The sequence below is a fragment of the Nicotiana sylvestris genome, chromosome 11 (assembly GCF_000393655.2).
Source record: "Nicotiana sylvestris chromosome 11, ASM39365v2, whole genome shotgun sequence".
In the NCBI taxonomy this organism is placed as follows: Eukaryota; Viridiplantae; Streptophyta; class Magnoliopsida; order Solanales; family Solanaceae; genus Nicotiana; species Nicotiana sylvestris.
This window is the reverse complement of record NC_091067.1, coordinates 10760510-10832598: the sequence shown is the minus strand read 5'-3', so window position 1 is coordinate 10832598 and position 72089 is coordinate 10760510. Positions and strand designations below refer to the sequence as shown.

Genomic DNA, 72089 nt, shown 5'->3' with positions numbered 1-72089 from the left:
GGGGAGCCCAGGAAGCCCTCACAGACGGTAATGATGATCTGTTCCAGCAAAACCAGCCCAAAGGAAAAAGTAACCAGTGGGAAATCAGTGGTCCAGTTGAGAGGGGTAGATGATAAGCCAGCTGTGGTAGCCGAGAGAGGGTTGTCGAGCCTTGTTGTAGAGAAACCCGAGAAAGCTAAAGTGGTAGTACCAGGGGTTGCAAGTAAACCTGTTGTGGTCGTGAAGGGTGGTCGCACAGAGCCTGTTATTATAAAACCGGTAACTCAGCTTCCAGTGATCAACAACAAGGCTGTTCCTTGGAATTATGAACGGGTGACGGTGATTTACAAAGGGAAATAAGTCAAAGGAGAAGTGTGTGAAGCCCAAGGTCTAACTCGTTCGGGAAGGTGTTTTGCTCCCGCAGAGTTAAGAAGGACCAATCCAGTAGTGACAAAGAATCCAGTTACCGAGGAAGAGGCAGAAGAATTTTTAAAGAAAATGAATGCGCAAGATTACTCCATTATGGAGCAGTTGAGGAAGACCCCGGCACAGATCTCATTGTTATCCTTGTTGATCCATTCAGATGAGCACCTCGGGGTATTGGTGAAAATTCTGAACGAAGCCCATGTTCCGGATAAGATCTTTGTGAACCATCTGGAGAAAATAGCAAACAAGATTTTCGAGGTCAACAGGGTCACTTTTTCAGACGATGAGTTGCCCGTGGAGGGTACAGAACATAATAGAGCCCTCTATTTGACCGTGAAGTGTGAAGACTCGGTAGTCACTCGAGCACTGATTGATAATAGGTCCAGTGCCAATATCTGTCCTTTGACCACATTGAACAAACTGAAGGTCGATGGTGACAAAATTCACAAGAACAACATATATGTTCGAGGGTTTGATGGAGGTGGTACAGACACAGTGGGTGACATCGTACTTGAATTAACAATTGGTCCGATCAAGTTCACCATGGAGTTTCAAGTGTTGGACATGGCAGTGTCATATAATCTTCTGTTGGGGCGACCTTGGATCCACGCCGCCAAAGCAGTGCCTTCTACATTACATCAGATGGTCAAATTCGAGTGGGATAGGCAAGAGATCGTAGTACATGGGGAAGACAATGCAAGCGCCGTAAGTGATGCCATCGTACCCTTCATAGAGGCTGACGATGACAAGGGGCCCTGGGTTTACCAGGTCTTAGATATGGTTTCAGTGGACAAAGTTCCCGAGGGTGAAAGCATCCCACTTCCCAAAATAGTAGCTGCAACTGTCATGGTAGCCTCGGAGATGTTGGAAAACGGGAAGTGCCAGACAAAGGTTTAGGGGCTGATCTTCAGGGTATTGTTCAACCGGTTTCTTTGCCCAAAAATCTGGATATCTTTGGTCTGGGGTTCAAGCCTACAGCGGCGGATGTGAGACGGGCCTGCAAGTTGAAGAAAAGAGTCTGGGTCCTTCCCAAGCCAATCTCGCGCCTGTACAGATCTTTTGTCAGGCCGAGCATCAAAAAGCAATTGTTGTCCAAGGTTACAGGGCCATTGATTGGTGCAGATGGAGACTTAAATGAAGGCTTTAAAAGATTATTCACCGAAATCAACATGGTAGAAGTTGGGGAGGGGTCCAACAAGGCGGATGTGCAGTTTGTGGGACCTAAGGCAAAAATCAACAATTGGATGGCTACTCCTTTTCCCATTCGGAGGGAGTCTTGGTAGTTGGCTCTGATTTTCCTTCCTATTTTCTGGATTATTCCAGGGTTGTAGTCCAGATTTCTTTTATTTTTGTTGTGTTCATCAAAGTGTGAAACCTTGTTATCCCGTAATTCAATAAAATAAAAACGTTTCTTCTTCATTCCTTATTTTATTTTAATTTTTTGTTTTCTTCTTTTCTTTTTCTGTACAGTTCTCTTTATATTGGTCTTAATGACATGGCGTGCATAAGGAATCCTCAGCCCAGTCTTAAAAATCAATCTGATTCCGAAATGATAGTTCATGAAGTAGATTGTGATTACGAATCAGAATATGATGATAAGGATGAAGCCTTCGAAGAAATTAGTAAGGAGTTAATTCACTTCGAAGACAAACCCAAACCCAATTTTAATGACACAGAAGCCGTCAATTTAGGGGACACAGACAACGTTCGAGAGACTAAAATAAGTGTCCACCTCGAGCAAAAAATCCGGGAGGAGTTAATCAAAGCACTCATTGAGTACAAAGATGTTTTTGCGTGGTCATATGACGACATGCCAGGTTTAAGCATTGATTTAGTGGTCCACAAATTGCCCACTGATCCAACGTTCCCACCCGTCAAGAAAAAATTGAGGAAATTCAAAATTGATATGAGTGTGAAGATTAAAGAAGAAGTTACTAAGCAGTTGGATGCAAAGGTTATTCGGGTCACTCGATATCCTGTCTGGTTGGCTAATGTCGTGCCAGTACCGAAGAAGTACGACAAGATTAGAGTATGCGTCAATTACCGCAATATCAACAAAGCAAGTCCGAAGGATAACTTCCCACTACACAATATCCATATTTTGATCGATAATTATGCCAAGTGTGATATCGGATATTTTGTGGATTGCTATGCCGGGTATCATCAGATTCTAATGGATGAAGAAGATGCAGAAAAGACGACATTCATCACACCCTAGGGAACTTATTGCTACCGGGTAATGCCATTTGGTTTGAAGAATGTTGGGGCAACTTATATGAGGGCAATGACTACTGTGTTTCATGATATGATACACAAGGAGATTGAGGTATATGTAGATGATGTGATCATAAAATCAAAGCATCAGGCCTACCACGTCAGGGATTTGAGGAAATTCTTCCAGTGGCTTCGCAGGTACAACCTCAAGCTTAACCCCGCCAAGTGTACATTTGGTGTTCCATCCAGAAAACTATTGGGATTCATAGTCAGCCGGCGAGGCATCGAGTTGGACCCATCAAAGATCAAAGCCATACAAGAATTGCCACCTCCAAGGAACAAGACTGAAGTGATGAGTCTGTTAGGAAGGTTGAACTATATCAGCAGGTTTATCGCTCAACTCACTACGACTTGCGAGCCTATTTTCAAGTTGTTGAAGAAGAACGCTGCGGTCAAGTGGACTAATGAATGCCAGGAAGCATTCGACGAGATAAAGGGATACTTGTCTAACCCGCCTGTGCTGGTACCACCAGAACCAGGGAGACCTTTGATTCTTTACTTGATAGTCTTGGAAAATTTATTTGGTTGTGTACTGGGGCAGCATGACGTCACCGGCAGGAAAGAACAAGCCATCTATTATCTTAGCAAGAAGTTCACGGCTTATGAGGTTAAGTACACTCACCTGGAAAGGACATGTTGCGCCCTAACTTGGGTGGCACAGAAGTTGAAACAGTATTTGTCATCCTACACTACTTACCTCATTTCACGCTTGGATCCATTGAAGTATATCTTTCAAAAGCCTATGCCGACAGGAAGACTTGCAAAATGGCAGATTTTGCTCATAGAGTTTGACATAATTTATGTGACTCGGACTGCGATGAAATCCCAAGCATTGGCCGATCATTTGGCCGATAACCCGGTCGATGAAGAGTATGAGCCACTGAGGACTTATTTTCCTGATGAAGAGGTGGTGCATATTGATGAACTAGAATAGGCCGGAAAACCAAACTGGAAACTTTTTTTTGATGGGGCTGCTAACATGAAAGGAGTCGGAATAGGAGCTGTGCTTATTTCTGAAACATGGCATCACTATCCTATTACGACTCAGCTTCGTTTTTATTGTACCAACAATATGGCTGAGTACGAAGCATGCATTTTGGGCTTAAGGTTAGCTGCAGACATGTGTGTCCAGGAAGTCTTGGTCTTGGGAGACTCAGACCTTCTGGTACATCAAACTCAAGGAGAATGGGAAATGCGAGATCTGAAGCTCATACCATACCGACAATGCTTGCATGATCTTTGTCAATGGTTTAGATCAGTGGAGTTCAGGCATATTCCAAGGGTCCATAATGAGGTCGCCGATGCTTTGGCTACCCTAGCGTCAATGCTGCACCATTCGGACAAAGCTTATGTCGATCTTTTGCATATTCAAGTCCGAGATCAGCATGCTTATTGTAACATGAATGAAGAAGAACTGGATGGCGAACCATGGTTCCACGATATCAAGGAATACATCAGAATGAGGATATACCCAGTGCAAGCCACGGGGGATCAAAAGAGAACAATTCGACGGTTGGCAAGTGGATTTTTCTTGAGTGGAGGAGTTCTGTATAAAAGAACACTAGACCTGGGATTGTTAAGATGCATAGATGCTAGACAGGCTATGGCTGTCATGTCCGAAGTACATTCAGGAGTTTGCGGACTACATATGAGCGGATATGTGCTGGCGAAGAAAATTCTCCGAGCAGGTTATTATTGGCTCACCATGGAGCGAGATTGTATTGGTTTTCTGCGCAAATGTCATCAGTTCTAGATACACGGAGATTTGATTCATTCTCCACCATCGGAATTGCACATAATGTTAGTGCCATGGCCCTTCGTCGCTTGGGGCATGAATATCATTAGACCATTTGAGCCAGTAGCATCCAACGGGCATAGGTTCATTCTGGTAGCAATTGATTATTTCACCAAATGTGTTGAGGCCAAAACTTTTAAGTCTGTGACCAAGAAAGCAGTGGTCAATTTTGTTCACTCAAATATCATCTGTCGATTTGGAATCCCAAAGGTGATCCTCACGGATAATGGTGCTAATCTTAACAGCAATTTGATGAAAGAGGTATGTCAACAGTTTAAGATTACACACCATAATTCCACCACATATCGTCCCAAGGCGAATGGAACAGTTGAGGCAGCCAACAAAAACATAAAGAAGATACTTCGGAAAATGGTAGAAGGTTTGAGGTAATGGCATGAAAAATTACCATTTGCATTGTTGGGTTATCGCACCAATGTCCGTACTTCAGTAGGTGCAACTCCTTATTTGTTGGTATATGGAACTGAAGCCGTAATACCTGCAGAAGTTGAAATCTCATCCCTTCGGATTGTCGCTGAAGCTGAGATTGATGATAATGAGTGGGTCAAAACTCGTCTGGAGCAGTTGAACTTGATTGATGAAAAAAGATTGGCAGCTGTGTGTCATGGTCAGTTATATCAAACGAGAATGGCAAGAGCATACAACAAAAAGGTACGTCCCCGGAAGTTTGAAGTGGGTCAGCAAGTGCTGAAATGCATCCTTCCACATCAGGCTGAGGCAAAAGGCAAGTTCGCCCCGAATTGGCAAGGGTCATTCATTGTAACCAGAGTGTTGTCCAATGGTGCTTTATGTTTAATAGATATTGAAGGAAAATGCATCGACATGGCTATCAATTCTGACGTAGTTAAGAGATATTATGTATGATTTATTTTAATTGTAATTGTTGTTTGTTTGCATTTGGCATGATATCAGAGAATGAAATGACGGAGGCAATTTGTTCTTCCATCCAAACACTTCAAACTTTGCTTCCCCTTTTGAGCCTTATTTATTCTTTCATACCCCTCTTTTGGAATCAGTAATAAAAATGAAAAAAAGGAGAAAAGAAAAATAATAATATTAAAGACAAAAGAAAAGTCACAAGAAAAATAAAGGAAATGGGAACTACGTTTGACCTGATTCCTCAAAAAGGATACGTAGGCGCCTCACGACTCGGTCATGGTGTAATAAGAATAAAAAAATCCCCAAGCAAAAAAAACTGGGGTAGAAGTTGTGTTTATAATTTTGGGAAAGAAAGTTGATTCCAAGAGTTGTAATGTTTTACCCATCAAAATTATTTTAAATTTTTTTTTTCTTTAGCCATACACTAGAAACCCATATTGATGTCCAAAAAACCTCCCGATCAGTATCCGAGAAGTGCCAAGTCGGGCAAATGAAAGTCTGGAGTAACACTCTGGTCCCCAGCAGAAAAGAAATGAAATGAGATAATCTTATCAGTAAAACCCCAATCCCTAGTTGAAAGAAATAAAATTAGAGAGTCTTATCGGTGAAAACCTTCACAGGCACCATAGGGCGACGGGAGTTGAGAGAAATGAGAGAGTCTTATTAGTGAAAACCCCTCGAAGGGCACTATAAGGCGACAAGGAATTGAAAGTGGACAAACGAGGTAAGGTTGACAAAAATGATCCGTCGAGGCATCAAGCAGAACAAAGATGTTGATTCGGCAAAAGAGTTGGGTTGCGGGACCTTTTGAAATGCAAAGTAAGGACATCAGAAAGATTGAGTGATATAATAGACTGGGTTGATTAATCCGAAATGCACGACATGATCATTGAGATCGGTTATACCATTTAGATAAGTCCTTTTCCCTTTCTTCTCTTCAAACAATTCTTTAGGATGATTTTTCTTTTTATCTTTTGAAGTCATCATCTTTCATTTATTTTGATTAAAGATTTTTATAGTAGTTTGTTTTTAAGAAGGATTTTCAAAGCCAACTACCAGCCGCCAACATGGTGCAAGGTAAATGGGGATAAAACAGGCCGAAGATAATGTGACGGGACAAGAAAGACGTCATTATAAGACCAAATTATGGATTGCTCTAAGATGTCGTGGAAAGTATGGAGTAAAAGTTGAAAACTACGGTTGAGAAGTGGGTGAATACAGAAGCATCAAGAAAGTCGAAAGTTATCAGCCAGGTTTCAAGATGATCGAACAACACAGAGCATGGGAAAAAGAAAAGGGAAAACCATCCCCAGCAGGAACGTCCCTCACGTTTTAAACTAACAAATTTTCTTTGATTTGAAGCAGGGACAAGAAATGTTATTGATGACGGAAAGATGTGCCACAAGAAAGATTGTCAAACTGGGCCAGAAAAGTTTCTTTCATTTCGAAAATTTTCTGGAAGTCTAACACAAGTTTGGTGAAAAGCGGTATCCCCAGCAGTTTTCGGGAGAAGGAAAAACAAGTTTTAAAAAAAGCAATTTCAAGAGGAAGATAACACAAGTCTTAAGGGAAGTAGTTTCAGAGGAAGGAAAACACCAGCTTTAAGGGAAGTAGTCTTTGAAGGAGGAGAATAACATATTTTTGAATGAAACACCGGTGTTATCCCCAGCAGTTTTCAGAGGAATAAAACACCAGTTTTGAGGGGAGCAGTTCTGAAAGAAGATGATTCAAGTTAGAAGGAAAATGGTTCAGGAGGCAGGAAGGAACAACGACAATAGAACGCATTTTAAGAAGTAGTTGAAGTCAGGAGCCCGCCTGGAGAATGGAGGTGTTATATTTTAAAAAGTAGTTGAAGTCAGGAGCCCGCCTAGAGAATGGAGGTGTTATATTTTGTAAGTCGTCGATGAAGTTAGGAGCCCGCCTGGAGAATGGAGGTTGTTATATTTTCAAGTTATAGTCGAAGTCAGGAGCCCGCCTGGAGAATGGAGGTGTTATATTTTAAGTTGTAATTGAAGTCAGGAGCCCGCCTGGAGAATGGAGGTGTTATTGTTTTGTTGTAATTGAAGTCAGGAGCCCGCCTGGAGAATGGAGGTGTTATATTTTTAAGTCATTGCCGAAATCAAGAGCCCGCCTGGAGAATGGAGGGTGTTATATTTTAAGTTGTAGTCGAAGACAGGAGCCCGCCAGGAGAATGGAGGTTGTTATATTTTCAAGTTGTAGTCGAAGTCAGGAGCCCGCCTGGAGAATGGAGGTATTATCTTTTTAAGTCGTAGTAGAAGTCAGGAGCCCACCCGGAGAGTGGAGGGTTGCAACAAAGATCCCCATCATAAATTAAAATTCAGAAGTCGGAAGGAAGGCAACCCGAGTCAGAAGAAGGCAGTTCAAGCTTCGAAGAAAAATAATTCGAAGCTCACAAGAAGGAAATAAGCAATTCAAATGCGGATATCAAGAGAAGACTACGAGTCAAGACAGAAAGAAAGAAACATCAGAGGAAACACCAGTCAGCTAGACATCAAAGCAACAAGAGACAAAAGAGCAAGTCTGAAGATCTAGATAAGATTTTGTAATTCATAGACTACAGTTTAGTCTAGCTTCTTGTTTTCTTTTAGCATGGTGTAATAAAGAGGTCAGTAAGTAGCGACAGCAGCAGCAACAACAGCAACAGTAAATCCACAGCTCCCTGGTAGTCTCAGTTACCAAAACTCCCCGAACTACATTGACCTGGTTCCCTTTTAGCCAGAGATATGTAGGAAACCTTTGAAGCAGAAGTTCGGTCAAATCTTTCAAAAAATATGCTTCACACAGAGTAGCCGAACGGGAAAAAATCGCTCGTATCCGCTCACTTTATCTTTGCACGAAAACTCTTCATGTTTCCGGAAAAAGAGGAGCAGCTGTGAGCACGTGATTTTTGCCCTACAAGAACTACTTCCAAAAATTCAAAATAAAATAGTTTTGTGTTGCTTGTGATTTATTTGTATTTGTCTGTGCATGTGTATTCTATTTTTATTACTGAAAAATACAAAAAATATATGTGTTGCATTTGCATTTACGATTTAGTTTTGCAATTTAGGATTAATTAAACAGTAATTTGTTTTACGAAAATGAAAAAAATCGAAAATAACGTACTTCGCATTTTTAGTGTCTAATGTCAAAATTGTGTGATTATCCTTGTATTTAATTTTGTGTTATAATTATCATTGAGGGTTAATTAGTATTTTCCTAAGTTAATTTTGGCTTTACAATTTATTTTAGAATTTTTGGTAATGAGGAAATAAAAGAAAATAAAAGGAAAAAGAAGAAACAAGAGAAGAAGGGTAAAAAATCGGACTGGGCCAGTTTTAAGGAAAGGTTCAGGCCCAATATCACACCTCATGTCCTGACCCAACCGTCCGGTCCAAGAGACCATACCAAACGACGTCGTTTCATCGCCAATCAATCTCGGCCGTTCAATCATCCAATCCAACGGTCCAAGATTCCCCTCCCATAACTTGTCTCCAACCCGACCCCGACCCGTCACTCCAATACACGGACCACCCCAGTACTACTCCAAACGACATCGTTCCTCCTTAGTGAAGTGATCAAGGCCATTGATCGTGAATGATCCAACGACCAAGATCAAATTCCTACCCCATTATATATTCTTAAACCATACCCCGCCCCCTAAGCCATACCCCCCCTTCGCCTTCGTCTCTAACCTAGAGACAGGACCCAACACCCGCCGCCTTCAACCACCGCCCTCCGCCCACCGGAAATCGCCTCACAGCGGTTCCGGTGGTCCAAATAGCCCTAAAATTACACCATAGAACCCCCTCACCCTCCTCTTTCCGAATCCCTACTCCATCGCCTTTGAATCATCCCCGAGTTCTTCGAATCTTAGATCGAAGAACTTACCCTCAACCCTAGTTCACCCAAACGCCTCCAGCTTCATACCACAGCTCCGCCCTAACCTCTTCTCTCCAAATCCACCCTCCCCTTCCTTCGAATCTAGTCCCAGTCACTCGAATATCGATTTTGAGCCAAGAAACCTAGCGCCGCCACAAGATCCCCTGGTGGCGGCGCCAAACCTAAGCCATCCCAAACCTACACCCATTGGCTTCTAGATCCCCCTCGTCCCAAATCCCATGATAGTCTTGCTCAAACCAAGACGAAACTGGACGAATCCTAAATCGACTGAATGAGCCCTAGAAGAACAAAACCTAGGAATCGATCCAAAAGAAAATTGAGGTCGTAGCCGATCTTAGTCGTGTGTTCTCAGTCGAGAACACTCGATTAAGGTCTGTTTCAGCTTCAAACCTCAAGTTGAAGTTTCTATTGGAACGGATTGGATTTTAGCCTGTAGTTTCTGAGGTATTTCTCCTTTTATCCTTTTTCCTTTTTGATTGTTGTTTGTGTTTGCCTAATTTCATTGCTGTGATTGTCAATTACTTCTTCCCCCCTCTTTCGGACCTTTTTCCGGTCCAAATTTTCATCACTGTATTAATTGGATTTGGTTGAAATCGCTCGAACCCCTGTCTGTTTGTTTTCCCATTGGATTAGTTTTTTCTTTACATTGTTGAGTATCTCGGTTTAGGCAAGTTCAATGAGTGATTGTATAAAATTGTGATCGTTTGATATTACTGTTGGTTCAAATTGTCTTATTATGTTATGTTTGATTCTTTCCTCTCCGTTGCCAATCAGTTTGTTGCATATGAATTTGTGATATTACAATATTTCATTCATTTTTGTCTAGGTTTGGTTTAGAATTGGGAATGCAGTCAGTTATTCCCATATACATATGCATCTTAGCAATTTAATATTAGTTTGCTATTTGATCTAATCTGTGTAGTTTGAGTTGATGTTTGACTTTGATTAAGGAAATTGGTTATAGCTGATGAGGTACAAGGGATTGGACTAGGACAACAAATCACAGTAGTTTCAGGGGTAATTTGGGAATTGAAAACTTAAAGAAATGGGTAAGTTGAATGTTCTGTCCACTAAGTACTAAAGTACCATTAAACTAATGAATTGTTTAAATGCTAATGGGGAACAAAACATAATGGTAGGGGAAGGCTTAAAAGGGATTGATTAAAATATGTTGCCCATGCCTGTTTGAACATTAAATAAGAAAAAGACAAGGGGTAATAGAAAAAACATACTCTAGTGGGGTACTAAAGAAGATCATGGGTAGAATTAGTTGAAAAATTCTGCCTAAGTGCTCTTGAGAGCTGGCAAGGTCAGTTTTTTGGGGTATAAGTGGAGGGACTGAGGACAGAACTAGGGGCAGACCTTAGAAGAGAGGAGAAACCTAAAGAAAGAGAGTTTAAAGGCTATTACTTTCTGATTACCTTAATTAACTTGTCAAAATCTCAACCAGTAGTCTAGCTCCCTGAGAATCATAAACAGTTTTAAAATTCTCTGCTTCAAGTTTCAGAGATCATTTTTGAGAGTTCTTTTGAAAGGCAGACAGTTTTTTGGAACTAATTTTGAAAGCTTAAAGTCAGTTTCTGAGAATTTAAAAGGTCAGTTTTATAGTAGAATCTTGGTTTGACTCTAGCTCGGTTGAGTCTGTTTGTGGCTGTTTGGAACTTCAAATTGCTGCCGTGAACTGTTGTTGTGTTGCTGCTGCTGCTGATCTTTCTTCTGCTTTATTTCTATTCCAATTCCAGGTACACAGCTTGGCTTCAATAATTGTGAAGCTGAAATGTAAAGGATGAATTTGAAATTGAAGCCTGAAGATTTTAATTTAATTCAGTTTCTGATTTTATATTTGAACGTTTTGTTCGTTAAGGATGTTTAGACTCTTGTTTATAGTTGTGTTGGCTGGACTATACTAGGCCATGCAATAATTGGATTATAGACTATTATAGCTTAGTTTTCTTGGATTAGTTTCCCCGTAAATCGCCAATTATAGTTAATTCCTTTTTAGCTGATTCTTGCACATGTTGAGTACTGGTTGTAGCCAAATTCATGGTACAGAGTAGTTCATGACTAGTCATAGTTAATTTCGTGTTAAAAGACCTTTGCGCATCCGTTTAGCGTAGTATGAGATAAAACCTGGAGTGGCTGTTTTGTTTCATTCTCAACAGGTAATATGACCAGGCTGTATAGTGTGATTTGATTTCAGTAGTTCTTTTAGAACCTTAGTTAAAAGGCCTACCTTGAATGTTTAATTTCAGTAGTTATAAAATAGGCTTGAATGGTTTTTAGTGTCAATGTGTCCTTCAGCAGTTCTATTAGGAAATCGTGAATCATTAAAGCGGTTAGTGTTAGTTTATTTTTTTATGACAGTTCTTAAGCATTGATTCCTTTCAATAATTGTAAAAACAAGTTCAAATAGCTCCGGATTTCATATAGTTCACTTCCGTATCCCAATAATTTAAAATACCAAGTTATTCGAGTACTAGTTCAGTACTGATAATGTAAATAAAGTACTGTTTGGGTCTGGGCCATCAGATGATTCGTTCGGAGCTGATTGGGCTGCCCAGATTCGTGTTGCGATGTTCCCGTCCAGGCTCGAACCCCGGGCTCGTTGGGCTGCAAACATCCTTGTAGGCCCAATGTTGGAGGCAACCTTTCTCATAGTAAGGTTGTTGACGTATTAATTAATTAGGGCCTTTTCTTTATTTTTTAGAGAAAAAAATAAAAATAGCAAATCATAGTCACTTTTATGTGTGCCTTTTAAATAATAAATGAGACAAGCCTTGCCAAACAAAAATACATAAATTGCGGGGACCTTAATAAATGGTTAAAATGAAACATTTAGAATTCGGGATGGGCCGTTTAGTGAATTCCACGGTCCTCCCCAAAGATAATAACGCGCTAGTCATTTTAAACGCGCTTTTAAATTTACTTTCTTAAACTCGGGTGCACATTTATGTGACCCAAATCCAAATCTCAACGGAGTCGAAATGTGTCAATAACCACGGATGCATTGATGTGATGTGGTTCGAGATGTGTTTTCACGACGTTGCAATTCTCGTTAAAAATAATAATAATAATAAAAGCGGTAAAAAGGTAAAATTTGCACATAGGTTCAACATGTATTAAAATCAGATAAATAAGCCGAATATGACATTTGAGCGACCGTGCTAGAACCACGGAACTCGGGAATGCCTAACATCTTCTCCCGGGTTGACAGAATTCCTTATCCGGATTTCTGGTTCGCAGACTGTAATACAGAGTCAATCTTTTTCTCGATTTGGGATTCAACCGGTGACTTGGGACACCATAAATCTCCCAAGTTGCGACTATGAATTAAATAATAAATCCTATTTCGATTGTCCTTTAACTGGAAAAACTCCCTCTACGCCCCTGCGGGCGCAGTGTAAAAGGAGGTGTGACAAGAACTATAATGGCATCTTCGTGATAATGAAAATATTGATGATGAACGAAATTGGTCTAAAGATGGGCAGAAAGTTCAGCTTCTTGACAAATTCAGTGGAGTACATGAAGAAAACATTTGGTGACAATCTATATGGGTTTCTTGTGGGAAGTTTTAGCTGGTCGCAAAGCATTGATTTTAGGATATATATTCTGTGCTTGTTTTTTACAGGTATGTTAAGGCTATACCTTCTTTCTTTTTGGGATGATTTATTCAACAAGAATGAAACGAGCAAACGCATAAATTCCATGAATGAATCTATTCATAGAAGTATTAGAGATATCTATGTTCTTGAATTCCCATATGTCTTATTATTTTATCATCCGTTCATGGTTCTCAAAAATACGTAAGTCGATAAAGTCTATTTTATGATATTAATCAGAGGCAAAATAGTCTTATGACACTCCGAAAGATTTTGTTGACGTACTTCTCATGCATTGCATTCATTTATACATGTACATTGATCCATGAACATTACATACATACATATATATATATATATATATGTGTGTGTATATAGGATGTGGAAAAAGGTTACGGCGTTATATACGCACCACCACCTGATTAGCTGGTATACGTTGATGATTTACCCATAGTAGCCGAGATGACATGATGGGATGCCCTCAGAGGCGTGATGATGTTATGGCATTATATACGCGTATATATATATATATATATATATATATATATATATATATGTGTGTGTACGTATATATGTATGTATGTATGTATATATATATGTGATATGGGAAAGGTTATGGCATTATATACGCAGCACTACCAGATCAGCTGGCATACGATGATGATTTTGCCCACAGTGGCTGAGATGATATAATGGGATGCCTTCATAGGCTTGATGATGTTATGAACACATGTACCTATGCACAACATGACATTCACACGCATATGCATGACATTATAAGTATTGAATGATATACAGAGTTATCCAGACTTACAGGTTGAGTCATGTACTCCATGTTTCTTTCATGTCCTTTATATATCCATTTACATGTCTTACATACTCGGTACATTATTCGTACAGACGTCCTTTTGTTGTGGATGCTGCATTCATGCTTGCAGGTATAATTAATCAATTTGATGAACCCTCATTGTAGACGAGGTTAGCATTCAGCAAAGGATCGGTAACACTCCACCTCATTCGGAGTGCAGTCAATCTACGAGCCATCGCATCAGAGTTTTACTTCATACTTATGGGTAGGCAGGTACCCTATCCCATTTGATGTCAAATAATGCTTTGTAGACAGAGGTTCAGTTTGTACAGTATGTCAGAGGCCTTGATGGCTCATATGTATTCATGTCTTAAGAACGATAATTTATTGATACAGTGTTGCCCACTTACAGTTATGCATTATGAGTTGTTGCCATGTTGGCCCACAATGGTCACATGAAGAATGAGATACATAATGGTTCACTCGGGCCAGCACGACACTGGGTGCCAGCCACGCCTCCCTAGGTTCGAGGCATAACACATGGTCCCGACACCGGGTGCTTCACCGCCTGCTCAGCCAGCTAGTTGTAGGGGTCAGGCAGTTAGAGATGGAGGTCAGACCATTATAGGTAGAGGTCAGGACGCTACAGGTGGAGGTCAGCTAGATAGGGCCCATCCTAGAGATGTTGTTCAGAGTGGTGGGGCCCAACCCCGATGTTATGCTTTCCCAGCTAGGCCTAAGGCTGAGTCATCTAATGCTATTATCACAGGTATTGTTCTAGTTTTTCATAGATATTCTTCAATTCTATTTGATCCGGGCTCTACTTATTCTTGTGTGTCATCCTATTTTACTTCATGTCTAGTTATGCCTTGTGATTCTTTAAGTGCTCCTGTGTATGTGTCCACATCCGTGGGAGATTATATTGTTGTAGATTATGTCTATCGTTTGGGTGAGGTTACCATTGGGATTCTTGAGACTAGAGTAGATCTCCTACTTCTCGATATGGTAGATTTCGATGTTATCTTAGGTATGGATTGTCTGTCACCTTATCATGCTATATTAGATTGTCATGCCAAGACAGTGACTTTAGCCTTGCCGAGGTTGCCTCGATTAGAGTGGATAGGGACCCCTGGCCTTTCTACCAGTAGGGTTATCTCTTATGTGAAGGCTTGGCATATGGTCGAGAAGGGGTGTCTAGCTTATTTGGCTTATGTCCGCGATTCTAGTGTGGAGGTTCCATGGATTTAGTATTGAAATATAGATCTTTGATTAAACTAATTAAATATATATGATGAGGGGTTAAACTTAGCTAATAATAATAACTTCTAATCTATAACCGATTAATGAGAGTAATGTAGTGCAATACTAATAACAAATCAAATGCAAGGAGCACTTAATGTTTTAATGCCATTAATGGGAAGGAAATAATAAGCAACAAATGACAATAAATGACACCAGATTAAATAGGGAGAATGCTTAACCCAATATTGAATGAGGTGGATGATTCCTCCTTCTGACAATGATGAATGATAGATAAATATCAGAATATTTGGACCCTTCTTGGATCTGGTGTAAAAGGTGCAAAATAATAGAGGATCGAATCTCTTTGGAAAGGTAGTATTTGTACTGAATCTAGAGAGAGTTTACTTTTCATAAAGTGTTCTTATCAGAGAATATTACATGCCTATCACCTGATCTCTCTTTCTATTTATAAGGGACATACCGTTTATTAACCCTAAAAGTACAAACATAGGGAATATTCATTGAAATATTCCCTAAAAAATCTTGTTACTAAATTAGTCGTTACTGCTCATTCTGACACTTAACTTCAGCCATTATCAACTGCTCGTTAGTGAGTTCCATTAGTCATTAGTCGACCTCAGCCAAATTACTTCTAATAATACCACTTCGTGCTGAATATCCTTAGTCAGATTTTGACCTATACATTTAGTTCCCCTGCTTATCGAGGTCATCTCTCAGACGACTTCGCTAGTCATAGTTGAGAGATTTAGGTGGGCAGGTCGAGTAATAATGCTCATGGCGAGGTGGTAATGTGGCGCTGTATGAGCCATAACTTACCGTTATGTCTGTTTAGAATGATGTCATGACATCATGCATCATTTTAAGCGTTTTCCCGAGGCATTATGTCACTTCCCGTGCCTTTGCCGTTTTGATATTTGTGCAGCAATGATTTGTATTCTCGATTAAGGTGCCTGTACTTTTTATAAATAGAGATAGGAAACCCTGTATTTGATCCTTTGTGTTTTCAAGCATTCGAATCTCTATATCTTCTTTTCTTCTTCTCTTAGCATTCCTGCTATTACCTTCATTCTTGCATCTCCATTTTCAACGGTCCTCTTAATTTTTGCCGCTTATACTTCCTCTGCGCTTGCATCTTCTACATGTCACAACGAGCAAAAATTATTAACCCAACTACTTTAGAGGGATTACCGAATCCAGTCCAGCTGGCAATTTGCATGCCTCCCTATGATGATGCGGTGGCCATGGTTGCTAAAGATGATAGTTTTCCTACAGTGGAGGAGATAATCCCCCGTAAGGAGAAGGCCAGTTCTGACTTCTCCAAGTTGCCCGAAGATGACCCCGAAACTTTAGAGTCATTGATGAAGGGGGAGGTCATTGCTCAGTTTAAAGCTAGATTTGAAATTCCCGCCCATATAGACCTTATCTCGGTGGGGCATGACGTGGTGCAAATACATTGCCCTGGGTATTGCGCCTTTTATCCATACCCCTTCTTCATGGGTTATTCTTTTCCTATCCTTCCCCTGGCCGAAGAGTTCTTCCACTACTACCGGGTGTGCCCGGCTCAACTCTCCCCTATATCTATAAGCTCATCCGCATGCGGAGTTGGTCGGGGTCGAGGTGACCATCTGTCACTTGATGCATCTCTTTTCTCCTAGTTTCTATAGGGGGACGATGTTACATCTTCGCCACCAGAGCAGCAAATGTCTTGTGGTGAAACTGGACGACAAGGCCAACCACCAGTTTTGGCTCAGGTACTTCTACGTCAAAACTGAGGACATGGTAGAAAATGCAAATGGGTTTCCTGAGATTTAGAACTACGTGCATAAGTACCTTTTTCTTATCTTGCATTTTGTGATAGTCAACTTTGGTTATATGGTATCTTATTTTCTCTTTCTGTGCAGCGGAGGTTGAACCCCTTTCTATGGTCGAAGACATTCATGAATGGGTTAGCCGAATTCCTTCTCATACAGTGGGGATCAACGAATGGTCGGCCTTCCGCAATAAATTCGGGCCCAAGCTTCTCGGTAAGTCAGATTGTTTTTGTTATATAAAATTAAATATTTTGTAGGTCGCCTTTTACCTACGTGGGGGCTGATCCCGATCTTTTTCCTGTTTTCTTTTATCAGCACGGGGAGGTTCGAGGAAGGTAAAGGCTCCTACTCCTGTGCTCCGTCAGGCGGCCACTACAACAAAATCTGTCCGAGCTGCAATTACGCCCAAGCCTGCCAGGTCGTCTGCCCCCGTTCGACTTCGGGTTTCAGTGCGACCAACTCAGCCATCGGCGGCCTTAGCATGTGGGACGTCGGCTTTTCCTGTGCTGCATTTAGTGGATGAGTCTTCATCGAACGGGAAAGGCTTGAATCCACGAAAAATAAGATTGGTGGATGTTGGGGAAAGTACAGTTCGGGCAGTAGATTCTTCAAGGGACAACCAAGAACCGATAACTACTGCACCTGAAAGCGACGTGGATCCGTCATCTGGAATTCCACCGTCAATGGAAGTGGTGAAGGTGTAGCCTTTCTTGAAGTTGAGGATGAAGTTGTGGGGCCGTCTGCGGAGGTCGGCGGAAGCGTACTAAGAAGTGATCCGTCATCTTCGATACCGGTTAATGTTCCATCATCGGTAGAGGTGAAAGACATAGGCATTGCCGAGGATGGCTACAAAACTGGCTCCAATATTGACCTCGAAGAGGTGCGAATGCTGAGTGAGGGGTTCACCCGGGTGGAGGTGAGGTTGGAAGGGTCCACTCGTACCATCGTGATCCATAGGGATCGCGACCTGCTGGTGAACACGAGGAAGTGGTCCCTTCCTTGGGCCCCTTTTGCTGCGATATAGAGGGTAAGACCCTCGAGAAGCTGAATGATGCCGCCTTGTCATCGGGGATTGTCGGCCTCGCACTTAGAGTAATTCTTTCACCCTTTCCAGTTTCTATGCTTTACACGCTATTTTTTCGATAGACTGATTCTCTTTCTCCTTTCTTTTATGTGTTTTTTAGACTATCGTGTTGGATATTGAGAGTGCTCTCCGGGAGGAAAGGCGTAAAAATAATTTTCGATAGATTAGAGAAGAAGTATGATGAATATCACGGAAAGCATCGTGAAATATGCAGGCGGTTCGGCCAAAGTGGCAACTTCCAAGCTATCCGGGACGAACTGAAGCAGAAAGATGATGAGCTGGTGATAGTAATCGCCAAGTGTAGCGTCCTCGAAGAGGCATTAAAGGATATAGAAGAAGAGCTCGAAGTGAGCGAGGGAGTTCAGTCCGAATGCGCGGACCTTTAGACCCAAGTGGTATTTTTGCGGGCCGAACTCGAGCAATGTTCGATTAGGGCCGATGCTTTGAGTGGAGAGGTTGCCGTGAAAATAGTGAATTTGGAGAAGATCGAGCTGGCTCGATTGGCTGCTTTAATAAAAATAGAGTCCTTGGAGGATGCAATCCCTATCCTCCGTTCCGAGCGGGCAAATGATGTGGAGATGGCTAGGCTTAGGGAAGCACGACTTGATGAGCAAATTGGGGGGCTAGAAAAAAAGGCCTCGAACCTTGGTGATCAAATCGCTACTCTCGAGGCCGAGAAGATGTAGTTGTTGGCTCAGCCATCCTCCTCTCACACTTCAGCTTATCCCAATGTTCCGCGGAATTTGTATGAGAAGTAGACCCACGCCAAGACCTAGCTAGACATATTCAGGGATTTGATTACGGCGGGGAGAGTTACTGAAGCTGATTTTGAGGAGGCTCGTGCTAAGGCGCATGCAACTCGGGTCGCCTGTGGTTATGACCCTGCTATACCAAGGACTGGTGATGGTGAGGAGGCTTTGGGCAGGATTGAGCAGGGTGCCTGGTACGAGGACGCGTACTCTAAGGTGAGGGCAATAGTGGAGATGGCGCTGCTGAGTAGTTATTCCCTTGTAATTTTTTGCATACTTTTGTGGGCATCTGTTTAGCCCTTGTAAAGAATACTTTTGGTGTATGAAATGTTATTTTGTTTTTTCTGCATCTTTTCTCTATTTGGTCTTGTATGCTTCTTTTCTTAATTTTGCCGTTTGGCTGCTTCTAGTTGTCGAAGCTCAGTTAGTACATTAGCCGAGATCGAAAGCTGAACAAGGTAGTCGTGACCTAGGGCCGATAAGTGTTGTTGAACAAAATCAAACATTGCTAGAGCTTAATTTGAAACGTAACTTAGTTGATATAGGCGAGATCAAATGTAACCTAGACTCAACAACGACTGAAGGTCGTATGAGCTTAACTATAAGGCGCAGTTGACCTAAACGAAACTAAATGTGAATTTGAACGAGGTCGAATGTCTTTTAATTCGAGCGAGGTCGAATGTGTCTTTTAGTTCGAACGAGGTCGAATGTCTTTTAATTTGAACGAGGTTGAATGTCTTTTAATTCGAATGGGGTCGAATGTCTTTTAATTCGAACGAGGTCAAATGTTTTTAATTCGAATGAGGCCGAATGTTTTGTATTCGATTGCGGTCGTGGGCCGGATTGATAAAGAATTGTTGTTCTGGCAAACGTACATTTATTTTTTGCTCATACTTGGAGAAATTTACATATTTTTCAGGCTGGCATTCCAGTTCCGGTCTATCTAGTTCCTTCCTTGGGCGACCTGGAGATATATGGAAAGGTCGAGCAATGAATTGTTGTCCGTATTTCAACTTGAAGTATCCCCTCTATCACCTCGTTAAAAACCTTCTTGATAAAACCCAATTGGAACAAAACTCAAGTGAGGGAAAAAAAAGTATGATTTAAAGGACGCTTGTCCTTAAAGTTGAACTACTTTAGGTGGGCAGCGTTCCAGTTGTTTGGGTAGCCGTTTCCTTCCATTTTGTCTAGTTGAAAACACCCTTTGGTCGCTGCTGCTGCGATTTTGTATGGGCCGTCCCAATTTGTTCCCAGTTTACCCTCATGCGGATCTTTACTTTCTTGTGTTTTGGCCTTGAGCACGTAGTCCCCGACTTTGAGTGGTTTGATCCTGGCCTTTTTGTTGTAGTAGCGTTCTGCCTGTTGCTTTTGGGTGATCCTTCTTATGTAGGCCATATCTCTCTGTTCTTCGGGTTCGTCGAGGTCGTACCTTCTGCTTTTGTCGTTCCTCAACGCGCTCTCATGAGAGTATCTCGAACTTGGTTCTCTTAACTAGACTAGTATTACTGCATCAGTTTCATAGACGAATGAGTAGGGTGTCTCTCCTATGCTCATTTTTGGCATTATGCGGTATGCCTATAGCACTTCTAGCAGTAGTTCTGGCCATAGTCGCTTGGCGTTCTCGAGCTTTTTCTTCATGATATTCAGTATTGATTTATTGGAGGACTCCGCTTGCCCATTGACCGCAGGATGGTATGGGGTGGAGAGTATTCTTTTGATATGCAATTTCTCGAAGAACTCAACGACCTTTTTCTCGGTGAATTGGAGTCCGTTGTAACAACTAATCTCTTTGGGGAGGCCGATGCGACACGTAATATTTTTCCATATGAAGGTGATTACTTCTTGTTCGATTATCTGGGGAATGCTCCTACTTCTATCAATTTAGAATAATAGTCAGTTAAATCCAAAAGAAATCATATGTTACCTCGCCCCGCTTAGAGGGGGTCGACGATGTCCATCCCCTACTTGATGAAAGGCCAAGGGGATCATGAGGGCATATTTTTAGCATTTCTCACGAAGTCAACTGGCCTCTTTTTTCATGGTGGGCCAGTAGTAGCCTACTCGTATGAGACATCTGACTAGAGCCTGATTGTCGGAATGAACTCCATAGTGGCCTTTGTGGACCTCTTCTAGAACGCGCCATGTCTGATTTGGTCCTAAGAATTTTTCTAGGGGCCGCCATACGTCCTTTTGTACAGGTTGTTGTCGGTGATGTTGTATCAGGCCGCTTGCATTCAAAGATTCTTGGCTTCTTTTTTAACATTTGGGAGCACGATGTCATGCAAGTATGTAATAATACGGGTGTGTCAATCCCAAGTTAGGTTTATAGTCCTTACCTCGATTTGATCGATCGATGAGTGGAGGAGGGTGACCATGTTTCCTTCTCTGGTTATACTTTTAGTGGTCGCCGCTAGTTTGGTAAGGTCGTCTGCTTCGATATTTTGCGTCAAATTCCGGCAGCAGCTTGCAAATCTCGGCCTGATATTTTTGTAGCCTTTGCTCTTTGACCAGGAAAGTCCATATGACTTGGTTGATGACGAGTTGAGAGTCGCATCATATGATGACCTGCCTCGCTTTGTACTTACATTCCATCCTTAATCCTACAATCACAGCCTCATTGTTTGTCATCTCCGAGCATCTTATGGACTGGCGAATTACTTCGCATGTCGGGACCTCGGGTATGAGTCCTAGTCCGAACCCTGATGCATTAGAGGCGCCATAGATGTACAAAATCCATAGATCATGTATTTGAGGAGAGGTGTAGGCGTCTTCTCTTTCAACTTCGGGTAATATTTTTGTGCTGAAATCCGCAATTACTTGCGACTTTTTCGACATTCGTGATTGATATGTGATATCATGTTCGCCTAATACTATGGCCATTTGGCCAATATGCCCTCTAGCTCGGGCTTACGCAAAATGCTTCTCAAGGGAAAAGTCATGACTACCGAGATGGGGTGGCACTGGAAGTAGGATCTAAGCTTTTGTGAAGCTACGACCAAGGCCATGGCCAATTTTCGAGGTGGGGGTACCTCGTCTCAACGTCGAGTAAGGTTTTGCTAATGTAATAGATGAGAGATTGCATACTTTTATTTTCTCGAACAAGGACTACACTCACTGCCACTTCGGATACGGCTAGGTAGACGAGTAAGCATTCTCTAGGCTCTGCTTTGGAAAGTAGTGGAGGTGATGATAGGTAAGCCTTTAACTCCTTCAGGGCATTGATGCACTCGGAGGTCCATTGGAGGCTGTTGTTTTTCTTGAGTACGCCAAAAAACTTGTAGCATCTATCAGATGACTGCAAGATGAATCTCGACATTGCGGATATATGACCGATCTGTCTCTAAATATGTTTTTTGTTGGTTAAGTTCGCCGGTAACCCCTCTATAGCTTTGATTTGGTCGGGGTTGACCTCGATGCCTCGTTGTGATACTAGGAAGCCTTTTGGGCATACTTTGTTCAAATCTATGAAGTCTATGCATATCTGCCATTTTCCATTCTTCTTTTTTACCATGACCACGTTGACGACCCATTGGGGGTATTTTGATTCCTTGATGGAGCCGTTTTCCAACAGTTTTTCAACCTCCTCGCGGACAGCATCGTTTATTGTGGAATTGAATTTCCACCTAACTTGCCTTACCATGGGTAAAATGGATCGACGTTCAACTTATGTGTCGCTATCTCCTTCGGGATACCTGGCATGTCTGCATGAGAAAAGGCAAACAAGTCTGTGTTATTAGTTAAGAAATGATGGAATTTACCTGGTTCTTAAAGCTTGTGGCCGATGTAGGCTTTCTTTCTGTGATCGTTATCATCAAGTTGGAGGGGGCCGAGGTCTTCTACGGTTGATCTCGTGACTTCTGTTATTTCAAGGTCTTTGATGACGTCCTCCCTTCCATCACAGCTCGACCTTGACCCTGTTAATTGCTATGCCTCTTTGTCTTTGCCCTTCATTTGTTGGGTGTATGTACAATCCTGGGCGATGCGATAGTATTCTCGAGAAGTGCGTTGTTCTCCTTGAATATTGAACACTCCCCATGGGATGGGAAATTTGATAACTTGGTACAAGATGGAGGGGATGGCCTTTATGGCATGTATCTAAGGCTAACGTATTATGGCATTATACGTTATGTCCCGATCCATGATGTGGAATGTGGTTTCTAGAGTGACGCTACCGACAAGGACGGGAAGTGTGACTTCTCTAGATGTTCATTCAACTGCATTGTTAAACCCGGTTAGCGTGATGCAGCGTGACACTATCTTAACCTCGAGTTTCATCTGTGCAAGTACTCGAGGGTGGATAATTCACGTGCCGCTCCCATATTCCACTATAATATGTCTCACATCTATATCTAATATGTGTAAAGTGATAACAAAAGCATCATAATGAGAGAAAACCAAACTGTGGGTATCTGACTTATCGAAGATGATACTTTCTTCGAGTTCGTCGTAATGTTCATGAGTGATTGAACGTTTGAGTTTGTAGGTTGTGGTGAATTTTACTATTTTGATCTATGTGTCATCGCCCCCTCTGATGATCATTTGAATGGTTCGATTTGGAGAAAGTGGCTTTGGAAGGACCTGATGTTGTTCATCTCCTTGAGCAAAGTTATCCCTTCCTCGGTCGCTCAACAGGTCTTTCAAGTGCCCTTGGTGAAGCATGTTCACGACCTCTTGTCTTAGAGTGATGCAGTTCTCGATTTTATGACCTCGCTCCTGGTGAAATTTGCATAGGACATTTGACTTCTCGGTGCTTGGGTCGGACATTGTCTCTTGCGGCTACTTCACTTTTGGGCCAAGCTTCTCCAATGCGTAGACTATTTCTGAAGGTGAAACACAAAAATTATGAGCAGATAGTAAAAGGGGCATAAATCTTTAGCTCCGGTTAGTCCCTGTCCTTGGCCTAGACGGGCCTTCTTTGTGACGGGAAGGGGGTATGACGACACCCTTGATATATGATTGATGCCTTTCCCGATTAAGTCGAGGAACTGAAAAGTCTCTTCTGGCATCATTTGTTCGATCTTTCCTGGACTTTACTTGTACCGATGTCAACCGTTGGGTCGGCCCATTCTAGTCGTCTTCATTAGCACGGACTTCGGTACAGTATGCGTTGTGTATCTCATCTCATGTGGTTGGGGGGGGTATTTCATATGCCGACTTAGCAACTTTCTGGTCACCCTCGAACCATTTCTGTTTAGCCCATTTTGGAAAGCTGCTACAACAATGCCTTTTGATACATTTGGTAATGTCATCCTTATTTGGTTGAACCGGGCGAGAAAGTCCCTCAGTCCCTATCCAGGTGCCTCCTCGATGGCAAATATGTCGTTCACTCTTGCTTCTACCTTTCTCGCTCCAGCGTGGGCCGTTACAAACTTATCAGCCATTTCTTTGAAAGTTTCAATAGAGCGTGTGGGCAACTGTGAATACCAAGTTAATACGTCTCCGATAAGGGTTTTGCCAAACTTTTTAAGCGGGATGGAAGATACTTGTTCTTTGGTGAGATCATTGTTCTTCACTGCGATGACGTAGTGGTCACATGATCTTCGGGGTTAGTCGTACCGTCATATATTTTTAGGTAGGGAAGTATTTTGAAGGTTTTGGGTATGGCATGTGGTGCAGCCTCATCGCTATAGGGTTGTTCCACGAACCGACTGGCATGTCTTTTTGGTAAGAGTTTTGGAGCACATGGTATTTTTTCTACCCTTTCTTGATGCTCTTTCATTTGGTCTCGAAGCATTCTATTTTAATTTTCCATTTCTTCCATCTTCCTCAGAATGGTCGTGAGGGTATCGTCACCTGCATTATTAACATGGTGAGTGATACCTGTTATTAGAGGGAGAGGGTCGTACTGCTCGGTCGTCGTTGGTACAAGCCGGTCAGGGTGTTTGTTAGCCAAGCCTCAAGTAGTCTCTTTACTGCAGGCGGTGCCTCTTCCATTGTGGATGTGAAAGCCCCTTTACTGCAAGACACTATGATGCTATCATGAGGAAGGGGTAAGCCACTTCACATGGGAGATGTATGTGGCATTACATCTTCACCCTCTATTTCAGAAATTTCGTTGATGGTGTTTAAGAGGTTGGCGGTAAGGTCGGCCACTGGCTTCATCCTCTCTTCTCCATTTCCTGCAATGTTAGATCCGTGTGTACAAGAGAGTAGAGGGTTTTACGTTGTTTTTTTGGCTAGTTATAGATCTAGAAGAAACTAAAATTTTAGTAGGAAATCCCCACAGACGACGCCAAATTGTTTGACCAAAAATGTAGATCTTTGATTAAACTAATTAAATATATATGATGGGGGGTTAAACTAGCTAATAATAATAACTTCTAATCTATAACTGATTAATGAGAGTAACACAGTGCAATACTAATAGCAGATCAAACGCAATGAGCATTTAACGTTTTAATGCCATTAATGAGAAGGAAATAATAAGTAATAAATGAAAATAAATGGCACTAGAGTAAATAGGGAGAATACTTAACTTAATATTGAATGAGGTGGATGATTCCTCCTTTTGACAATGATGAATGATAGATAAAGATCAGAATATTTGGACCCTTCTTGGATCTGGTGGAAAAGGTGCCAAATAATAAAGGATCAAATCTATTTGGAAAGGTAGTATTTGTATTCAATCTAGAGAGAGTCTACTTTTCATAAAGTGTTCTTATCAGAGAATATTACATGCCTATCACCTGATCTCTCTTTCAATTTATAAGGGACATACCCCTAATTAACCTTAAAAGTACAAACATAGGGAATATTTAATGGAATATTCACTCAAAAACCCTATTACTAAAATAGTCGTTACTGCTCCTTCTGACACTTGACTTAGGCCATGATCGACTGCTCGACGGTGAGTTCCATTAGTCATTAGTCGACCTCGACCAACTTACTTCTAATGATACCACTTTGTGCTGAATATACTTAGTCAGATTTTGATCGATACAAGTACCAAATGTTCGTGAGTTTCCAGAGGTATTTCCTATAGGCCTACCGGGGATGCCACCCGACAGAGATATTGACTTCCATATTAATTTAGCTCCGGGCACTCAGCCCATTTCTATTCCGCCATACTGTTTGGCCCCGCCAGAGTTGAAAGAATTAAAGGAGCAGCTACAAGGTTTGCTTGATAAGGGCTTCATTAGACCTAGTGTCTCGCCCTGGGGTGCACCTGTGTTGTTCGTGAAGAAGAAAGATGGATCGATTAGGATGTGTATATATTACTAGTAGTTGAACAAAGTCACCATCGAGAACAAGTATCCAGTACCGAGGATTGATGAGTTACTTGATCAACTTCAGGGTGCCAAGGTGTTTTCAAAGATTTATTTAAGGTCTGGCTACCATCAGTTGAGGATTAGGGCATCTGATGTCCCTAAGACAACTTTTCGGACAAGATATAGGCATTATGAGTTTCTAGTAATGTCATTTGGGCTGACAAATGCCCCAGCAGCATTTATGGATTTGATGAACCGGGTGTTCAAGCCCTATCCGTATTCCTTTATGATTGTGTTTATTGATGATATCGTGATCTACTCCCACAGCCAAGAGGAGCATGATCAGCATCTTCGGATTGTACTTAAGACCCTCAGAGATAGCCAGTTATATGCTAAATCTTCAAAGTGCGAGTTTTGGTTGGACTCGGTCACTTTATTGGGGCACGTCGTATCGGCATAGGGCACATAGGTGGATCCTAAGAAGATTGAGGTAGTTCAGAACTGGCCTAGACCCACTTCAGCTACGAAGGTCTGGAGTTTCTTGGGTTTGACGGGATATTACCGTCGGTTTGTGGAGGTTTTTTTTATCTATAGCAACTCTATTAACCAAGTTGACCCAAAAGGGTGCCCCGTTCAGATGGTCAAACAAGTGTGAGGAGAGCTTTCAGAAGCTCAAGACTGTTGTGACTACGGCGCCAGTATTGGTATTGCTTGCAGGTTCAAGATCTTACATGGTATAATATGATGCATCTCGTATTGGGCTCGGTGCAGTACTGATGTAGGATAGTAGGGTGATTACATATGTGTTGTGGCAGTTGAAGGTTCATAAGAAGAATTACCCTGTTCATGACTTAGAGTTGGCAACCATGGTTCATGCGCTAAAAATCTAGAGGCACTATCTTTACAACGTGTCGTGCGAGGTATTCACAAATTATCGGAGCTTGCAGTATTTGTTCAAACAGAAGGATCTCAATTTGAGGTAGAGGAGGTGGTTGGAGCTATTGAAAGACTATGATATCACCATCTTATATCATCCCAAGAAGGCCAATGTGGTGGCTGGTGCCTTGATAGAAAGATAGTGAGTATGGGCAGCCTTGCGTACATTACAGTCACTGAGAGACCGCTTGCATTAGATGTCCAGGCTTTGGCCAATCAATTCATGAGGTTGGACGTTTCAGAGCCCAGTCGTGTTCTAGCTTGTACAATTGCTTGGTCTGCCTTGTTTGAGCATATCAGGGAGCGGCAGTATGATAACCCTCATCTTCTTGTCCTTAGGGACATAGTGCGGCACAGTGGTGCTAAGAAGGTTACTATTGGAGATGATGGAGTTTTGAGGATGCAGGGTCATATTTGTGTGCCTAATGTAGATGGACTACATGAATTGATTCTTCAGGAGGCCCACAGTTCCCGGTATATTATTCATCCAGGTGCCTCCAAGATGTATAAGGACTTGCGGCAGCATTATTGGTGGAGGAGAATGAAGAAGGATATAGTTGCATATGTAGATCGGTGTCTAAATTGTCAGCAAATAAAGTATGAACATCAGAGACCTGGTGGTTTGCTTCAGAAGTTAGATATTCCTAAGTGGAAGTGGGAGCGTATCACTATGGATTTCGTTGTTGGACTCTCACAGACTCAGAGGAAGGTTGATGTAGTTTGGGTCATTGTGGAAAGGCTGACCAAGTCAGCGCATTTCATTCTTGTGGTAGTTACCTATTCTTCAGAGCAGTTGGCTGAGATTACATCTGCGAGATCGTACGTCTTCACGGTGTGCCCTTGTCTATCATTTCTGATCGAGGTACACAGTTTACCTCGCACTTCTGGAGGGCAGTACAGTGTGAGTTAGGCAGGCAAGTTGAGTTGAGCATAACATTTCATCCTCAAACGGATGGATAGTCTGAGTACACCATTCAGATATTGGAGGATATGCTCTATGCTTGTGTTATAGATTTTGGGGTTCGTGGAATCAGTTCTTGCCACATGTGGAGTTTTCCTACAACAATTGCTACTAGTCGAGCATTCAGATGGCTCCCTATGAGGCATTATACAGGAGGAGGTGCCGATCGCCAGTTGGATGGTTCGAGCCAGGGTAGGCTCAGTTGTTGGGTACAGATTTGGTACAGGGTGCCTTAGATAAGGTCAAGATTATTCAGGATCGACTTCGCACAACTCAGTCCAGGAAAAAGAGTTATGCCGACCATAGAGTTCGTGATGTTGTATTCATGGTCGGAGAGAGGGTATTGCTCCGAGTTTTACCCATGAAGGGTGTGATGAAATCGGAAAGAAGGGCAAGTTGAGCCCTAGGTATATTGGACCTTTTGAGATTCTTCAGTGAGTGGGTGAGGTGGCTTACAAACTCGCATTGCCACCTAGTTTATCAGCAGTCCATCTGGTGTTCCATGTTTCCATGATCCAGAAGTATCACGGTGCCGTCCCATGTGTTAGATTTTAGTTCAGTCCAGTTAGACAAGGATTTGATTTATGAGGAGGAGCTGGTGGCTATTCTAGCCCGGCAGGTTCGTCACTTGAGGTCAAAGAGTTATCCTTCAGTTCGAGTGCAGTGGAGAGGTCAATCCATCGAGGTAGCTACTTAGGAGTCCGAGTCAATCATGCAGAGTAGATATCCACACCTTTTCACCAGTCCAGATACTTTTCTATGTCCGTTCGAGGCGAACAATATTTCTAGAGGTGGAGAATGTGATGACCTGATAGGTCATCTAGAGTTTTAAACCTTAAATATGTGTTTCAAAGCTTCCAATAACTTTTTTAAGCGTTCCTCGATTGATGTGCATAGTCTGTGTGTTTTTTCGGAAGGCTTTTTTGTTAAAATTGATAAAAACGAAAATATTTCTTGAAAATCCATTTGAGTTGACTTCAATCAACGTTTTGAGCAAACGGATCCAGATCTATATTTTGACGGTCCCGATGGGTCCATATCGTGATTTGAGACTTGAGCATATGCCCAGAATCGAATTCGGAGATTCTCAGCTCGAGCTATTGCTTTTTGTCGAAATTTGAAAATTTAAAGGCTTAATGAATCTAAAGGTTTGACCAATATTTGACTTTGTTGATACCGGGTCCGTATTTTTGTTTTAGAACTCGGTATAGGTCCATTATTATATTTATGACTTGCCTGTCAAATTCTGTAAAAATGGATTTAGTTTGACGTGATTCGGACGTCCGGTTGTTAAAATAGCAATTCTAAAGTTTACTTGAAAATTTCATTTGATTTGGTGTCTGATTCATAGTTCTAGGTATTATTTTGGCGATTTGATCGCGAGCAAGTTCGTATGATGTTTATGGACTTGTGTGCATGTTTGGTTTGGAGCCTCGAGGGCTCGGATGAGTTTCGGATAGGCTACGGAGTGAGTTTGGACTTAGGAAAAATGTTGGTGTGCTTCAGTTCTAGTGCAGGTCTCTGACCTCGCAATTGCGAGGTCAGTATTCGCAATTGTGAGGAACCCACGTTCCTGTCTTGGTTGCAATTGCAAAGAAAATCTTCGTAATTGCGAATGATCGTCGACTTAGCAAGGGATCGCAATTGCGATCAAATAGTCGCATTTGCAGATGGACCAGAGTTCGCATTTGCGAACATTTCATCACAAATGTGATGACAGCAGAGGCGCGAAGGATTCGCAATTGCGAGGTATTTTTCGCATTTGCGGAGATTTGCAAATGCGAATCCCAGGTCGCAATTGTGGCATCTGTAACTGGTCAAAATCTGAGTTAGATGGGATTTCTCTCATTCTTTCAAATTTTCAAACCTAGAGAACCCTAGAGGCGATTTTCCCAAGAGTTCTTCTTCCCAAATTCATTGGTAAGTGATTCTAACTTACTTTCTTTCACTTTTCCATTACATTTCATAAAATTTCAACCTAAAATCTAGGATTTTCATGGTAAAAATTGAGGGTTTGGGTAGAATTGGATTTTTTTTATAAAATTGGAGTTTAGACCTCAAATTGAGGTCGGATTTCGAAATAAATTACATAATTGGGCTCAGGGGTGAATGGGTAATCGGGTTTTGGTCCGAATTTCGGGTTTGGACCAAGAAGGCCTGAGAGTTAACTTTTTCAATAATGACCTAAATTGAACCTTTTTTATTCGTGGGGTAGTTCCTAAGGCTTATTTAGAATCATTTGGTTGGTAATTTGCTAGATTTGGTAGGTTCAAAGGCTTGTTTGAAACGCAAAGCCGTGGTTGAGCTTTGAGTTGATCTTTGGAGCGAGGTAATTGTCGTGGTTAACCTTGACTTGAGAGGTTAAGACTTATTTGCCTATTTTCTACTTGTTTAAATGTTGGGTACATCGTATATGTGAGGTAACGAGTACTTATGCGTTGTTGTTGGGCTAAAACATGCGGGTGGGACTTGGTTCTTGTAATTTATTGCTTTCTCTGGTCATGATATCCATGCTTAGACTAGTTAGTTATTAAATTGACCGTTCTTTCCGTGTTATGGGCTATATGTGATAAATGAGTATTGTTTCTGAAGTTGAGGTTGATATTGTGAAACCATTGTTGATGTAAGGTTTATTCTTGTTTTTTCTATCTCCCTATTGTTATATGGTAAGGGAGAGTATTAATGCATGAAGGGTGATGTCGTGCCATATTTGAGAGTTAATGCACGAAGGGTGATGTCGTGCCATAATTGAAAGTTAATGCACGAAGGGCGATGTCGTGCTGTTTCTATTGATTATGATGAAATTGAGAGTAAAAGCACGAAGGGTGATGTCGTGCCATTATTTCTGTTTCATAGTGAGGTTGAGAGTAAAAACACAAAGGGTGATGTCGTGCAGTTTTATTCATTATGTTGTTTCTTGTTATCAATCCCTGTTGTAGTTATCATATCTTGTACCCCTTTCGCATGTCCCTCCCAATAGTACATATTTAGCCTTTAATTATTGTTATGGTGTACGTATACTGTTATTTGCATAGATTTATTTACGTGGGTGTTCTATCATAGCCTCGTCATTACCTCATCGAGGTTAGGCTCGAGACTTATGGAGTATATTGGGTCGGTTGTACTCATACTACACTCTGCACTCCTTGTACAGATTTTGGTACTAGTCCCAACTGTCCGTGAGGCAATTCAGCTTGGATTAGCTTTTTGAGACTCGAGGTAGATCTGCTGGCGTCCGCAGACCTTAAAGTCCTCTTCCACTTTCCCCCTATTTAATATTCTTATCATTGGAGACAATTGTACTTATTTCAAACTCGGTATGTAGAAACTCTAGAAGCTCGTGAATTTGTGACTCTAGATCCGGGTTGTACTTAAATGTTATTAGTTTTTTGTCATTCCGCACTCAGTTTTAGTTTCATTTCGACTTAATTGATTTACTTATTGAAATTGATTAAAATTAGCTTAAAGATCCTTTATCATTGGCTTGCTTAGCAAGTGAAATGTTATACGTCATCATCGTCCCGAAGGCGGGAACTCCGGATCGTGACAAAATTATTTGATGTACCTAACCCTTCATCACGAGATTTGTTAGGAATTTCTCCACTTTCAGAATTGTCAAGCCCTGAGCGTGGGTTTTCTAAGGTTGTTGTATTGACCAGTGGAGGAGTTTGTGGCTTATTAGGCAATCCTTTGACAAAAGCTTGTAGTACATTATTTATGTGTTCCGCAATCACTTTCTTTAGAGCGTCTTGCTCTACGATTTTTTTGTCCCCTTGTTGATCATCAGCGCGTGAAGTAGACCTTTCAAGTGAACCTCTACGACATTGCCGAGGGGACCCCGTTGGTGAGTGGTGTAGTGGAGTTTCACCTTGTTGGTTTAGCTGGTTATTATCGTTAACAGTTGGTATAGTTGGTTGTCAAAAAAGTAAAATTTGGAAAGTGAAAAAATTATCAGATTCCTAGTAAGAGAACCAATTTGTTTAACCAAAAATAGATTTCTCGGTCAAAATTAATATTTAGAAGAAAATGGGTTACTGGTAACCAAGATTTACTTCATTTTCCTAACAATTTTAGGAAGAATAAATCCAAGTAAGGAAATGATTAACAAAGAAAAATTAAAGAATGAATTGACAGTCACTACTCGAAACCAAAACTTAAAACTTGTAGAGTAAGCAAAGAATAATAGTATGTATTTTACCAATAATCGTAACTTGTCTTTACAAATGAAATTCTTATCCTTATATAGGAGCATATAATCATAACGGGTCTCACACTTAATTTTGACTTATTAAGGGCATTAATTGTATTGACTGCTCTTTACCATATATAATTGTAATTGGCATATTTATGACTAAAGATTCCTTATAACTGCTCTGATTCCCCTTTCTTATTTATTTCTGGTTCATGTATCTTCTCTTCTTTGTAGCCTTAATTTATTTTGTTCCCGTTTCTCTTTTGACAATTGCCAGACCCCGTTCTTTTCTCTATGCTACCCCGTGGGTATTTTTCCCGTACCTTTCTTGCATTCTTAATTCAATTAATTGAAAGTGCCACTTGTCGCTATATCGACTCTCCACGCGTTATGCATCGTTAGCTTACTGATGTTCCACGTGTCATGTCTTTTTCCGCCAATACAGCAGTAAAACCTACGTACTTTAAAAATTATGGGTTTAAATCAAATGTTATTGAAATTTTGGTGGATTCGATTTTCAAATATATATTTATGTTTTGTCACAAAATATTGCTCCATCTGTTTCAGTTTAGATGACATATTTTGCTTATTGAGAGTCAATTTGACTAAATTTTGAAGCTATTCTAGTAAATTTCTCACGAGTTCATGACCTTGAAAAACAACAAACGACTTGGAAAACTGGGCAAAATTTTACAAGAAAAATTGAGATAATTGAACAATTTGTTTGACTTATTACTCTCCTCCTTCCTTTTCTTTTCTTCACTTTTTTTTTTTTTTTTTTTTTTTTTTGTGTGTGTGTGTGTGTAGTTGTTTTCTTTGCGAACATTTGACGACTTACTCTTCAGGTCAATGATCTTGTCTTGTCCAAAAATTTTAGAAAAAAAAAACACGTAAATTATTTCGAAACTGCTGTGATATTTTTCTTTTTACATTTGTCTCTATAAGTATCTTGACAAGTATATACCAATATATCTATTTGTATACTAACTATTATAAAAGAAAGAAACTACAACGTGAAAAGTTGTTCGGCTTTTTAACAATTGAAAATGAAAATACATCTCATATTGGATAAAATTATAATTACAATAATTTTTAAAATTTGGAGTATTACATAATTACTTAAATATTGGATGCACGAAGATATAGGATTTTGAGGTAAACTATATGATTTTGCCTCTTTAACGAAATTTGACCTTTTTAAATTAGAGATTTTTTCCAATATATACTATAATATAAATTTATCTACTCGTTTTAACTAAGTTTGATATTTACCGGAATCAACTGGGTTTGCTATCCGCTTTAATAAAAAGGAATTTTTAGAAACCATTATTCTTTAGTGGCTATTAACTTTTTATAGCTACCATATACATAATTACCTTTTATAGTTATTATTTAGTTAAAAATAATATCTCAGGTCCGTCTCTCTTTGATTATATATGCGTGTGTCTTGCATCAGTTTGTTAGCTTTAGTTCATGGGCATTTTAGCACAAGAGCTCGTGTTTAGCAGGATTTACTACATGAAATAATCCCGGGATTAATTATTCCTTCTCCTTCGTACCAAACGAGTCCTTATAGTATAAATGTTTTTACATATCAGGTCAATTACAAAAGTAATAACAAGTAAATTTTCATGAGAAGCATCAATTTATGTACCTTAACACAAAAGTTATACAGTATACAGCTTAAACCCCTGTACTTTTTCTACATATTATTAAATTTTTCATGTTCTTTCTGGTTGAAATGAGGTTACAACAAGGCTCTGCGCTCAGTCTTCGCCCTGGTGATGGATGCGATAAAAAACCATATTCAATGGGAAGGACCATGGTTCATGCTATTCGTCGATAACATAGTTCTGATTGATAAGTCACGAGCCGGTGTTAACGAGAGATTGGAAGTTTGGAGACAGACTCTTGAGTCTAAGGATTTCAAGCTAAGCAGAACGAAGACGAAATACCTCGAGTGTAAGTTCAGCGCTGAGCTGGGGGAAGTGGACGTGGATGTGAGGCTTGAGTCACAGGTTATCCCAAGTAGAGGCAGCTTCAAGTACCTTGGTTCGGTTATCCACGGGGGAGGGGAGATCGACGAGGATGTCACATACCATATTGGGGTAGGATGGATGAAGTAGAGGTTAGCATTTGGAGTTTTATCTTAAAGGTAAGTTCTATAAAGCGGTGGTTAGACAGACCATGATGTATGGGGCTGAGGGTGGGCATGTTTAGAACTCACATATCCAAAAGATGAAAGTAGCAGAAATAAGGATGTTGAGGTGGATGTGCGGGCAAACTAGGATGGATAAGATTAGGAAAGATAATATTTGGGAGAAGGTGTACGTGGCTCCCATTAATAACAAGATACGGTAAGCGAGGCTAAGATGGCTCGGGCATGTACAGGGGAGAAGCCCAGAGACTCCAGTAAGGAGGTGTGAGCGGCTGGTTGTGGAAGGTACGAGAAGAGGTAGAGGGCAGCCTAAGAAGTATTGGGGAGAGGTGATCGGGCAGGATATGGCGAGACTTCAGATTTTCGAGGACATGACACTTGATAGGAAGTTTGGAGGTCGAGTATTACGGTTGTAGGCTAGGAGGTAGTAGAGTCTTGCGTTACTTTGTACCTTTATGAGCCTAGTCCGATAGGGTTTTGTCTAAGATAGCTAGGGGCAATGTTGTGTCTTACTATTTTCTATTTTCGACGTAGGATCCATTTACTAGCCATCGTTTTGCTTCTTTTTTTTTCTGCATTTTATGTTCCTATTTTTCCTATGATCTCCGTGGTGAATCTAATATTCTTTCCTTTTGTCTTTTTATTATCTTGAGTCGAGGGTCTTTCGGAAACAACGTCTCTACCCCTTTGGGGTAAGGGTAAGGTCTACGTACATACTACCCTCCCCAGAGTCCACTTGTGGGATTTTACTGGATTGTTGTTGTTGTTGTATTATTTTTTCATGTTCATCTTGTACTTTGAATTTTCAATTCAAACAACCTCAAAACTCCACCAAATCATCCCAAAACTGAGATTTAAGTTCCTTGAGATGTACCCAATCTATTCTTATAACACACTCACTAAAAAGAAAGCAAAAAATTGACTTTTTTTTGTACAAATAGCTGTTGACTAATTTTGGTAATATTTAGCTAATATTAGTAATATTTTATCAATTTTTATAATAAACTACTTATAAATTGACATAGTTGATAGTGTGCTTAAAAAAAACTACAGTTGGTTAATTTTAGACAGAGTTCAAGTCTTGTCCGATGACCCCGAAAGTCAACCAGCAATTACTAGTTTACTACTAAGAGAACCAGCTGGCTGGACTTGAGCCTTGATTTCTTCCGTTTCAGGCCCGGTTGGTTTACTTTGCGTCATGACTAGTTGACAAATAAATGCTACTGCCTCCAATATGATATTAACCTTCTATAGCTACATAATTACTTTTTTTAGCTATTAAGAAGTGATCAATTTACTTTTGATACGCCTATTAAAAAAATATTAAATTTTATATAAAAATACTTAGTATTATTAAACTACCCTTAATTAAATATTTAATGCAAGATGTAAGAAAACTTTTTAGGAATATATACACAAGGGTAATTTTGTAAAAACAAATTGAATTCATTCTTGATTATATAAATGGACACTTAGTTTGTACCCAAATAAAAAAGTAAATTGGTCTCTTATTGTGGACCGGAGGGAGTATTATTTAGTTATTACACGATTGTATTCGCGCTACTGTATTCAAAATCCGCCTAAAATAGGGAAGTCCCGATGTGCCACTGTATTCGATGTATTCATGCTACTTATATTTTTCTTTTCCTAAAATAGAAAAAGTATTTTTTCCAACAAATCAAGTACTTTTCTTTTCATGATGTAGAAAAATATTTTCTTTCATTTCAACAGAAAAAGTACTTTCTTTTTATGATATAGAAAAAGTATTTTTTTTTTCATTTCAACAAACTAAATATTTTCTTTCTTGATGTAGAAAAAATTATTTTTTTCATTTTAGCAAAATTATGTAGAAAAATATTTTCTCTGTTCAACTAACTTATTATTCTCTTTCATGATGTAGAAAAATTATTTTCTTTCATTCAACAAAATGAGTAATTTCTTTTCATATTGTAAAAAGATACTTTCTTTTGCAACAAAATAAATTATTTTCTTTTTAATTATGGAGCTCAAATTTTAGCGTTATTTTTGTGTGAAAAAGTAAAATAACACATTAGTTCCTTTGGGTTGTGTGAATTTTGAAAAGAATAATTTAATTCTTGAAAAAAATAGAGTCCGGAGGAGGGGTAGGAATACATGAAACATGAAGATTTTAGGGAAGGTGAGTTGAGGAGAGCCGCATAAAAAATTATTTTCCTAAAATATTTTATACTCTCTAATCATATACTAGAAAATATTTTTCGAATTTTTTTTTTCACTCACCAACCAAATAAAAAAAATAGTAAAACTAGTCATTTTCCGGGAAAACATTTTCCGCGAAAACATTTTCCATGGAAAATTAAAAGCCGCCGGTAGACAGAAATCTTGACTCAAATTTTCGAACTTATATAATCTCGGGGTCACAAAGTAAACAAGCCATCAACCTTCAATTTAATGGCTAATTCTGTAACTCTTTTCTCCATTATTTTCTCATTTTTCCTCCTTCAGCAACTAGTTTGCACAAATAGCCAAAATGTTATTAAGGGAGGGTACTGGTTTAAGGACAGTGGATTAGAATTAAGCAACATAGATTCAACACTTTTCACTCATCTATTTTGTGCATTTGCTGATCTTAATCCTCAATCAAATCAGTTAATGATTTCGCCGGAAAATCAAGATTCATTCAGCCAGTTTACAAGTACAGTTCAAAGGAAAAATCCCTCAGTCAAGACTTTGTTGTCTATAGCAGGAGGAAGAGCCAATTCAACTGCCTATGGAATTATGGCTAGACAACCAAATTCAAGAAAAAGTTTTATTGATTCATCAATAAGATTGGCTAGACAATTAGGATTTCATGGCCTTGATCTTAATTGGGTATCTCCATTATCAGCTACAGACATGACAAACTTAGGTACAATTGACAAACATATATTTTCTCAATATATTTTGAATATTTTCTCAATATATTTTGAATATTTTCTCAATATTTTTGTGAAAAGTTTTGACGAACGTCGCATGAGATAACGTGTCTACACCTCTGGTCTTACATGAATTTCTTTTTTTGAAAAATAGCGATAATTAAACCTTCATCTGTCTGCTATGATACCGTATTGAATTATATAACAATCACATTTCATATTATAAATTGTTATATACATAATATATTTTTATTTGCTTAATTAACATGTCTCTCACTGCTATATATTCTTGATTTTTTTCATGGCCAAGTATTTTGAAATTATAATTGGTACTGATTATGAATTTGATGAGATCAATTTTAGGTTCTTGCTACTAGACACATTAAATGTAACTTTTTGCAATTATGGGTCTAAAATATGTAATAGTTTCGAAAATAATAGTAATTTTTCTCACGCTCACAATTATATATAATCTGAAAGAGGGAAAGATCCGTCGGATAGATCATTCGATTATATTAACAATTTCAAAAAAATTGATCGTACTATGGACATAATATGATGGCGGTTGGTCAAGCAGGCCCCATCGTCTCTTAAAAAATTGATAGCAATTCCGTTAAACCCGCTTATATATATATATATATATATATATATATATATATATATATGGTCAAGAGTACACTTACTTTTATTTAGTTAATTATGTCTCAATCAAACAGGTACTCTTTTAAAACAGTGGCGCACCGCTATCGACACGGAGGCGAGAAATTCCGGCAGGGCGGCACTGCTTCTTACAGCGGCGGTTTCCTACTCACCCCGAGGCCATGGATTCAACTACCCGGTTGAATCAGTGGCAAGAAACTTAGACTGGATTAACCTTATGGCCTATGATTTCTATGGACCAAATTGGTCACCATCACAAACCAATTCACATGCACAATTATTTGATCCTGTGAACCATGTTAGTGGAAGTGATGGAATTAATGCATGGATTCAAGCTGGTGTTCCAATACGAAAATTGGTACTTGGAATTCCATTTTATGGCTATGCGTGGCGATTAGTTAACGCGAATATTTACGGTCTCAGTGCGCCTGCTGCCGGAAAATCAAATGTTGGTGCGGTCAACGATGGGTCGATGACTTATAACCAAATTAAGGATTATATAGTGCAGAGTCGCGGCACGACCGTGTATAATGATACCATCGTTGGAGATTATTGTTACTCTGGAAATAATTGGATTAGCTATGATGATACACAAAGTGTTAGAGATAAGGTTAATTATGTTAAAGGTAGAGGATTGCTTGGTTACTATGCATGGCACGTTGCAGGGGATCAAAATTGGGTACTCTCTCGTACAGGTTAGTAGTAGTATTTTTTATTTTTTTAAGGGAGTCTTGCCGTAATTGGTAAAGTTGTTGTCATATGACCTGGAGGTCACGGATCGAACCGTAGAAATAGCCTCTTGCAGAAATGTAGGGTAAGGCTGCATACAATAGACTCTTATGATCCGACCCTTCTCCGGCCCCCGCGCATAGCTGGAGCTTAGCTAAGTTGTGAAATGTATTAGCTAAGTTGAACTTTAGTTTGTGCAATTTTATGTTGAAGGCACCTCAAGGTGCTTGTTGCCAAGCTGAGCCGGGCATGCATGGGGACGCTGGCATGCGGCTTGGGCATTGGGGGTATGCACGGCTTGGCCGTGCTATGTCACTGGTGTTTGTAAGGCGTGCCAGTATATATATATACACGGCGGACCTACCATGTGGGTAGGGGGTCATCAGTCTCAGTAATTTCAGAAAAAATATATTTATAGATGTGTATATATCTTAAATAATAGGTATATATTTTGAATGGTACCCTAAGATTCAAATCTTAGGCAGCTGCATTGGTCGATTTGGGGGCACACCTTGACTTTTAGTGTGCTTCCTAGATTCGATTCTGACTCTAGCATTTGTTCAAATTTTTATTCGACAGTGGTTCCTATCATGTTCAAATCTTAGGTCCGCCTCAACATGTTGTGACTTTTATTAATTATCCTTCACACACAATTGTGACTTTCTAGTGAGCAAATAAACTTTTACTTGTTTTTTTTTTTCTTTTTCTATAGTAGATGATTTCCAAATTGTCTTCATGAATACATTTATCAATATTTATTAAAAATGTGAAGGATATTTTATTAATCCAATTAGGGAAAGTTGAGAAATGGGCAAGAAATAGCTGTGAAAAGGCTCTCAGAAACTTCTACTCAAGGATTGGAAGAGTTTGAAAATGAAGTGATCCTTACAGCAAAATTACAACACATAAATCTTGTAAAAGTTGTGGGTTTTTGCATTGAAAAAAAAGAGAAGATGTTGATCTACGAATATATGCCGAACAAGAGCTTGGACTATTACATTTATAGTAAGTAATTAATTCCTTTTATATATATATATATATATATTGTGTGTGTGAATACTATTATGTCATGATTGATCATTTAGAAGATAATTGCAGCTGAAGGTTAAATTGCACTAATATTAAATAATTGTTAAGTTGTTAGCGGATTTAAGTTCTACCCCCTATATTATCATTTTTAGCCCGCGCCAGAAACTATTTACATCCGATAGCTGAAAATATATATAATTTTTGTATATAACATACATAATGTATATATATATACAAAAAATATATAAATTTTATATATTTTTTCGGCTGTTATTTTTACAACGGCTATACAATGTCATTTTATTTTATTTTATATGACACTCTTTCTTTTATAGTTTGTTTAAAAAAGGACACATTCCTATATTCAAAATAATATAATTTTAATATATATATATATATATATATATATATATATAATGTCATTTTTTTTATTTTATATGACACTCTTTCTTTTATAGTTTGTTGACACATTCCTATATTCAAAATAATATAATTTTAATATATATATATATATATTCACAAAAATATTATGACATATTTATGACTATTAATTTTAAAAATCTTCTTTTTTTTTTAAATTTTACGTACGTCAAGTCAAACTATGCCACATAAAATGAAGGAGGGGGAAAGTAGTATACATCAACTAATAGTGTCACTCATTTTTCACTTTACCAATAAGAAATCATTAATCTAATTTTTTTTTCCCATCAACTTGATTTTTCATATAGATCAAGTTAGAAGATTACTTCTAAATTGGGAAAAACGAGTTCAAGTAATTGAAGGAATTATTCAAGGGCTCCTATATCTCCAAGAATACTCAAGATTAACAATTATTCATAGGGATTTAAAAGCCAGCAATATTTTATTGGATATTGATATGAAACCAAAGATTTCTGACTTTGGAATGGCAAGAATATTTAAGAAGGATGAAGTTGAAGCAAATACCCTACGAGTAGTTGGAACAATGTAAGTTATAATATTAAGTTATATTTAATACTACAAAAAAATAAAAAATTAGCGATGAAGTTCATCGCTAATCTATTGCTAAATTGCTCGTTACTAATATAATTTTTTGAATAAACTGTCGTTAATCCATCATTAAATAGAATTAGCTACTGAGTTTTTCTGTCGCTAGTTCCTATTTTTTTAATACTTAATTTATTTTTCGTACAAGCAACCTGACTTAGTTTCAAGAAACAATTTCCCTTTTTTTTTATGAAAAGTAACTATAAATATATTTTGGGTGATTTGATATTGTATAAATTTCTTAAACTTGTAGGTGCATATTAGTTAGACTTATTTATTCATATGTATCTCTTAGCAAAGTATTCTTACACTATTAAAAAACAAGAATTAACAACGGACAAATTTTATAGCTAAACAGATAAATTTATCGCTAATCCTATTTAGCGATGGATAAGTGATAGATTATCAAAAAATTATGTTAGTTATGAGCGATTTAGCAACATATAAGCGATGAAGTTCGTAGCTGATTCTAATTTTTTTTTTTAATTATGATTATATTCTTAATTACCACATTCATTTTCAATGAGTTGCAGGGGTTATATTCCACCTGAATATGTGGAACAAGGCATCTATTCAACAAAATCTGATGTTTTCAGTTTTGGAGTTCTTCTTCTTCAAATCATAAGTGGAAAGAAGAATACATGCCTACATGGTCCAGATGAAAACTTAAACCTTCTTGAATACGTAAGTTGTTATTATATATTACTTCAATACTCCTATATGTTTTTACAAGTATTTAATTAGGGTTTATCTTATATTAATACACTGATATTGTCAAAGAATTTTACACTATCAATATATTTTAACTAGTTTATAGCAAGTTGTCTATTTTATATTCTACTTTACTAATCCCAAGATAATCACATGTAGGCTGTAGCTATATTTTAGATGACCTTATAGTATAAAAAATCTTTTACCCTATCAATGTATACCAGATAAACCCCTATAATTAAGAGCTTAACTTTTATACAGATAATATAAGTGAACTTTTATACGATCACGTCATCTAAAAGAGAACAACAAGTAATCATCCATATTAATTAAGTGGGATTGTAACATTTAAAGTACGATAGGTAATCTATTAGAACAGATAAAAGTATACTGATACTATAAAAATACTTTACACTACCAGCGTATATATGTTAAATCATTTAATTAAACTTGTTTTGACTTTTTCTTTTATCATCCACGACTACTAAAGAAATATGAATTAGCGACGGACAAATTCTATAGCTACACAGAATATATGTTTTTACAAGTATTTAATTAGGGTTTAACTTATTTACACCGATAGTATAAAAGAATTTTATACTATCAGCATAATTTACCTAATTTTTCGCAAGTTATCTGTTTTATATTCTAGTTTACTGATCCTGTATTAATTACATATAGCTATATTTTAGATGAACTAATAAAGTAAAAAAAAAATTATACCCTATCAATGTATAACATAGAAAGACATTTAATTAAGAGCTTAACTTTCATATGCTGACAATATATAAAAATTTTATACGATCATGTCATGTAAAAGAGTTCAACAGGTAACCACATCCATATTAGTTAAGTATGATTTATAACTTGAAAAAATGCGACAGGTAATCTAGTAGAAGTGTAGAACAGATAAAATTATATTGATACTATAAAAATATTTTACGCTATCAGTGTATATATGTTAAATCTTGAGCAAAGAGTCTATCGTGAACAATCTCTGTATTCCACAAGGTAAGGACAAAGTCTGTGTATAAACTATCCTTCCCAGACCCCACTTGTAAAAATATATTGGATATGTTGTTGTTGTATTAAATTAAATTTATTTTAACTTTTTCTTTTATAATCCAGGCATATGAGATGTGGAGAGATGGTAACGGCATGGAGTTTATGGATCCATCACTTGATGATAAAACATCATCTTGTAAACTATTAAAATGCATGCAAATTTCCCTATTGTGTGCCCAAAAAAATCCATTGGATAGGCCTACAATGTTAGAAGTTTCTTATTTGTTAAAGGATGTGAATTTAGCTATGAATTCTCCCAAAAGGCCTGCATTTTCTACAAGGGAAGATGAAGAAGTTGGTAATTCAAATGGCTCAGTGCAGGAAATTGGAGAAGTTGACACTGCAACAATTACACAATTGGTTGCGCGATGATATATGTTACTTTTTGCAACTCAATTTTTTTACACTATTCTTATATTTTTAGTGAATTCAGTATTTTAATTTGATTGGTTTAGTTTTGTGAAAGCTCAGTCCAAATTCCATTTCTTCTATAGTATTACACGGAAAATTTTATTTTGTGTCTCATACAATTGACACTTGTTGTATGAGACATTTTTTTTGTATCACAGTTTATTGTGATGACCCGAAAGGTCATCTCGTGTTTTAGAACCCAATTCGGGATTCCGAGGCTTTCAAAAACTCATATTACTTCTTCTTGATTTGTGTGTGCAGTCTGGGCGCATTTTCGGAAAGCCTTTATGTGAAAACTTGAGAAAAATAATAATTTTTGCCTTTAAAAGTGATTTTAGTTGACTTCGGTCAACATTTTGAGTGAACGGACCCGGACCCGTATTTTGACGGTCCCGGAGAGTCCGTAATAAAATATGGGACTTGGGCGTATGCCCGAAATCGAATTTCGAGGTCCCTAGCCCGAGTAATGAATTTTTGTTAAAAATTATTAAACTGAAAATCTAAGGATTTAAAGAAATTGAATAATGTTTGATCATATTGGTATCGGACCTGTATTTTTGGTTCCGGAGCCCGGTACAGGTATAATATAATATTTAAGTCATGTCTGTAAAATTTGGTGAGAAACGGGACTGATTTGACGTGATTCGGACTTTCCGGTTGTGAAAATAGGAATTTCAAGTGTTCTTAAGGATTTCATATGTTTTGGTGTTAAATCCGTAGTTTTAGATGTTATTTTGGTGATTTGATCGCACGAGCAAGTTCATATAATGTTTTAAGACTTGTGTGCATGTTTGGTTTGGAGCCCCGAGGGCTCGGGTGAGTTTTGGATAGGCTACAGAGTATTTTGGAACTTAGGAAAATTTGTTGGTATGACTGAAACTGTTGCAGGTCTCTGATCTCGCAATTGCGAGGTCGGGCATGCGAACCCTGCAGGTTCCGCTTTTGGGAGGCTTTTATCGCAATTGTGATTATAAGCTCGGCTAGGTAGTCTTCGCAATTGCGAAGACTTCTTCGCAATTGCGAAGACTTCTTCGCATTTGCAAAGTAACACTGGGTAGGGTGGTGATCGCAAATGCCATCATTTAGTCGCAGTTGCAGAGGTTCTTGTTCCCGATTGCGAACATACCTTCACAATTGCGAAGGCAGCACAGATGTGGAGAACTTTGTATTTGTGATGGTTCTTCGCAAAAGCTCAGGTCGCAAAAGCGATATCTGCAGCTCTGTAAAAGGGACTTAGATGGGAGTTTTGATTCATTTCCTAAATTTCAAAACCTAAACCTCAAGAGACGATTTTTCAAAGGCTAGTTCTTCCCCAAATCATAGGTAATTGATTCTTAGTTCTTTTTTTTCAATCTTTCACTTCTTATAACAAGATTTCAACCTAGAATCTAGGATTTTCAGGGTGGAATTGGGGATTTTTGTTGCGGTAGAACTTAGGAATTTCAAAATTAGGGGATTTAGACCTCAAATTGAGGTCGGATTCCAAAACCAATTGTATATCCGGGCTCCAGGATGAATGGGTAATCGGGTTTTGGTCCGAACTTCGAGTTTTGACCAAGCTGGCCCGGGGTCGGTTTTTTACTTTTTGGAAAAAATATTAGGAAATCTATAATTGTGTATTGGAATTGATTTCTTTAGCAATAATTGATGTTATTAAGTTAACTATGACTGGGTACGATTGGTTTAGAGGTGGAATCTAGAGGAAAAGCGGTGATTGAGGCTTGATTTTGGCCGCAAAATCGAGGTAAGTGTTGTGGCTAACCTTAACTTGAGGGATTAGATGTTGTTGCCTTATTTGCTATGTGTTTGGTTGTTGAGTACGACGTATAGGTGAGGTGACGAATACGTATACGTTGGTGTTGGGTCATAGCATACGAGTAAGTCTTATACTTGTGACCGTTGTATTCTTTATTCGTACGATTCATGCTTAACTGGTTATTCTTCATGTTAAAAAAATCTTATCATGTTTTCCTGGAATTGATATTGGTTGAGTATTGACTCAAGTTGAGATTTATATTGTGAAGTTAAATATTGAAACGAGGTTGGTTATTGACAATTCCTTTGCCGGGTTGATATTGTTCTGTTGTTTGCGTGAGGAAGAGTGTAAAGCAAGAAGGGTGATGACATATGATGTTTTGTGAGAGAGTGATAATGCATGAAGAGTGATGTCGTGCCATATTCTGTGAGTGATAATGCACGAAGGGTGATGCCGTGCCATGCTATATGAGAGTTAAAGCACGAAGGGTGATGTCGTGCCATGTTATGAGAGAGTTAATGCACGAAGGGTGTGATGCCGTGCCGTGTTCTATTGTTTCTTATGGTGAGAGAGAGTAAAAGCACGAAGGGTGATGCCGTGCACTTGTTTGCTATGTTATTACTTTCGTTGGTGCAAAGCATGATATTTACTGTATTTCTTTACTGTACTATTTTTTCAGGATTTGATATTCCCCTCAGCATATTTTCCCCTTCCCGTTATCATCTACTAAATTTCCGTTGGTTGTTATTTTCTCGTATATGATTTAACTGCACATGTTCATATTATTGTCATGTCCTAGCCTCGTCACTACTTTGTCGAGGTTAGGCTCGGCACCTACCAATACATGGGGTTGGTTGTACTGATACTGCACTCAGCACTTTCCGTGCAGATTTCGATACTGGACCGCATTGATCAAAGTTGAGTTGCTGCCTTCAATCCACAGAAGACCCAAGGTAGATCTGGCGGCGTTCGCAGATCCTGGAGTCCTCTTCCATTTATCCTAATTTCCCTATTTTCTTTTATTTCGAGAACATATGTATTTTCTTTAAACCTGCATTTGTAGTGACTCTTAGAAGTTCGTGGATTGTGACACCAGATCTTGGGTGGTCGTGTATTAGTGTTCAGATTGTTATAATTTTTTCGCACTTCCTTACCTTGTTTTGGTTTAAATTATTGTTATTTACTGCTTTAGATAACGGTTAGCATATTAGATCTTTATCTGTTGGTTGGCGTAATACTATAAAAGTTACGCGCCATCACGATCCCGACGGTGGGAGAACCGGGTCGTGACATTTGTGGACCCAGAAGTGTGTTGATACCCAATTTTTCTCTGTATATTTTTATATGCAAAATACTTTCAAAATAGCAGATATATGCATATATAAGTATGTCCCAAGGTTTTACTATTTTTTTCTTAATTTTTATAGATTTTAAAATCTATTTATTGCCCTATTTTATCAAGAAAACCCCAATAATTATTCCCAAAATTATTATTTTTGGTTATTCACTTATTGTATTCTCATATTTATATTACAATATAGCCGGCATAATTTTTGCATATTTTTACAAATTTGTTTAGTATTTTTAAAGCTAAATTGTGTATAATTGCGGTATTAGCCTATTTTAAGATTTAATTATTTTCATAATTATAAAATTGACTCCAGTATTTGTAATTTGATAATTACGTATTATTAATCATTTTAATACCTTTAATTTATTTTCAGAAATTATTTTACTATTTTTTATAAAATAAATAAGGGAAAAATAGTTATTAAATGTTAGTCCCGTTTATTTCAATTTTAGCCTTATTTGAACCTCCAATTGAACCTAACTTTAAACCCAATTACCCTGACCCAATCCCTGTTTGAACCAACCTAAACACAACCCTGTTAAAACCGCCCCACCTGCTCAATTAATCCAGGCCGTTGATCAAAATGATCAACAACCACCAAATACCCTTTGCTTTTTTAATCCCGACCTACCCCCTAACCCTAACCATTTCACAACCTCAGCCGCCTCTGAAACCCTGCACTCTCTCAAACTCTCTCGAGTCTTCTCATAACCCTAGCCGCCTCTCACCGCTTCCACCCTGAAAGCCACCGGAATCCATGGCTTCCAGGGCTATGGGAGTCTTATACCTACCTCCTGTTGCTCTTACACACCTGATCTCTGAAGATTCAAGGCCTGGCCTCGAAGGTTTGCACCCATACCTCTGCCGATTCAAGGTTCCAGAGTCATCGCCGGCCTTGCTCCGGCGTACCATGGTGTTTTGAGCCTGGTTCTGACCTCTTCGACTCAGATCGGTGACCTTTTCAAAGCCTTTCTCATTTCTAGGGTTCTTCTGAAACCTTAAACCTTCTAGGTTTTCTCCGTTCTCTTTAGATCCGTTGTGTATTTCTGCTCTCTTTGAGTTTTCAAACGATCTCCCTAACTTTTCTTTCTAAAATTACTTTTCAAAGTCTTTCTTTTACGATTTAGGGTTTTCTGAAAATGCTTAAGTGTTTCTCTGACTTTCTTTTCCTTTTCTTTTGTATGTATTTGCCTCTACTATGTTCTATGTTTTCCTTCTACCATGTATGTTGTTCTGCTGTGCTTTCTATGTTCCGTTCTTGTATGTTCTTCTAATGTGCTTTCTATACTATATTCTTGTATGCTTTTCTACTATGTTCTGGTATGTTTCGCCTACTGTATTCTTCTACTGTATTCTTAAGCGTTCTTACTATTTTTCTTCTATTGAACTTTGTTTAATTTTCTTTTAAAAGGATCTTCTTAAGCATGCTTTCTTCTACTATTCTTATCAATCTTTTCTCATCATATTTCGAATTAGTTTCTTTACTCTGTTTGCCTTGAACCCTTCTACTGTATTTACATGCTATTCATGAGTTCTGTTGCTGGAAGAAGCATGTTAGAAGTTTCAGTTCTTTTCTGAAACCTCTAAACATGTTTCGATTCGACTACTTGCCTCCTCATCTCTGTATTTGATTCAGGGTGGAAACCCTAGAATTTGGGGGTTCTGCCGAGGTTTGTTTGAATTAGGGTTTTATTTTAGAACCCTTAACTCTTTCAGACTGACTTTGAGTCTCTGAACCCAGAGGGTGTGCCAGCATCTCCCATTGCTGGTATGCCCTTCAACCCGCTTTTCTGTTGCCTCTTGCAACTTCCTATTCCCCTATACCCTTATGTGTAATGATGTGAGTTGCTTCCCTTGTCCCTTTTCCATTTTCAGAATCCTACTTCTGTACTTGCACTCTCTCTTAGTCCCTAAGTTCTGCCCCCCTCTTGTGAGCCTTGCCTTGGGACCTGGAGCTCCCTCTAAACTTGGACACCTGAGGGTTGGCCCTTCCACACTGCATTATGGCTTAATCCGTGATGCATTTGGGTGTCAGCACTGCCCGGAGTTCATATGAGACTCTTAGGGAACTCTGACACACCCCAAATAAGAGAAAGACTTTGAAATATGATCTCTTGGAGTTGATTTACTTCATACTTCAGACAGGAAGTCTGAATCAGGCTCTCCTTGGTTGTACTTTTTAATTTCTGATGTATTTTTTCCTTTACTTTACTTTTTTCTGGGTTGTAATAATTTTGTAATAAAACTCTCAGGAATGGTCAGTGAAGAGAGAGGGTAACTTTGTATGCAAAAGGGGTAGATAACCTGCCTATAGGAGTTTATGAATTTCTGCATTCTCATATAGATACCATGTCTATAGGAATCTTGCATTTGCATCTAGATAACCTTCCTATAGGAGTTTATGAATTTCTGCATAGACACCATGTTTATAGGAATCTTGCATTCTCATATAGGTACCATGTCTATAGGAATCTTTCATTCTAATATAGATACCATGCCTATAGTTCATTTCTGAACTTCTGCATAAGCGTATAGATATCCTGCCTATAGGAATTTTTGAATTTCTGCACATCATGTAGATATCCTGCCTATAGGTTCTTTATGAATCTTGCATCAGGCAAACATGTTCGTAGGTCTTAAATAATCAACTGCAATTAGATATCATGTTCATAGGCTTTAAACGAAATTCAGCATCTAGATGTCATGCCTATAAGATTTCTGCATTTTTACTACGTTTATAAGAGTGTCCAAAATTGACAACACATAGAAAGCATGCCTATAGGAGCCTTAATCGAATATGAATCGTTTCACTCGCTTATAAGTCTAAAACCAGTAACAATGACGAATGCTCTTTTATTAAAACTCGTCTTTCTTTAATAACAGACGATTTTCTTAGTATGTATTCATGTTTGTTTCATTGTTTTTGGAATCAGTAGATATCATGCCTATAGGGGTCTTCGTCTAACACTTAGGCAAACCATAGGGTGAAAGTTTATAAACTGAATCAGACCTTTATCAGCTATAACCAACAGGCAGGCCTGATTCGAGCTTCTTATCTGAACTATGTAATAAATCAATCTGCCTCCACCGTTTAAGTTTTAATTAGACCCTAAACAGTTCATGCAAGTCATGCTACATTATGTGCTTTTTTTTATTTAAAGGAGGTCTATTTGAGCCCTTTTATTTGTTTATATGCTTCCCCAAGCTTGTTATATGTGTTTTGTTTGTCGCCTTAGTATTTTATCTTTTGAAATCACAAATAAGCCCAATACCTCCTCCCTTTAGGATTAGTAGTCTCAAGTACCTCGGGGGCTAATAGGATCAGGGCGGGTAATAGCATGCAATAAGTAAACAAGACTATTCCGCACTTTAATACCTTAACAGGATGGGAAAGGGTAGATATAGATATGATGACCACGCGATAACATCACGTGTAGCCCCTCACTGAGGAGTGATTACCGGATGTTGTGTGGGGTGATCCATATTATTAATAAACCTAGGATTCCCCTTCCCTTTGTTTTCTTTGTTTCTTTTAAATCTTTTAAAACTATTTTCTTTAAGAAAATCAACTCCTTTTAGTTCGTTTTTCTTACTTTTGTTTATTTGTAACCATTACATGAAAATCCCCTCTTATTTGAAGCCTTTATATGCCTATGTGTTATTTTCACTTAAGTCACAATAATAGTTTGGTCGGGAACCACACTAGTGGATCCTGAGAGGTGCCTAACACATTCCCCTTGGGATAATTTCAAGCCCTTACCCAATCTCTGGTTACTCAAAACAAACCCCTCCTAGTATCGTAATGCACTTTAATCATTAGGTGGCAGCTCTTCAATTCAAAACCCATTTCCCGAATGGGAACGAGTTGTCTCCCAAATGTCATAAACCCAATTTCGCGAGAAAAAAGGGGGCGCGGCAGTGTGGCGACTCCGCTGGGGATGACTTTTAGGCTTTTACCATTTCAAGCTATTACTGTGACTTTACATTTCTTATGTGCTTTATTTGTTTAATACTTTTATGCATTTAATTCCTTTTTCTACAGCAAAAACTAACTTGTCCCTTGTTTCTTTCCCATGTTTCTTTCACTCTTTTCCTTTACTGCACTCCTTTATTCCTGTTTTAAATCATTATTATAAACGTGCAAATACATGACAACTTATTTTAATTATTGCATAAGCATGTTTTCAATATCATATTCCACTCGTGCCAAACAAATACCATAGCAACGCTTATAATGAGTGGTTGCACTCTTCCGATATTATCACCCTTTAAATCTAGCAAAGGCATATTTACGGTAAAACCAGTCGATCAACAGTGTAGTCGACGGTTCCGTGCCTTTCCCTCTTGAGTTGTCCGCTGAAGGGTACCAGTCTAAAACCCCATAGAAATCGTACTCTGTGTAAACTGTGCATGCATCATGGTCAAACCTAGCCGAGTCAGTTATGCTGTCCGCATAATTACTCTTTAAGATAGCCTTGTCCAAAGTCCACTGGGTTTCCCGAAAACCCAAACGGACACTATCACGTTTTGTGCATTTATTTGGATAACTAAATGCTTTATGCCAATTATTGGTATTTAATAGTCGAGTCTGGTGGGGGTAAGGGCCTAACCCTTTTGTCTTGCAGAAACATGAGGCACGAGGTCGACAGCTTCGGTATGGTTAGCACACCCTCACTCTTGCTGGACTGGTGGATGAGTTTTCTATCAAATGACCAAATCAACGAGTGGAAAGAGAGGGCCGCCAAAGCTAGCGAAAAGTTGGAATATCTGGAGTACAGTGTGCTGGAATTGGAAGGGAAAGTGAGTAAGAGAGTCACCGACTGCCAGAGCACTGAAAAAAATGAAGGAGAACACATAGGAAAGGCATTTCTACTGGTGAACCTACGCGAGCTGTAGGATTTGATTAACGAGAGCATTCAACCTGAGGAAGGTCCTGCGGGGACCAAATAGATAGGAATCTTTTCTTTTACTTTATGAAATGTATAAGGCCAATGGCCACTAGTGACATTTTATTCCTTAGTGTCGTTTTGGGATTCGTCTACTTTTTATTAATAAAATGAGGCATTTAGCATTCTAAGTTTTTCAAATCAATTTGTTGCTAGGTCTACCTCGGGCGCGACGAGGCTCCCAAATTAGGACGCGATTTACATTCTTGCACTATATGTTTAAATATCGCAACACTTTCTTATAATCCCCACTGACTTGTTACCTTTTTGTTTTTACTTTTTGTTTATTTACTCCCCTCCCCAAAGGTTAGTTCGTGCACTCTGGCATCGTCATCATATTCCACAAGATCAAAGGGCCCTCCACCCACTCCTCCTCCTAGTCCTATCAGAAGTAGGACAAAGGAAAGATGGAAGATTTGAACAACACTAGCAAGGAAAACTCAACTGAACGGGTAGAGTTCACTCATGGTGCTCAGGTCTCCAAAGAAAGTGCGTCCCAACTCGAGCAGAAACTGTTGAAATTTCAGGAGGAACTTGATCAGGTTTGGAATCTGGCAAATTTGTCATTTTCTCTCACCACTCCAGATATCAATTTTCCAAACGCTTAGAACCCCACGCCTCCACAAAACATCCCAAAATCACAAAACCATCCCGCTCCTTACCACCACTACAATACATGTCACACATCCATCAATACTCCACTGCTCATCCCAGAACCTCTGAACTCTACGAATGACCATTTCCACTATATTACCCCCATCAATATGGAAACCATGCCACACTCCACCCAACCTGTGTCAAGCACACCCGAGTTTGATGATAAAGACTCACTCATCAGGAACCTGGCTGCGGAACTCAAGAAATTGACTAGTCGAATTCAGGGTGTCGAAGGAAGTACGGGGATTGGAGGGTTGAACTACGAAGATATTTGCATACAACCAGATGTCGAACTGCCCGAGGGGTACAAATATCCTAAGTTCAAAATGTTTGATGGTATAGGGGATCCGAGAGTCCACTTGAGAACATACTGCGACAAGCTGGTCGGAGTAAGGAAAGGCGAAAGGATTCGCATGAAGCTTTTCACGAGGAGTCTGAAGGGAGATGCTCTGTCTTGGTACATTTTCCATGACCCGAAGAAATGGTCGAACTAGGTGAGTATGGCGTTCGACTTTATGGACATGTTCAGGTTCAACACAGAAAATGCACCAGATGTATTCTACATTCAGAACTTAAAAAAGAAGCTCGCGGAAACATTCTGCGAGTATGCCACTCGCTAGAGATCAGAAGCTACTAAGGTCAGACCTGTTTTAGAAGAAGAACAAATGAACAAGTTTTTCATCCGGGCTCAAGACCTGCAGTACTATGAAAGGCTGATGTTGATTGAGAGCCAGAAATTTTCTGACATTATCAAGCTGGGTGAAAGGATTGAAGAGGGCATCAAAAGTGGTATGGTTACGAACTTTGAAGCCTTGCAAACTATCAATAAGGATTTATAGTCTGGTGGTACGTCCAAGAAAAGGGACGTAGGTGCCGTAATGGTTGCACAAAGAGCCAAATCCCCTATCAAATACCAAGCCTATCCGATACCTCCACTCACATATCAGCCTACCCCGAATTACCAAGAACCCTCACTCTCTTACCAAACTCTACCACCGACTTACCAATCACCCCCACCTCCCACATATCAACCTACTTCACCCAGATATTCCCAATCTGCACATGTCTACCAAGCCCACAATGCTCAGCCATCCCACTATCAATCACCTCCCACACATCAAAACTTTCCTAGACCTCGACCAAATTTCGATCGCAGACCCCCCAAATAGTATACCGCCATTGTTGAATCGATCGACCAGCTGTACGAAAGGCTCAAAGCTGCTAGTTATGTCACCCCTATCCCTGCTATAACCCCTAAAAACCCTTCTCAGTGGGTCAATCCAAATAAATCCTGTGCATACCATTTCGGCATGAAGGGACATACCATTGATGAATGTCGCTCTCTGAAAGATAAGATCCAGACTTTGATCGATAACAAGGTCATTATAGCAAAGGAGCCTACTCCGAACGTCCGCAACAACCCACTATCGGACCATAAGGGTGGAGGTGTTCACATGATTGAAATAGAGGATGATTGGGATCCCAAGGATCGATCGGTTTAATCATAGAAGGTGACGAACCAAAAAAGCCAATAGTCACCCTCAATCCGATTGTAGTCCAGCCTCAGCCTTCTAGGGATGCCGAGTTAAACATGTTTGTACCACTTACGTTTGAAGCACCCCCCCCCCGCCCAAAAGACGCCAACACTAATTGAGGTAGAGTTTGGGTCTCCAGTAAATGCACCCGCACCATTTGAAGTTGTAGTTTTACCCTCCAAAATACATGCTCCATTCGGAATAAAGGTTTCCATCCCAGTAACAATGTCGGCTGTAACACCATTCCATATAAATGCCATACCTTGGGATTACACAGCCGAGGCGAGAAGGAAAGGGAAAGCTAAATTCGGGGAAACAGTTGCGGCACAGGTTATGACAAGAACCGACAGGGTTTATACTCTGGAGCATTTAGTTGAGTCGAGTAAGAAGGCCTCTGGTTGGCTGACCATCACTGAAACCGGGCTCGATGATCTCTGGAGAAATATACAAGCCAAGGAATACTCAGTCATTGATCAGCTGAACAAAACACCGACACAGATTTCTATCCTAGCTTTGCTGCAAAGTTCTGACGTACATAAGAATGCCTTTTTGAAGGTGCTGAGTGAGGCATATGTACCAAGCAACATCACCGGAGGAAAAATGGCAAACATGGTAGGGCAGGTGTTGGAAAGTCACAAGATCACTTTTCATGAAGATGAGCTGCCACCAGAAGGGTTGAGTCACAACAAAGCGTTGCACATCACCATGAAATGCGAAGATTATTTTATCACTAGGGTCCTGATTGATGGAGGGTCCAGCCTCAATATTTGTCCATTGGTAACACTCAGAACATTGGGAAAGGGTTTGCGTGAGATCAAGGATGTGTCCATCAACGTCAAAGCTTTCGACGGTTCTCAAAGATCCACCATTGGGGAAATCAACTTGTGTTTGCAAATGGGGCCTACTTGGTTCGACGTTGATTTTTAGGTTATAGACGTACCGACATCTTACAACTTGCTATTGGGACAGCCGTGGATTCATGCCGCGGGTGCCATAGCATCGACACTACATCAGGTGGTGAAATTTGAATGAAACCACCAAGAGGTGATCATTCACGGTGACGGTAGTAATCCCATATACAGTCGCCAAACCATCCCAGTGATTGGAGGAAGGAGAAGGATAGGCGGGGAAACCTATCACCACATCGAGTGAGTTAACGCCGTTGACAAAGACAAATAGTGGGACCACAAAATTGAGAGCATACTAAATTGGTGCGGATATGAACCTGCAAGGGACTTGGCAAGAACCTCCAAGGAATCACCAAGCCTATCAAACTGAAGAAACATGGCACCACTTTCGGTCTGGGATATGAGTATACTTGGGAGGAATTCAACAACTGGTCGTCACTATGGCATGGTCCATACTACCCGCTGGAGCAGCCAATACCACATTTGAAGCAGACTTTCCAGCTGGTCGATGTTATCTATGGGTTGGAAGAAGAGGAAGCACTGGCAGCAGTAAGGAATTTGTTCTTAAAAGATGATAACATGGATTGTTGTGTCATTTTCGAGGAGGAGGGGGAGGAACATGCCTCAACAATTGGACCATCAGATTCACCAGAGCTCAGAAAGCCTCGGAGTATCAAGGCTGAACAAAGCATCATGCACTATCTTTTATTTTTACTAGTTGATTTTCCTTTCGCATTTTTGAATTTTCACAATAAGATCTTCCAATGTTCAAAACAGTTATGAAATTTATCAAAGCATTTTGGTTTTCTTACAAATCTTACTCTTATTATTTTTCCTCATTAATTTACCTATACAGCATTACTATTACCTATCTTGATGAACCAATGGCTATGACATGCAACGAGACAACGCAACAAACGGACATATATTTCGAGGAAGATATACCGGAAGATATTGTTAAAGAGTTTAAAAATTTTAAGAACAGACCTAAGTTCAACCTGGACGAGACCGAGATCGTTAACCTGGGAGATGCAGAAAATATCAAAGAAACTCGGATCAGCGTTCACTTGTCACCATCAGAAAAGGAAGAATACACAGAATTTCTGAAGGAATATGAGGACATATTCGCCTGGTCATATAATGACATGACTGGTTTGAGCACATCTATTGTGGCCCACAAACTGCCAACTGATCCTACATGTCCACCGGTAAAATAGAAGCTCAGAAAGTTTAAACCCGACATGAGTCTGAAAATCAAAGAAGAAGTCACTAAGCAGGTCAAAGCTAAGGTCCTTAGGGTAGTAGAATATCCGACATGGTTAGCCAATATTGTGCCGGTGCCGAAGAAGGATGGGAAGGTCAAAGTCTTTGTCGACTACCGGGATCTCAATTGGGCCAGTCCAAAGGACGACTTACCCTTGCCGAACATATATATCTTGTGGGACAATTGCGCCAAGCATGAGTTGAAATCATTTGTCGATTGCTTCGCTAGATATCATCAGATCTGGATGGACGAAGAAGATGCTGAGAAAACAGCTTTCATTACGCTGTGGGGGATGTATTACTATAAGATGATGTCATTCAGGTTAAAGAATGCAGGGGCCATGACTACTATTTTCCATGATATAATACACAAGGAGATTGAGGTGTATGTAGATGATGTCATCATAAAGTCCAAGAAAGCCACTGACCACATGGAAGATTTGAGGAAGTTCTTCAACAGACTAAGAAGATACAACCTGAAACTGAATCCCGCAAAATGTGCATTTGGAGTTCCTGCCGGAAAACTACTTGGGTTCATTGTGAGTCATCGAGGGATAGAACTGGATCCATCTAAGGTCAAAGCTATTCAAGAACTGCCACCGCCAAAGAACAAGAAGGACGTAATGAGCTTCCTGGGAAGACATAACTACATCAGCCGGTTCATAGCACAATCTACGGTCATCTGTGAGCTGATCATTAAGATGTTAAAGAAGGACGCCGCTACCACATGGACTGATGATTTCCAAAAAGCTTTCGACAGAATCAAGGAGTACCTATCAACACCACCAGTCTTAGTTTCGCCTGAGCCGGGTAGACCTCTATTACTCTACCTTGCAGTATTGGATGGAGCCTTTGGTTGTGTTCTGGGACAGCATGATGAAACAGGGAGGAAGGAGCAGACCATCTATTACCTTAGTAAGAAGTTCACCCTGTACGAGGCTCGATATTCTCTGTTAGAGCGCACCTATTGTGCTTTGACTTGGATAGCTCAGAATTTGAGGCACTACTTCTGTGCCTATACTACATATCTCATATCAAGAATGGATCTCTTGAAGTACATCTTTCAGAAGCCCATGCCCACTAGCAAGCTGGCCAAGTGGCAAATCCTGTTGAGTGAATTTGACATTGTTTACGTGACTCAGAAAGCAATCAAAGGACAGGAACTAGCAGATCACCTTGCTGAAAATCCCGTGGACGAAAATTACGAACCCCTGAAAACATATTTTCCTGATGAAGAGGTATCATTCATAGGAGAAGACATTGCAGAATCCTATGACGGTTGGAGAATGTTTTTCGATTGAGCAGCATATTTCAAAGGAGTTGCCGTAGGAGCGGTCCTAGTATCAGAAACCTGTCAGCATTATCCAGTGTCTGCCAAACTCAGGTTCCCCTGCACCAACAATATGGTCGAGTATGAAGCCTGCATCTTAGGGCTCAAAATGGTCATTGACATGAACATCCAAGAGTTGCTAGTAATTGGGGATTCAGACTTGCTTATACATCAGGTCCGAGAAGAATGGACGACCAAGAACTCCAAGATACTCCCTTATCTACATCATGTGCAGGAGTTGAGAAAGAGGTTCGTAAAGACAGAATTCCAGCATGTTCCCAGGGTCTAGAATGAATTCGTTGATGCACTGGCTACCCTATCATCTATGATACAACATCTAGAGAAGAATTTCATTGATCCCATTCCGGTAAAGATTTATGATCAGCCCGCTTACTGTGCTTATGTCAAAGAAGAAGCAGACGGAAAGTCATGGTTTCATGATATCAAGGAATACTTGGCAAAAGGAGAATACCCAGAGCTCGCAAACGCTATTCAGAAGCGCACGCTTCGGAGGTTATCGAACAATTTCTTTCACAACGGAGGAATCCTGTACAGGAGGACTCCTGATTTGGGATTATTAAGGTGTGTCAACACAAAGGAAGCATCCCGGCTATTAGAGGAAATTCATGCAGGGACCTGCGGTCCACATATGAATGGCTTTGTTTTAGCAAAGAAAATACTCCGAGTTGGTTACTTTTGGATGACTATGGAAAAACACTGCATCCAGTATGTCCGAAAGTGCCACCGCTGCCAGATACATGCAGACTTGATAAATGTGCCTCCAAATGAGCTTAATGTAATAATCTCGTCGTGGCCGTTCGCCACCTAGGGAATGGATGTTATCGGACTAATCAAACCCGCCGCATCAAACGGGCACAGGTTTATCCTAGTAGCAATTGATTATTTCACCAAATGGGTTGAAGCAGCATCTTACAGGGCAGTGACTAAGAAAGTCGTGGTGGATTTTGTCCACGAACATATCATGTGTCGACTTGGAATTACAGAGTCAATCATTACTGATAATGGCTCCAACCTCAACAGTGATTTGATGAAATCCATGTGTGAAACCTTCAAGATCAAACACAAGAATTCTACAGCTTACAGACCTCAGATGAATGGAGCCGTAGAGGCTGCCAACAAGAATATCAAGAAGATACTAAGGAAAATGATAGAGAAGCATAAGTAGTGGCACGAGAAGCTCTCATTTGCTTTATTGGGATACAATCCCAAAGTCCGCACATCGACAGGAGCAACCCACTATATACTGGTTTACGGTACAGAGGCAGTCATTCCCACCGAGGTGGAAATTCCCTCATTAAGAATCATACAGGAAGTAAAACTAGACGATGCAGAATGGGTGAAGAATCGTTACGAGCAGCTAGCTCTTATAGATGGAAAGAGAATGAATGCAGTTTTCCATGGTCAACTTTATCAGAACAGGATGTCCAAAGCCTTCAACAAAAGAGTCAAGCCAAGACAGTTCACACCGAGGCAGCTGGTGTTAAAGAAAATCTTTCCACATCAAGATGAAGCCAAAGGGAAATTCTCTCCCAATTGACAAGGTCCATACATGGTTCACTGGGTTCTAACAGGAGGAGCCCTCATACTTGCAGAAATGGACGAAGAAATCTGGCCAAAGCCGATCAATTCAGACGCAGTCAAGTGATACTATGTGTAACCTTTATGCTTTCTTTTATGATGTAATTTGAACTACGCCTGACCTAATTTCCATTTAAGAGGGGATACGTAGGCAACCCTATAGGTTCGGTCACAATTCAATAAAATTTCTATTTCCCCCGCTATTAGAAACTAGGGCAGAATTTTGAGGAGGGTTCCAAAGTCGATTCCAGCCATTTGTCATTAACAGCCGTCAAGAGCAGCATCCCTGTAAACTGGGGCAGAATTTTGAGGAGGACCCTCAAAATTCCAAAACAAACGAAGTTGCAATGTCTTGAACCACGTCGCAGTCGTCGGTTCATCTAAAGAAAATTATTCTTAATTATGCACTTATGTTATTCTTTACTAAATCATGCATGCTATTACTAAAATTGCCTTGTTTATCAACGTTATCCCAATGATACGTACAGTATCACCAGATCAAAGACGAGCAGGTCAAGCAAAGCCAGCGAGGATACGAACTAACTTTTCCCTCTTTACAAACTCACGATTTTTCTTTTGTAGGCACTTGAGTTGCAAAATCATCAAATATACTATGCGCTCACTCACAAAGTTCAAGAATACAACTTCCGAGCCGTTGCACTTGCTCGCAACTGCTATCTGCACAATAGTGTCCCCATCAGGCACTATATCCCCAGCAATCATGATACCGCAATCCACTATCAGCTAAGAAAACTCTATTGCCATTTGCCATTTTTACTTCCTGCATAAGACTACCATTCTACCTTCCGAGGTTAAGCTCTACCTACATGTACATTCTCTGCATTGCATAAGACTACCATTCTGCCTTCCGAGGTTAAGCTCTACCTCCATCTGCATTCTCTGCATTGCATAAGGCTACCATTCTGCCTTCCGAGACTAAGCTCTATCTCCATCTGCATTTTTTGCATTGCATAAGGCTACCATTATGCCTTCCGAGGTTAAGCTCTACCTCCATCTGCATTCTCTGTATTGCATAAGGCTACCATTCTGCCTTCCGAGATTAAGCTCTGCCTTCATCTGCATTCTCTGCATTGCATAAGGCTACCATTCTGCCTTCCGAGGTTAAGCTCTACCTCTATCTGCATTCTCTGCATTGCATAAGGCTACTATTCTTTCTTTCGAGACTAAGCTCTGTCTCCATCTGCATTCTCTACATTACATAAGGCTACCATTCTTCCTTCCGAGGTTAAGCTCTACCTCCATCTTGCATGGCTGAAAGATCGCCACTTTATTTACATCTTGCATGGTTGAAAGATTGCCACTTTATTTACATCTTGCATCGGCTGAAAGATCGCCACCTTATTTACATCTTGCATGTTTGAAAGATCGCCAATTCATTTACATCTTGCATGGCTGAAAGATCGCCACTTTATTTACATCTTGCATCGGCTGAAAGATCGTCACCTTATTTACATCTTGCATGGCTGAACGATTGCCACTTTATTTATATCTTGCATCGGCTGAAAGATCGCCACTTCATTTACATCTTGCATTGGCTGAAAGATTGTCACTTTATTTACATCTGCATTGGCTGAAAGATGGCCACCTGCTGCATCTCATAGGTTGAAAGATCGCCAAATCATCCGAAGGCGTCATTGTTCAGAGGCACCATTTTTATAGCCCGAGAACGCCATGCCATGGCCTGAGGACCCCTTTTATCTTTTGCATATCATTATTCAAAGGCATCATAGTTCGGAGGCATCATTATCATAGCCCGAGAGTACCATTTCATGGCATACGAATCCTTATTATACGCTTTATGGCCCAGTACGTCATGGTCTGGGGACATCATCCTAACCGTCCAAAGACAACATTTCATGGTCCGAAGGGAACTTGCATCATATTTAAATTTCCGCACAACATATGGTTCATTTGCAGGTAAACCGGCGAGCAATGACCGTCTCAGCAGGAGCAATCCCGCTCCAGTTCCCGCAGCCCTATTAGACTTTAACCATCCATCCTAACCCAAATATCGCCTCCGTCTTGAAAAATCTCCATTGGCATATTCCGCCGACGGATCCTAGACTACATATAGCCTAATTCCTATAAGACCAAGGATATGTAGGCAGCTTAGGAGCTAGAGCTCGGTCAAATTCTTCAAACCATTCCGTTCGGTCAAAATTGGCCATCATATCTTTACCCGATAACTCTTTCATCCTTCACAAGTAAAGAGGGGCAACTGTTGATACCCAATTTTTTCCTGTATATTATTTATATGCAAAATACTTTCAAAATAGCAGGTATATGCATATATAAGTATGTCCCAAGGTTTTACTATTTTTTTCTTAATTTTTAAATCTATTTATTGCCCTATTTTATCAAGAAAAACTCAATAATTATCCCCAAAATTATCATTTTGGGTGATTCACTTATTGGATTTTGATATTTATATTAAAATACAGCTAGAATAATTTTTTCATGTTTTTACAAATGTGTTTAGTATTTTTAAAGCTAAATTACGTATAATTGTGATATTAGCCTATTTTAAGATTTAATTGTTTTCATAATTATAAAATTGACTCAAGTATTTTTAATTTGATAATTACATATTATTAATCATTTTAGTACCTTTAATTTATTTTTAGAAATTATTTTACTATTTTTTATAAAATAAATAAGGGAAATGACTATTTAAATGTTAGCCCCATTTATTTCAATTTTAGCCTTATTTGAAACTCCAATTGAACCCAATTTTAAACCCAATTACCCTGACCCAATCCTTGTTTGAACCGAACCAAACCCAACCCTGTTAAAACTGCCCCACCTACTCAATTAATCCAGGCCATTGATCAAAATGATCAATGGCACCAAATACCCTTTCCTTTTTTAATCCCGACCTACCCCCTAACCCTAACCATTTCACAACCTCAGACGCCTCTGAAACCAAACACTCTCTCGAGTCTTCTCATAACCCTAGCTGCCTCTCACAGCTTCCACCCTGAAAGCCACCGGAATCCATGGCTTCCAGGGCTCTAGGAGTCTCATACCTACCTCTTGTTGCTCTTACACACCTGATCTCTGAAGATTCAAGGCCTCGCCTTGAAGGTTTGCACCTAGAGCTCTGCCGATTCAAGGTTCCAGAGTCATCGTTGGCCTTGCTCCGGCGTACCATGGTGTTTTGAGCTTAGTTCTGACCTCTCCGACTCAGATCGGTGACCTTTTCAAAGCCTTTCTCATTTCTAGGGTTCTTATGAAACCCTAACCTTCGAGGTTTTCTCCGATTTCTTTAGATCCATTGTGTATTTGTGCTCTCTTTGAGTTTTTAAACGATATCCCTAACTTTTCTTCCGAAAATTACTTTTCAAAGTCTTTCTTTTACGATTTAGGGTTTTCTGAAAATGCTTAAGTGTTTCTCTGACTTTCTTTTCCTTTTCTTTTGTGTGTATTTGCCTCTACTGTGTTCTATGTTTTCCTTCTACCATGTATGTTCTTCTACTGTACTTTCTATGTTCCGTTCTTGTATGTTCTTCTACTGTGCTTTCTATACTATGTTCTTGTATGCTTTTCTAATATGTTCTGGTATGTTTCGCCTACTGTATTCTTCTACCGTGTTCTTAAGTGTTCTTACTATTTTTTCTATTGAACTTTGTTTAAGTTTCTTTTAAAATGATCTTCTTAAGCATGCTTTCTTCTACTGTTCTTATTAGTCTTTTCTTATCATTTTTCGAATTAGTTTCTTTGCTCTATTTGCCTTGAACCCCTCTACTATATTTACATGCTATTCATGAGTTCTATTGCTGGAAGAAGCATGTTAGAAGTTTCAGTTCTTTTCTGAAACCTCTAAACATGTTTCGATTCGACTACTTGCCTCCTCATCTCTGTACTTGATTCACGGTGGAAACCCTAGAATTTGGGGGTTCTGCCGAGGTTTGATTGAACTAGGATTTTATTTTAGTTCCCTTAACTCTTTCAGACGGACTTTGAGTCTCTGAACTGAGTTTGGACATCTTTGTTTTCATACAATGGTAACTTTTTGCTAAACTCTTCTACAATGAATTTTTTCTACTGATTTACGCGACAGTCTTCTTTCATGCTCACATGCTCCTTATATATGATGAATTTTCCTATAAATGGTTTTCAAAATTTGCAATTAGTGCAAACTTCCTTCCGAATATGGCTTGATTGATTTCTTTCCATTGTTTGCTGATTCTCCCTGTTACTCGGCCTAAGTTAAAGCCCTTCTTCATCTTTTTTTCACTCGGTTCATTCATGCAAAATCTCAGATTCTTTTGATTTACTGTTTGTTAATTAATTTTCTTACCTTATTTGCACAAACCGTGTATTTCAAAACCTTATCCTTAAATAACTTTTTATGTATTTGCCCCTAATTGCATGTTGTGCACAAAGTGCTTACTCAATTTCTTTCCTTAAATGGTTTTCACCCGTTCGAATCTGAATCTCTTAATTAAGGGAAGCCTTATGTAATTTATTGACAATCAGTTCCTTAACTATTTTTCTTGCCTTATTTCTGCCTGATTTTTACACTATAAAAGGCACGACCCTCTTCACACACTACAACATTAGAATCCTTTTGAACTCATACTCTCTCATAATAATATTCTCTTCTTGACTGCACTGTGGCCTGTTTTACAAGACTTACTGCTTTTCCTTTACTTGTTTCCCTGAAAACTGGTATGTCCTAATTTAATTCTTAGCACCACAACAATGTGTAATTATTGCTTTTGTATCATGTTCATCTGCTATTTCTGTATATCTCAGAACTTAAATTAGCATGCTGATTTCCTTATGTGTGTTTTGTTATGAACCCCCATTCCTCTATCACCCCTATGTGTTTTGAGTGGTAACTTAAGGCATGGCAATGTAAGTTGTTGTCCATGAATTAAGTTTGAACCACTGGGGTTTTGACCTCTAAGCAAACATGCCAGAGGGTGTGCCAGCATCTCCCATTGCTGGTATGCCCTTCAACCCGCCTCTTGCAACTTCCCATTCCCCTATACCCTTATGTGTAATGATGTGAGCTGCTTCCCTTATCCCTTTTCCCTTTTCAGAATCCTACTTCTGCACTTGCACTCTCTCTTAGTCCCTAAGTTCTGCCCCCTCTTGTGAGCCTTGCCTTGGGACCTCGAGCTCCCTCTGAACTTGGACACCTGAAGGCTGGCCCTTCCACACTGCACTATGGCTTAATCCGTGATACATTTGGGTGTAAGCACTACCCGGAGTTCATATGAGACTTTTAGGGAACTCTGACACACCCCAAATAAGAGAAAGGCTTTGAAATATGATCTCTTGGAGTTGATTTACTTCATACTTCAGACAGGAAGTCTGAATCAGGCTCTCATTGGTTATACTTTTTAATTTCTGATGTATATTTTCCTTTACTTTACTTTTTTTCTGGGTTGTAATAATTTTTAATAAAACTCTCGGGGATGGTCAGTGAAGAGGGAGGGTAACTATGTATGCAAAAAGGGTAGATAACCTGCCTATAAGAGTTTATGAATTTCTGCATTCTCATATAGATACCATGTCTATAGGAATCTTGCATTCGCGTCTAGCTAACCTACCTATAGGAGTTTATGAATTTCTGCATAGATACCATGTTTATAGGAATCTTGCATTCTCATATAGATACCATGCCAATAGTTCATTTTTGAACTTTTGCATAAGCGTATAGATATCATGCCTATAGGAATTTTTGAATTTCTGCACATCATGTAGATATCCTGCCTATAGGTTCTTTCTGAATCTTGCATCAGGCAAACATGTTCGTAGATCTTAAATAATCAACTGCAATTAGATATCATGTTCATAGGCTTTAAACGAAATTCAGCATCTAGATGTCATGCCTATAAGGTTTCTGCATTTTTTACTATGTTTATATATGTCTCCAAAATTGACAACACATAGAAAGCATGCCTATAGGAGCCTTAATCGAATCTGAATCGTTTCACTTGCTTATAGGTCTAAAACCATTAACAATGACGAATGCTCTTTTATTAAAACTCGCCTTTCTTTAATAATAGACGATTTTCTTAGTATGTATTCATGTTTGTTTCATTGTTTCTGGAATCAGTAGATATCATGCCTATAGGGGTCTTCGTCTAACACTTAGGCAAACCATAGGGTGAAAGTTTATAAACTGAATCAGACCTTTATCAGCTACAACCAACAGGCAGGCCTGATTCGGGTTTCTTATCTGAACTATGTAATAAATCAATCTGTCTCCACCATTTAGGTTTTAATCAGACCCTAAACAGTACATGCAAGTCATGCTACATTATGTGCTTTCTTTGGTTTAAATGAGGTATGTTTGAGCCCTTTTATTTGTTTATATGCTTCCCCAAACTTGTTATATGTGTTTTGTTTGTCGCCTTAGTATTTTACCTTTTGAAACCACAAATAAGCTCAATACCTCCTCCCTTTAGGATTAGTAGTCCCAAGTACCTCCAGGGATGATAGGATCGGGCCGGGTAATAGCATGCATAAGTAAACGAGACTATTCCACGCTTTAATACCTTAACGGGGTGGGAAAGGATAGATATGGATATGATGACCCCGCGATAATATCACGTGTAGCTCCTCACTGAGGAGTGATTACCGGATGTTGTGTGAGGTGATTCATATTATTAATAAATCTAGGACCCCCCCCCTTCCTTTTGTTTTCTTTGTTTCTTTTAAATCTTTTTAAACCATTTCCTTTAAGAAAATCAACTCCTTTTAGTTCATTTTTCTTACTTTTGTTTATTTGTAACCATTACGTGAAAATCCCCTCTTATTTGAAGCTTTCATTTGCCTATGTGTTATTTGCACTTAAGTCACAACAATAGTTTGGCCGAGAACTACACTAGTGGATCCTGAGGGGTGCCTAACACCTTCCCCTTGGGATAATTTCAAGCCATTACCCAATCTCTGGTTACTCAAAACAAACCCCTCCTAGTGTCCTAATGCACTTTAATCATTAAGTAGCGACTCTTCAATTCAAAATTCAATCCCCGAACGGGAACGAGTTGTCTCCCAAATGTCATAAACCTAATTTCGCGAGAAAAAGGGTCGCGACAAAGTATAAGATTGGGGTCAACAAATTTGTGAGATAAAAAGGAGTCTCACACAACTAATATCAGTTGTGTGTGGCACACAATATAACTTCTAGTATTACATAGTGTAGCAGGTATGCCATTTAATGGATCAAATAATTGCCTAGATAACGTATTTCTCGTTCTTAAATTCCGTACCTAATTAAATTTTATCACATAAATTGAGATGCGGGTAGAGAGTTATTTTGTCTTTTTATATGATCTTGATTAACTTTCACTAGCTTTTAAGTTAGAATTAAGCCTAAACTTTACTTTTTAAATATAGTATCTCAAAAGACAGAAGTGTTGAGTTTAAGTCATCGTCGTTACTCATTATCAAAATGAGTTTACAAGTGATTAACCCAAATTTAAGCTTTAGATGAGTTGGTCACATATTTGAACCGTAAAAAATGTATATAAAAATCATTTGGAACAAATAAGAAAGATGTCTGCAAGGGTTAGCTGAGTTGGTTGGGCAAGTAGTTTCTCATACATAGGATTAGACTTGGGATCGATATTCCCCACCAGTTGCCTCCTCAGTCAGAGCTCGTCATACCGGACTTGCCTAATGCAATTTACATTTTCTGTGTGGTTTGCGGGTTATTATACAGTGAGCAAGTTACCCAGTGCGTACCCGAAGGGTAGCGGTTGCTAATTTTCTTTAGAATTACCAAAAAAAAAAAAATAAGGAAGATACTCCCAAAAAAGAAAATAATAATGAAGAAAGAAGGTCTGACATGGCTGACCTTTGAAATTATTTTATTTTATTTTCTGAATGTGGAAGCAAAAACATAACAAGCTTAATCTAAACGTGTAGTACATAGCTTTTATTGTTGTATATGTGGAAACTTTTGGATCACATAAAAACGAGAAAAAAGTTCAAGCTACTATGAAGTATGAATATCATCTCTCCTATTCAAAGTTTTTATTTTATTTATATTTTTAACAAATCTCCTAGTCAAAGTTGACTGCAATAAAGATGTCCCAAGGCCAAATAATCCAATTTTAACCAAAAAGAGAAATCCAACCTAAGCTTCCCATGCTTGCGATGCTACCAAAATAACAAGGATAAAAATTACAAGAAAATTAATTTAATTAACCAAAATAGATTGTAACTGAATTTAATTTTTTTTTGCCAATTGTGTGAAGTGTTTTTACATTATAATATAAGATAATTAATTTATAGTATTTGAATTTAAATTTTTTATGCTGATTGTGTGAAGTGTTTTTACATTATAATATAAAATAATTAAAAATAATTAAGAAAATAACTTTCTACAGAAAATCAACTTACTACAACAGATTAAATTGTACTGATATCGTAAAAACAGATTAATTTTCTAACCTTTTTCAGAAAGAGTCCATTTATTATCCACCCCAAGTCCCCAACATGCCATGCAAAATAACCCAGCAATCCATTCTTCTTAGCAAAAGCAACCTTAGTAAAAATGGTATTAAATTCATCAAAATTAATCCATGTTGTTCCCAAATAGCAATAATTCCCAACAATATCAGCATCAAATGTTGTTGTTGCCCTAACACAAAATTCACTTATTTCTTTATACCCCCATTGATCAATCTCCACCACCAATAGGTCCTCTGGCCGGTGCATTTAAATCATGATTTTTCCCTATTCAATAATCTCCATGCATATCCGAAAAATGGCAACCCTAAACTATTTTCTTAGAGGGAATTCCAGACTTAAAGAATCTTTAATTTCAGCACTTCTACTAACATTTTTTCCGGAATCTTGATCTAATAATGCAGAATGAGGTCGCGTTACACGCGAAAGATTAGGAGAAGTGAAATTATAAGCCATTAGATTAATCCAATCTAGACTTTTTGCTAATGACTTTGAAGGGTAATTCAAAGTAGCATTAATTTTTGGTTTGTAATAAACTACTAAACTTAATTAGTAACAATGTGTAACGACCCGGCCGATTGTTTCATGAGTTACCGCTCCATTTCTTTCATTTTGCTTCTTTATGTGTTGTTCAGCTGTATTCCATCGCATCGTGTTGGTTAGTTTGGGTTCGGAGTGGTTTTGTAGAGAAATGAGACACTTAGTCTCTTAAGATGGCCTTTTAGTTGGAAAAGTCAACAAGAAGTTAACTTGTGAGTAAACGATCTAGGAATTCGGTTCTTATGATTTGGATAACTTCAGGAGGTGATTTGTCACTTAGGAGCATGATCGAAATGGGTTTTGGAGGTCCGGGATAGATTTAAGCTTGAATTGGCAAAATTGGAATGTTGGTGTTTTCTGGTTGATAGTGGAAATTTTGATATAGGGTTCGGAATGGAATTGCGGAAGTTGGAGTAGGTCTGTTGTGTCATTTGGGACACGTGTGCAAAATTTCAGGTCATTCGGATGAGGTTTGATAGACTTTTTGATTGAAAGTGGAATTTAGAAGCTTTTAGAATTCTTAGGCTTGAATCCGATGATCATTTGATGTTTTAATGTTGTTTTGAGCGTTCCGAAGGTTGGAACAAGTTTTAATGATGTTATGGGATGTGTTGGCATGTTTCGTTGAGGTCCTGAGGGCCTCGGGTGAGTTTCGGGTGGTTAATGGATCAAATCCTTGTTTTTAGAAGTTGCAGATTTTCTTCAGTTTTGTTGCAGAGTTTTGCTCTTCGCGTTCGCGAAGAGATGTTGAGTAAAGTTGGTCAGTTTCCCTTCACGTTCGCGATATTGGTCCCGCGTTCGCGTAGAGTAGTTGGAGCGGCGTGGTTCCAGAATTTTGTGCTTCGTGTTCGTGTAGGCTCAGTCACGTTCGCGAAGGTTTGGAGGGTGGAAGCATCACGTTCGCGAGATGGAGGTTGTGTTCGTGTAAGAGGAATAAGTGGTCAATGGATTTTTGTGCTTCGCGAATGCGAGGCTTTGATTGCGTTCGTGAAAAAGGAAGTTTCACCTGGGTAGAATGTTTAAATAGTCATTTTCGCGATTTTTGGTCTATCTTCCACCATTGTTGAGAGATTTTGGAGTTTTTTGAGAAGAATTGAAGAGGGAATCGAAAGGAAACACTTGAACGTAAGATTTTTGAACTCAATACTCGATTCTATGGTGATTCCTACCAAATTAGACATGAAATTTATGGGATTTAAAGCCTAAAATCGGGGAATCAGGGCTTGAACTTAGAGACTTTAATTTGAGGATTTGAGGGGTCGTTTGTGGTCGGATTTTGATGTATTTGGTATGTATGAACTCGTGAAAGTGTACGGATTCTAGTTTTTTGATTTTCATTGGAATTCGAGACATGAGCTCGGAGGTCGGGTTTGGCCAATTTCGGGATTTTTTATGTAAATTGGTTATTTTCGAGTGGGCTTTGTTCCCTTAAGATATTTGATGGTTTGAATCTGTTTTTCGCTAAATTTGGAGCATTCGGAGGCCGAGTAGAGAGGCAAAGGCATCGTGGGCTAGAGTTTGTACCAGATTGAGGTAAATAATGATTGTAAATATCGTATCGAGGGTATGAAACCCCAGATTTCACATAGTTGTGCTACTTTGAGGTGACACACACGCTAGATGACGAATGTGGGGTCATGCACCGTAGGGGATTGCGACTTAGTCCATCCCGTATAACTATTAAGTCGCGTATTTGGTTGAAACTTATTTGATATCATTGTGTTTTGGAAAGTATTACCATGTTTTGGGCTGAATGCCATATTTGGGTCTCGTGCCAACTGTTTTGGACCCTTAGGTGATATTTATTACTATTCCTCACTATTTTGACTTCGTATTTGTACTCAATCATGTTGTATTCTACTATTTTCATAACTCAGCTGCATTTACTTCGTTTTGACATTTTAAATGATATTTTAGGCTGATCATCGTATTTTACTGTTGCCCGAGTGGCTGGAGAGATTTTTGACTGATTGAGGCCGAGGGTCTGTATTGTGAGGATATAATGGGATCGGGCTGCGTGCCGTAGCATATGTACTGATTTGTGATATATGAGAGGCCGATGGCCTAATTTTTTATCCCACGAGATGGCTTATGATAGCGCTTGGGCTGTAGAAGCCCCTCCGGAGTCTGAACACCCCTAGTGAGCGCGAATACCTAGTGTGAGATGTGATATTGCTTGAGGGGCTATTGTTGTTTCATGTTATTACCCGAGGGGCTGATTACGAGTAATTTGTGAGGTAACCTGATGGGCTGCTTACGTTTCTAATCTTTTATCACTGTTTTCATCACTCGTTTGGAACTATTAAAAGACGTTTTAAAAAGTTCTACTGAATTGAGTTGTTTTTACGAGTTTTATTGCTTTACTGCATTGTTCTGTACTTATACTATTTTGTTGTAGCATTATGACGTAGTTTACGTGTTTTCTTAATGTCCGGCTGCCTTTATTTTTATTACTTACTGAGTTGGCGTACTCACATTTCTCCCTGCACCTTGTGTGCAGATCCAGGAGTCTCGAGTCATGATAGCGAGTGCTGATCAGTCTTCCAGCAGGTCTCCAGAGTTGACTAGGTAGCTGCTTGGCGTTCGCAACCTAGTGTTTCTCCTTCTTATCTTTTTCAGCTTTGTTTTAGCATTTATTTTCAGACTATGTTGTCCTTTTTCTTATTCCTAGACGAGTTATAGTTGCTCATGACTGGTGCCACTTCGATGTTGGGCAGTGTTGTGTTTTCGCACTATTTATTTTAACTTATATTATGGGATCTTAGCTAGTTAATGGTTTTAGATGACTTATTATAAATGTTTGGTTGGTTTTGGGATTTGTGTCGGCTAGCCTAGTTCCACGATAGGCGCCATCACGACCGGGTCCGTTTTAGGGTCATGACAAGTTGGTATCAGAGCTTAGGTTACATAGGTCTCACGAGTCATGAACAGGTTTAGTAGAATCTCGCGGATCGGTACAGATACGTCTGTACTTATCTTCGGGAGGCTGCAGAACCTTTAGTAAAAACTTCATATTCTTGAATTCTTGTCGTGCGAATCTGTTGATTCTAGTACTAAACTTATGTTATTCTATTTTCTCACAGATGGTGAGGACACGTGGTACCGGTCAGGATGGACTACCACCAGTACCACCAGCTAGGGCCACCAAAGGCCGAGAATACAGTCGAGGTCGTGGTAGGGGCAGGGGTGTAGCCCGCACTGTAGCTAGGGAAGCACCTGTAGATCCACCAGTCACCCCAGTTTATGATCAGGTCCCAGTTGTGGACGCTCCAGCAGTACCAGCTTAGGCACCGACTGTTCCTATTGTGATTCCAGGCCTCCAGGAAGCCCTGGCCCAGATTCTATTAGTGTGCACTAGCCTAGCTCAGGCGGTCTCATTTACTACAATCTCATCTACTTCTCAGGCCGGGGGAGGCACTCCGACTCACGCCGCTCGCACACCTGAGTAGGTCGTGTAGGGACTTCAAACACCGGGGGGACCTCCAGCCCAGCCGGTTACAACTGCTCAGGACTATGTAGCTCTTGTTATACCAAAAGACGAGTAGCGTAGGTTGGAGAGGATTGGTAGACTTCAGCCTCCGACTTTCAGTGGTGCAGAGGGCGAGGATGCCCAGGGTTTCTTGGACAAATGTCAGAGGATGCTTCAGACCGCAGGTATTCTGGAGACCAATGGGGTCTCATTCACTACTTTCTAGTTCTCATGGGCTGCACTCAGTTGGTGGGAGGATTACGAGAGGCATAGGCCGGTTGACGTAGCGCCCCTTTCTTGGCAGCAGTTCTCTGTTCTCTTTCTGGAGAAGTTTGTACCTGAGTCTCACCGAGAGGAGCTGCGCAGGCAGTTCGAGCAGATTTATCAGGGTGACAGATCTGTTACGCGGTATGAGATATGGTTCTCTGAGTTGGCTCGTCATGCGGTCTGGTTGGTTCCCATAGATCGAGAGAGGATCAGGAGGTTTATAGATGGCCTCGGTTTTCAGCTTCGGTTACTTGTGACCAGAGAGAGAGTATCTGGTGCTACTTTTGATGAGGTTGTTGACATAGCTTGATATATTGAGATGGTTCATGGTTAGGAGAGGATTGAGAGGGAGGCTAAGAGGCCTTGTGGTCAGGGTGGATTCAATGGTACTCCTCACGGGGTCAGTTTCAGCACGACAGAGGCTGTCCATTCAGGCATGCTCAGTCCGCTCGCCCGGGTTATTGTGGGGCATCATCGGGTCATGGTTCTCATAGTTCTCATCAGGGCCATTCATCACTCAGTGCCCTTCCAGCCCAGAGTTTGTCCTCTGCTCTATCAATTCAGGGCTCTTCTATTCTAGGTTCTTCTGCTAGTCATCCCCGTGCTAGGGGTTCCCTTCAGTCCCCGTCTCCAGTACCAGAGAGTTGTTATGAGTGTGGAGAGTTGGGTTATATGTGGAGGTAGTGTCATCCTCGTCTTAGGGGTTCATCTCAGCAGAGGAATCAGCCATCGACTTTAGCACCAGTTACCTCTCCACCTACCACCCAGCTAGCTAGGGGTGGTGGACAGTCAGTTAGGGGTCGCCCTAGAGGGGGGGGGTCGATCAGGTGGTGGTCAGGCCCATTTCTATGCACTCCCAACTAGACCTGATGCTAATGCTTCAGATGCTGTAATTACAGGTATTGTCTTAGTCTGCCACAGAGATGCCTCTGTGTAATTTGATCCCAGTTCCACTTTTTCATATGTGTCATCATATTTTTCTCGTTATTTGGATACGCCCCATGAGTCTCTTATTTCATCTATTTGTGTATCTACTCCGGTGGGCGATACTATTGTTGTGGACCGTGTGTACCAATCGTGTGTGGTGACTATTGGGGGTCTGGAGACCCGAGTGGACCTTTTGTTGTTTTGTATGGTGAACTTTGATGTGATATTGGTCATAGATTGGCTATCTCTGTGTCGTGCTATATTAGACAGTCATACTAAGACATTAACGTTAGTTGTGTCGGGTGCGCCACAGATTGAGTGGCAAGGTTCGACTGATTTTGTCCCTAGTAGGGTGATTTCGTTCTTGAAGGCCGGGAAAGGTTTTCTTTTATACTTAGCTTTTGTGAGGGATGTCAATGCAGAGGCTCCTAGTATTGATTATATTCCTGTAGTGAGGGATTTTCCTGATGTGTTTCCTGCAGACCTGTCGGGCATGCCACCGGATAAGGATATTGATTT

At 39.6% G+C, this 72089-nt stretch overlaps 1 protein-coding gene across 4 annotated transcripts; it reads left to right on the top strand.

Moving 5' to 3' along the window:
• Positions 1 to 36463: 36463 nt before the first annotated feature.
• LOC104241083 (class V chitinase-like) lies at positions 36464 to 42611 on the top strand. 4 transcript variants are annotated; one of them, XM_070163147.1, is made up of 5 exons: positions 36464 to 36930; positions 37654 to 38292; positions 40084 to 40321; positions 40915 to 41065; positions 42221 to 42611. In XM_070163147.1, the coding sequence occupies exons 1-5, from the start codon at positions 36474 to 36476 to the stop codon at positions 42527 to 42529; spliced, it is 1794 nt and encodes a 597-aa protein (XP_070019248.1). In that variant the 5' UTR covers positions 36464 to 36473; the 3' UTR covers positions 42530 to 42611. The 4 variants fall into 4 exon arrangements, 1 of the variants encoding a protein (XP_070019248.1); XR_011403999.1 differs by lacking the exon at positions 40084 to 40321 and having other exon boundaries at positions 42221 to 42311; XR_714619.2 differs by lacking the exons at positions 40084 to 40321; positions 42221 to 42611 and adding an exon at positions 39121 to 39331 and having other exon boundaries at positions 40915 to 41003.
• The last annotated feature ends 29478 nt before the right edge of the window (positions 42612 to 72089 follow it).

Bases quoted from the DNA above. Each gene is read 5' to 3' on its own strand.
- LOC104241083 (XM_070163147.1), top strand. From the start codon at position 36,474: ATGGCTAATTCTGTAACTCTTTTCTCCATTATTTTCTCATTTTTCCTC. The intron at 38,293-40,083 runs GTTAGTAGTAGT...TTTTTCATATAG, and splicing joins TTGGGTACTCTCTCGTACAG to ATCAAGTTAGAAGATTACTT. The intron at 40,322-40,914 runs GTAAGTTATAAT...AATGAGTTGCAG, and splicing joins CTACGAGTAGTTGGAACAAT to GGGTTATATTCCACCTGAAT.